General features: G+C 35.7%; 1 protein-coding gene and 2 pseudogenes across 1 annotated transcript; 2 read left to right on the top strand and 1 right to left on the bottom strand.

The window, feature by feature from the left end:
* Positions 1 to 21,947: 21,947 nt before the first annotated feature.
* LOC143391084 (olfactory receptor 8G50-like) lies at positions 21,948 to 22,880 on the top strand. Its single transcript, XM_076843648.2, has one exon. It carries the CDS (start codon positions 21,948 to 21,950, stop codon positions 22,878 to 22,880), a length of 933 nt encoding a protein of 310 aa, XP_076699763.1.
* Positions 22,881 to 31,712: 8,832 nt separating this feature from the next.
* Positions 31,713 to 48,783, bottom strand: LOC143386981 (olfactory receptor 8G50-like; annotated as a pseudogene).
* Positions 40,010 to 40,508, top strand: LOC143386992 (protein FAM136A pseudogene; annotated as a pseudogene).
* Positions 48,784 to 72,089: the final 23,306 nt, after the last annotated feature.

Here is a 72,089-nt window from a genome sequence, read left to right as displayed (position 1 = left end):
ACAACAAAAAACCTCTGACTATGATAATCTTTTGATAGTTATCAGGCACTCCTGCCTAAGAACCCTTCTTTATACCCTCCAGTTTTACCTACTTTTTGTGTGGCTGCCACAAACGTACATCTCAAGTTACATTAAATGAATTAATGTCTTTCCTTTTAAAATGTCCATATATGGTTGTACTTTGGTTATAATTCTCCTGTCAGTTGATTAAGACCAAGTTGTTCAAATTGATCTTGTTCCTATACACTATTAAAATCAGATGACAATCCTCAAAGTGTTACTCTTGGTAAGTTAGGAGCAGCTTCTTAGGTTCTCAAGTGCCATATGCCAGGATAGGTCAAGGTCTTCCTGACCACATGTGGCTTCCCTTGGAAGAACCAAGGACATTTTCTTTTTTTATATTATTATTATTAGTTGTTGAAAACATTACATAGCTCTTGACATAGCATATTTCATACATTAGATTCAAGTGGTTATGAACTCCCATTTTTACCCCATATACAGATTGCAGAATCACATCAGTTATATATCCACATCTTTACATACTGCCATACCACTATCTGTTGTATTCTGCTGCCTTTCCTATCCTCTACTATCTCCCCTTCCCTCCCTCCCATCCTGTCTTCTCTCGCTACCTCATCTACTGTAATTCATTTCTCTCCCTTGATTTTTTTCCTTTCCCCTCACTTCCTCTTATATGTAATTTTGTATAACAATGAGGGTCTCCTTCCATTTCCATGCAATTTCCCTTCTCTCTCCCGTTCACTTCCACCTATTGTCCCTGCTTAATGTTAATCTTCTTCTCATGCTCTTCCTCCCTACTCTGTTCTAAGTTGCTCTCCGTATATCAAAGAAGACATTTGGCATTAGATTTTTAGGGATTGTCTAGCTTCACTTATCATAATCTGCTCTAGTGCCATCCATTTCCCTGCAAATGCCATGATTTTGTCATTTTTTAGTGCTGAGTAATATTCCATTGTGTATAAATGCCAATTTTTTTTTTATCCATTCATCTATTGAAGGGTATCTAGGTTGGTTCCACAGTCTAGCTATTGTGAATTGTGCTGCTATGAACATCGATGTAGCAGTATCCCTATAGTATGCTCTTTTAAGGTCTTTAGGGAATAGTCTCAGAAGGGGAATAGCTGGGTCAAATGGTGGTTCCATTCCCAGCTTTCCAAGGAATCTCCATACTGCTTTCCAAATTGGCTGCACCAATTTTCAGTCCCTCCAGCAATGTACAAGTGTACTCTTTTCCCCACATCCTCACCAGCACTTGTTGTTGTTTGACTTCATAATGGCTGCCAATCATAATGGAGTAAGATGGTATCTTAGGGTGATTTTAATTTGCATTTCTCTGACTGCTAGAGATGGTGAGCATTTTTTCATATACTTGTTGATTGCTTATATGTCCTCCTCTGAGAAGTGCCTGTTCAGGTCCTTGGCCCATTTATTTTTGAGTTTATTTGTTTTCTTATTGTTTATTTTTTTGAGTTCTTTGTATACTCTGGATATTAGGGCTCTATCTGAAGTGTGAGGAGTAAAAATTGCTCCCAGGATGTAGGCTCCCTATTTACCTCTCTTATTGTTTCTCTTATTGAGAAAAAACTTTTTAGTTTAAGTAAGTCCCATTTGTTGATTCTTGTTATTAACTCTTGTGCTATGGGTGTCCTATTAAGGAATTTGGAGCCCGACCCCACAATATGTAGATTGTAGCCAACTTTTTCTTCTATCAGACGCAGAGTCTCTGATTTGATATCAAGCTCCTTGATCCATTTTGAGTTAAATTTTGTGCATGGCAAGAAAAGGGGATTCAGTTTCATTTTGTTGCATATGGATTTCCAGTTTTTCCAGCACCATTTGTTGAAGATGCTATCCTTCCTCCATTGCATGCTTTTAGCCCCTTTATCAAATATAAGATAGTTGTAACTTTGTGGATTGGTCTCTGTGTCCTCTATTCTGTACCATTGGTCCACCCGTCTGTTTCGGTACCAGTACCATTCTGTTTTTGTTACTATTGCTCTGTAGTATAGTTTGAAATCTGGTATCGCTATACCACCTGATTCACACTTCCTGCTTAGAATTGCTTTTGCTATTCTGGATCTTTTATTTTTCAATATGAATTTCATGATTGCTTTATCAATTTCTACAAGAAATGCTGTTGGGATTTTGACTGGCATTGTATTAAACCTATAGAGAACTTTTGGTAATATCGCCATTTTGATGATGTTAGTTCTGCCTATCCATGAACAGGGTATATTTTTTCCATCTTCTAAGATCTCTTCTATTTCTCTCTTTAGGGTTCTGTAGTTTTCATTGTATAAATCTTTTACCTCTTTTGTTAGGTTGATTCCCAAGTATTTTTTTTTTTTTTTGAGGATATTGTGAATGGGGTATTTTTCCTCATTTCCATTTCAAAAGTTTTGTCGCTGATATACAGGAATGCCTTTGATTTATGCGTGTTGATTTTATATCCTGCCACTTTGCTGAATTCATTTATTAGTTCTAGTAGTTTCTATGTAGACCCTATTGGGTCTGCTAGGTATAGAATCATGTCGTCTGCAAATAGTGGTATTTTAAGTTCTTCTTTTTCTATTTTTATGCCTTTAATTTCTTTCGTCTGTCTAATTGCTCTGGCCAGTATTTCGAGAACTATATGGAATAGAAGTGGTGATAGAGGGCATCCCTGTCTTGTTCCATATTTTAGAGGGAATGCCTTCAATTTTTCTCCATTCAGAATGATGCTAGCCTGAGGCTTAGCATAGATAGCTTTTACAATGTTTAGGTAAGTTCCTGTTATCCCTAGTTTTTATAGAGTTTTGAACATAAGGGGATTTTGTACTTTGTCAAATGCTTTTCTTGCATCTATCGAGATGATCATATGACTCTTATCTTTAAGTCTATTGATGTGGTGAATAACATTTATTGATTTCTGTATATTGAACCAGCCTTGCATCCCAGGGATGAATCCTACTTGATCATGGTGCACAATTTTTTTGATGTGTTTTTGTATCTGATTCACCAGAATTTTATTGAGGATTTTTGCATCTAGGTTCATTAGAGATATTGGTCTGTAGTTTTCTTTCTTCGAGGTGTCTTTGTCTGGTTTCAGAATCAGGGTGATGTTAGCCTCATAGAATGAATTTGGAAGAGCTTCCTCTTTTTCTATTTCCTGAAATAACTTGAAAAGTAATGGTATTAATTCTTCTTTAAAGGTTTTGTAAAACTCCTCTGTATACCCATCTGGTCAACTTTCATTTATAAAAGAATTAATGCCATTAGAATGATAAAATTATGAGAGAAATATTCTTTGTTTTAAGATAATCTTTAATTTGCTATATTTTTATCTTCAATAAAAAGGAAAATACTTCAATTTAGAATATATTTGGTTCATTACTGTATGAATTTTCTCATAAGAGTCTACATTACATTAATAAAGTTGTGATCATGATAAGTTTATTTTTACGTAATCCTTTAAAATAGAGTGTCTCATTAGGACAACAACAGACAAAAGTAATTTTTAGTAAAAAAGAAAATAGTCTCAAACAGTATTAGTATTAATTCTTCTTTAAAGGTTTTGTAAAACTCCACTGTATACCCGTCCGGTCCTGGGCTTTTCTTGGTTGGTAGTCTTTTGATGGCTTCTTCTATTTCCTCCTTTGTTATTGGTCTGTTTAAATTTTGTGTATCTTCCTGACTCAATCTGGGCAAATCATATGACTTAAGAAATTTATTGAGATCTTCACTATCTTCTATTTTATTGGAATATAGGGTTTCAAAATAATTTCTAATTATCTTCTATACTTCTGTAGTGCCTGTTGTGATATTGCCTTTTTCATCCTGTATGTTAGTAATTTGAATTCTCTCTCTTCTTCTCTTTGTTAGCACGGCTAAGGGTCTGTCAATCTTACTTATTTTATCGAAGAACCAACTTTTAGTTTTGTCAATTTTCTCAACGATTTCTTTTGTGTAAATTTCATTGATTTCCGCTCTGATTTTAATTATTTCTTGCCTTCTGCTACTTTTGCTGTTGTTTTGCTCTTCCTTTTCTAGGGTTTTGAGATGAAGTGTGAACTCATTTATTTGTTGTTTTATTTATTTTTTCTTTTTTTGAGGAATGACCTTCAGGCAATGAATTTCCTTCTTAAAACCACTTTCATTGTGTCCCGTAGATTCTGATATGTTGTGTCTGTGTTTTCATTTATCTCTAAGAATTTTTTGTATTCCTCCTTTATGTCTTCTATAACCCATTGATCATTCATTAACATATTGTTCATTTTCCAAGTGATGTAGGATTTTTCCTTCCTTCTTTTTCATTGATTTCCAGTTTCATTCCATTATGATCAGATAAGATGCATGGTATTATCTTCAACACATTTATATTTACTAAGAGTTGCCCTATGGCATAATATATGGTCTATCTTTGAGAAGGATCCATGTGCTGCTGAGAAAAACATATATCCACTTGATGATGATTGATATATTCTATGTATGTCCATTATGTCTGGGTTATTGATTGTGTTATTGAGTTCTATAGTTTCTTTATTCAACTTTTGTTTGGAGGAACTGTCCAATGGTGATAGAGGTTTGTTGAAGTCACCCATAATTATTGTGTTGTGGTCTATTTGATTCTTGAACTTGAGGAGAGTTTGTTTTATGAACATTGTAGCACCATTGCTTGGTGCATACATATTGATAATTGTTATGTCTTGTTGGTGGATGGTTCCTTTTAACAGTATATAGTGTCCTTCTTTATCATTTTTGATTAACTTAGGTTTGAAGTTGATTTTATTCGATATGAGGATGGCCACTCCTGCTTGCTTCCGAGGACCATGTAAGTGGTATGATTTTTCCCAACCTTTCGCCTTCAGCCTGTGTATGTCTTTTCCTATCATATGAGTCTCCTGAAGGCAGAATATTGTTGGATCTGTTTTTTTTTTTTTTTTTAATCCAAGTTTCTAGCCTCTGTCGCTTGATTTGTGAGTTTAAGCCATTAACGTTTAGGGTTACTATTGATATATGGTTTGTACTTCCAGTCATGTTTATTTATTTATTTTAATTTGGCTTGTTTTTCCTCTTTGATTATTTTGACCCCCTTTACTGAGTTACCTCCCATTGTTGGTTTTGGGTGCTGTTTTTCATTTCGTCTTCTTGTAGTGTTTTGCTCAAAATGCTCTGCAGTGCTGGTTTTCTGGCTGTGAATTCTTTTAACTTTTGTTTATCATGAAATATTTTAATTTCATTGTCAAATTTGAAGGTTAATTTTGCTGGATACAATATTCTTGGTTGGAATCCATTATTCTTGGTTGGAATCCATTATTTTTCAGCGTTTGAAACATGTTGTTCCAGGATCTTCTTGCTTTCAACGTCTGTGATAAAAAAATCAGCTGTTAACCTAATTGGTTTACCCCTGAATGTAATCCGCCTCCTTTATCTTGTAGCTTTTAATATTCTCTCTTTGTTCTGTTGTTGGATATCTTCATAATAATGTATCTTGGAGTTGGTGTATACGGTTTTGTATGTTTGGGGTCCTGTAGGCTTCCATGATTTGGCAATTCATTCCATCTTTCATGTCTGGAAAGTTTTCTAAAATTATTTCATTCAATAGATTCCTCATTCCTTTGGTTTGGACCTCTATATCTTCCTCTATCCCAATGACTCAAGTTTGTTTTTTTATGATATCCCATATCTCTTGGATGTTTTGCTTGTGGTTTTTTTTACCAGCCTTTCTGTGTTGACTATACTCTTTTTGAGTTGGTAAACTTTGTCTTCATTATCTGATGTTCTGACTTCTATTTGATCTAGTCTACTTGTAATATTCTCATTTGAATTTTGATTTGGTTTATGGTTTCCTGCATTTCTAGGATGACTGTTTGATATTTTTTTAAATCTGTATCTCCTGGTAGATTTGATTTATTGCTTCTTGAATCTGCTTATGCCATTCATTTTCAAAGTATTCTTTAATTGTTTGTACTTGCTGTCTAATGACTTCTTTAAGATTCCATTCCATCTGAGTCAGGTATGCCTTGAGTTCTTTCTCTGTAATTTTTCTGATGCCTCTAGGTTCTCCTGTAAATTTAAGTTGCCCTGCATTGTTTGTAATCATTTTTCCCTTGTTTTTTCAGGGTGTTCTCGTTACTTTCCAACTCTGTTTAACTGCTTTGCTTCTGTTTTCTACTATAAATTTGTTTTGGTTTTGTATATCTCTGTGGTTCCACCTTTGAAGTGGGAGACTATGTCTAGAGCTATTGGGCTTTATTGTAATTTAAAGCTGATTCATTCATTTCATAAAAGGTTTACAGATTCTGTATGCATATAGTGATTTGTTGTTTGGTCTTAGGACTTTATGTTTAGGTAGGGTGCTATGATGGTATGAAGGTTGGTATATCTTTGCTACTTGGAAGATTGCTCTACTGAAGGGGGATATTAACAGGTGAATGGATCTGTGTATTTGGTAGTAGCTAGGTACTTAGGAGCCCTATAGAGAGCCTCGGAACATTCACCTATTTGCATTTAGAAACTTACCCATAATGAAAGTCGTAATGCTTGGGTGAAAGTTAGGGGGAAGGGGAAGGAAGAAGTCCTTAAAGAGAAAGAGGGAGAGAAAAATAAGTAGAATAAAGGAGAATGGAAAGAACAATAAAAATTGGAAAGGGAAAAAAAAAGAAAAAAGAAAAAAAATGATAAATGAAGTCTTAGAGTTCTATTTTCTTCTCTTCCAGTAGGTGGAGCTGTGCCCTCCTAGCTGAGCTTCTGCCCTCTATGTGCCGGCAGCAATCCCTGTAAGGAAGCTCCTCTTTCCCTATTGGGCGTCTCTCCAATCCTGGTAGTCCAGAGCCATTTCTCTTCTCTGGCCCCTCCCCCTATTCCTCCTGCCATCCAGCCAGGCCCTGCTCACCAGAGGCGATATCCACAGATCTAGTTAAACTTGCAGCCCCCCTGAGTGCCCTATTTCCCGGACAACTGAGCACTCTCTCTGTTTGCCATTCACTTAGACCCCAAGGTTGTGGAGCTGGTGATCTGGGAACCGTCAGCTTAATTTGCCTAGACTCCCTCGGTGGCCACGCCCCCGGGAGCTGGAGGCTAAGGCCTTGGGTGTTGCTGCTGGTGGTAGGGGGAGTTGGGGGTCGGGAGTCCCCTCTGCTTCCCTTAGCCCCTACAGTCACGCCCACGGAGCTCTGAGGCGAGATTTTTGAGGTTTCCCAGCTGGTGACATCAGCTCTCTGCTATGGCAGGCCCCAGACTCCTTGCCAGAGTGTCCAATGGGAGGGTGGGTCTGGCCTGTCTCTGGTCTGTCCCAGACTTGGTTTCAGTTCTGGTCCGCTGTTTCATGAAGGATTGGTTAGCAACGTCTTCAAAGGGTCTCTACGCTGCACACAGTATTGGCAGTGCTGAAATGCCTCCTTCTGCGCAGGTCACCAGACAGTGGCGGTCCGCACCTCTGCGCGCAGGGTGGCTGAGATTCACACATCCAGGGCAAGCTGTCACCTCCAATAATCCTAAACTCCCGACTAAGTCTCACTTCAGGGGAATTTTGCTGGGAGTTTCTTAGCAGGCAGAATCTGAACGTTCTGATGTGTCTCTCTGTCCACGTGGCTGAAGAGGTACAGAAAGCGCTGCCTCCCCACCCGCTGCCTTGTTGAGTCTCTCAGGACATTTTCTTTCTTTCCAGCATGTTCATTGGTTGGCTTTTTGTTATCCATGGTTCCATTGATCCCCCTGTTTGGGAGGTCATGTGGCCCAGTGTGCACAGCCCTTAGAGAGACCCTCTTGTTCCATGGGTTTGAGCAAATCTCAGAGAGGAAGAGCCAAGTATTGGATATTTTCTTTCTTGGCCCTTTTATTTTCCTTTAGTCACCAAGTTTCAGTTTTAAACATCTAACAAGCCAGCTCTGCAATTCTTAAAGTAGAAGTACTGGATTTTAATTTTAATATCTAAGATTTTATAACTACTTACCATTGTCTTTTTAAAATATTTTATTTTAATTTGTTATATATGAAAGCAGAATGCATTATAATTCATATTATAAATATAGAGCACATTTTTTATATACAAAGTATATTCCCATCATTCGTGTCTTCATGCATGTACTTAGGGAAATGTTTCCCTCATTCCACCATCTTTTTTACACTCCTTGCCCTCTCTTTTCTCCTCCCTCCCTGTTGCCTTATCGAGAGTTCATCTAATCTTCAGATGATTCCTCTCCCAACCACACTGTGAATTAGTCTCCTTATATTAGAGAGAACATTCGGCATTTGTTTTTGGGGGGGATTGGCTAACTTCACTTGGCATTATATTCTCCAATTCCACCCATTTATTTGCAAATGTCATGATTTTATTATCTTTAATAGCTGGATAATATTCCTTTGTGTATAAATACCACATTTTCTTTATCCATTAATGTACACTCAGGCATCTAGGTTGGTTCCACAGTTTAGCTATGGTGAATTGTGCTGCAATAAAAATTGGTGTGACCATGTCCCTATAGTACACTGTTTTTAAGTCCTTTGAGTATAGACCAAGGAGTAGGATAGCTGGGCCATTTTAAGGGATAGGTGGTTCCATTCCAAGTTTTCTAAGGAATCTTCATACTGTTTTCCATACTGGGTGGACCAGTTTGCAGTCCCACCAGTAATGTGTGAGTGTGCCTTTCTTCCCACATCCTTGCCAGCACTTATTGTTGCTTGTATTCTTAATAGCTGCTATTCTGATTGAAGTGAGATGAGTCTTAGAGCAGTTTTGGTTTGGATTTCTCTAATAGCTAGAGATTTTATAATTTTTTATATATTTGTTGATTGATTGTATATCACCTCTAAGAAATGTCTGTTCAGTTCCTTGGCCCACTGATTAATTGGGTTATTTGTTCTTTTGGTGTGCAGCTTTTTGAATTCTTTATATACCCCAGATATTAGTGTTCTGTCTCATGTGTGAGTGGAAAAAATTTGCTCCCAATCTGCAGGCTCTCTATTTACTTCACTGATTGTTTCTTTTGCTGAAAAGAAGCCTTTTAGTTTGAATCCATCCCATTTATTAATTCTTGATTTTAATTCTTGTGCTATAGAAGTCTTACCAAAGAAGTAGGGGCCTAATCCAATATGATGGAGATTGGGGCCTATTTTATCTTGTATTTGATGTAGGGTCTCTGGTTTAATTCCTAGGTCCTTGATCCACATTGAGTTGAATTTTGGGTATGGTTAAATTTCATTTTATTTCATATGGATTTTCAGTTCTCCAGCACCATTTGTTGAAGAGGCTATTTTTTCTCCAATGTCTGTTTTTGGTGCCTTTGTCTAATATAAGATAACTGTAATTATGTGGGTTATTCTTTGTATCCTGTATTCTGTACCATTGGTCTACCAGTCTATTTTGGTGCCAATACCATGCTGTTTTTGTTACTATTGCTCTGTAGTATAGTTTAAGGTCTGGTATAGTGAGGTCACCTGCTTCACTCTTCTTGCTAAGGATTGCTTTGGCTATTCTGGTCTCTTATTTTTTCAAATGAATATCATGACTGCTTTTTCTATTTCTATGAAGAATGTCATTGGGATTCTGATTTGAATTGCATTAAATCTGTATAGTACTTTTGATAGGATGGCCATGTGGACAATATTAATTCTGCCTATCCAAGAACAAGGGTGATCTTTTCATCTAAGATATTCTTTAATTTCTTTCTTTAGTGTTCTGTAGTTTTCATTGCAGAGATCTTTCACCTCTTTTGTTAGGTTGATTCCCAATTATTTTATTTTGAGACTATTTTAAATGGGGTAGTTTTCCTTTCAGATGATTTGTCACCAATATATAGAAATGCCTTTGATTTATGGGTGTTTATTTTGTATCCTGCTACTTTGCTAAATTAATTTACTGGTTCTAGAAGTTTTCTGGTGGAGCTTTTTGGGTCTTCTATGTCTAGAATCATATGGTTGGAAAATAGTGCTAATTTGACTTCTTCTTTTCCTATCTATATCCCTTTAATTTTTTTCATCTGTCTGAGTGCTCTGGCTAGTATTTCAAGAACATGTTATGTAGAAGTGGTGAAAGAGGGAATCTTTTCTTTGTCTTCTCCCAGCTTTTAGAGGGAATGCTTTCAATTTTTCACCATTTAGAATGATGTTGGCCTTTTTTTTTTTTTTTAGAGAGAGAGTTAGAGAGGGAGAGAGAGAGAATTTTTTAATATTTATTATTTTTTTTTTTTTAGAGAGAGAGTTAGAGAGGGAGAGAGAGAGAATTTTTTAATATTTATTTTTTAGTTATCGGTGGACACAACATCTTTGTTTGTACGTGGTGCTGAGAATCGAACCCGGGCCGCACGCATGCCAGGCGAGCGCGCTATCACTTGAGCCACATCCCCAGCCCCTATGGCCTGCTTTTACAATGTTGAGATATGTTCCTGTTATCTTTAGTTTTTCTGGTATTTTAAACATGAAGGGGTGCTGTGTTTTGTCAAATGCTTTTTCTGCATCTATTGAAATGATCATATGGTTCTTATCTTTAAAATTTTCTCCAAGTTTATTGATGTGATGAATTGCATTTATTGATTTCTGTATGTTGATCCAAACTCGCATCCCTAAGATGAACCCCACTTGAACATGGTGCACTATCAATGGTGCAAATGCAAAAATGTGTTTTTGCATTTGATTTGCCAGAAGTTTATTGAAAATTTTTGCATCTATGCTCATTAGAGATTGGTCTGTAGTTTTCTTTCTTGGATGTGTCTTTGACTGGTTTTGGAATCAGGGTGATATCGGCTTCATAGGATGAAAATCATGCTGACAAGAATATGGGGAAAAAGGATCAGTTATACATTGTTAGTGAAATTTTAAATTAGTGCAACCATTGTGGAAATCAGTATGGGGTTCATCAAAATACTAAGATTGTGGTTTGTAATAGATGCCTCCCAAAAACTTATGTGTAAGACAATGAAAGAAAGTTTAGAGATAAAATAATTAGGTTGTGAGAAACTTAAACAATTAGTGTATCAATAGGGTTTAACTGATGGTGATTGTAGCCAGGTAAACTGTGGCTAGAGGAGGTGGGTCATTGTGGGCATGCCTTTCAGGTGTATATTTTGTGAGCTGAGCTTAGTCTCTCTTTCTCTCTCTGATTCCTGGTAATGTCCCAGCTGCTTTCCCCACCACACACTTTCACCATGATGCTCTCCCTCACATCAAGCACCAATGAATGTAGCCTGTTGTCTATGGACTGAGACCTCTAAAACTGTCAGCCCCCAATAAACTTTTCCTCCTCTAGTTTTTCTTGTCAGGTCTTTTGGTTACAGCAGTGAAAAAGCTGACTAAAACAACTAGTAATGTGATCACCATATGATTCAGCTCGGCTACACCTCCTCATTTACTTCAAGTGTTGAAGTTATCATACTACAGTGATACTGCATGATCAAGTTTATAGCAGCACATTTCACAATAGTTAAATAATGGAACCAGATTAAAAGTCCATCCACTTATTAATGAATAAGGATAATGTATATAAATACAAAAAAACTTTACTCAGTCATAGAAATGGAATTATGTGATGTGCAGAAAAAAAATTCATAGAATTTGAGAAAATAATACTCATAATGAGTCAAACTCAGAAAGTCAAGAGCTATATTTTCTCTCATATGGGGAAACTAGAGAGGAAAAAAAAAACGCATGGGAGTGCATCTCATGAAAATAGTAAGAATACCAAAAGTATAGATGAATGGGGCTATAGGGAGGAAGGAGACTAAGGAAAGTAAAAATGCTGAAAAATGTTGATTAAATTATATTGTTATATCATGTGCATGTGTAATATGTAACAACAAATCTCATCATTATGTATAATTATAATGCACCAATTAAAACTATGGAAAAAATGTGCATATATAAAATATATATTTTAACATCTATTAAAATCTACAAGAAAGGTGTATGTCATGCTGGGCAGAATAGTCTATATACCATCTCTACAATGCTGTGTTTATTCCTCTTGTCGTGTATTCATTCTCACAGCCATCCTGTATGGCTTCCTGACTCCATTTTGTTTGTCAAATTTTATGCACATTTCAATGACAAAGATAGCAGTTTAATTCTCATGCATTTGTCACCCCTCCAAATAATAATTAGGTGTACCTCTGGTTCATCACATCTACTGTAAAGATGTATCCACTGGGATTGTTTGCTATTAATGGTTGTGTGTAGATTATACTTAAAGAAATAGCCAAATTCTTTTTTTTTTCACCTCTGGGGATCAAACCCAGGGCTTCATGCATGCTAGGTAATCCCTGTACCACTGAGACACATTTCCAGCCTTGGAAATAGCCAAATTCTTGAGAATAAAAATTGTGCATTGTTTTGCATCTTATTTTTATTTCTAATGCTGGATCATTATTGATGAGCAATATTTTTATGCGACTTTCAATTATGTTATTAAGTTTTTGCCCTATTAAAAAAATGGTAGAGAATCGAAATTTCCAAAATACCTTTAAACATCCAACTATAGGTCCATATCTAACAAAAAGTTAAAGCATTCCAGTTAAATTTAATGAAGAAAATTGATAGCAATCATTGTCTTAAAATTATATAACATTTAATAAATAACATTAAATGTAATTTTACTCCCAATATCTTTACCATGGAAGAGTGACTATAATATATATTTTAATTTTTATTCAAAATTTCAATTTTTCTTTACAAGAAAAATGTCCTCATCTCTTTTTTTTTTTTGGTCTTGTTTATTGTTCCTCACTGATCTTTGTCTTTTTTTTTTTTTTTTTCCCCTCAGGGGTGAGGTACCAGGGGTTGAACTCAGTGGCACTTGATCCCTGAGCCACATCCCCAGACCTATTTTATATTTTATTTAGAGATAGGGTCTCATTGAATTGCTTAGAGCCTCATTGTTTTTGAGGCTGGCTTTAAATTCATTTTCCTCCTGTTTCAGCCTCCCAGATGCTAGGATTACAGGCATGCACCACCACACTCAGCTTGATCTTTGTCAATATAAAACATACTATAGCATACAAATTTAATGAGAAAAATTTTTGTTAAGATGCAAGTTAAAAAATTCCAAAAACTAGTGTTTTATGACTATGATGTACTAAATACAAATATAAAAGGTCAATAAAAAATTAAAAATTTTAACTCTTACAATATTTGGTTCCTTGCCTACTTATATATATTTTATTTTTCTTTTCAAGAAATCTCTTTAAAAAATTCCTTCAGTGTATGTCTGGAAATTTTTCTGAAATTTTAAATTTTGAAGTGTCTTGGAATAAAATTTACTCATCCTTCTCTTTAATCCATACCAAAAATATATGTAGAAAAAAAGTTTGTCTTTTAACAAATGCTGCTGAATATCCCCACGCAGAAGAAGAAAACTAGATCCCTATCTCTCAACCTGCACAAAAGTGCAATTGAATTAAGAATGTGACCAGAAATAGTACAATTGCTAAAAGAAAACATAGGGTCAACATACCACCATATTGGCACAGGCACTGACTTCATTAACAAGACACAAAGCTTAAGAAGAAAAAAAAAGAAAGAAGACAAAATTAGAATGGCATCAAATTAAAAAGCTACACAGCAAAGAAAATAATAAGGAGCATGAAGAGAGAGTTACAGAATGGGAGAAAATGTTTGCCAGCTACTCTTCTGACAGTTAATAAATATTAAGAATATATAAAGAACACAAGATTAACACCCCCTCAACAACAACAACAACAAAAACTCCACAAAGTAGCCAATCAGGAAATAGGTAAACAGACATTTCTCAAAGAAAAAACAAGAAGGGCCAATGCTTATATGGAAAGAATATTCAACATCTCTAGCAATCAAAGAAATGAAAATCAAAACAACACAAAGACTTTATTTTATTTTACATATCTATGTTATGTGCATGTATAAATATACCACAGTGAGTTCAACTCTTATGCATATGCTAAATAAGCAAAATGAAGACCAGTAGAGTAGAAGGAAGGTACCAGAGGAGGGTAGAGGGAAAGGGAAGAAAGTAAAGGGAACCAAAGGAAAGAGAAGAGAAGGGGGCATCAGAAACTGAAATGGAGTAAATTAAACTCTATGCATGAATGATTATGTCAAAATAAATAATATACCAATAAATGCAAAAAATATCTACCTAAATAGATAAAATAAAATAGAGCATTGATAGTATCTTGAAAATATAATGGGGAAAGGGAAATTCTAACTATCAGGGAAAGGGAAATTCTAACTATCAGTTTTCCCCCGAGTTCATTCTTGTGAGATGAAATTCCAGTGAGATGTCATTATCATCGTTTGTCCTCATTTATACTCTTTTATGCAGCATTAAAAAAGTACCACATCAGCTCAGCATTGCAGCAGCAAGTGGCTTTGGGCATCAGCTTCAGCAGAGATCAAGATTAGTGATTCACAGGATCACTTTGGTCTGTCACCTCCTCTCATCATCAAAGTCATTTTCCTCCAGTGCAACAAAGAAGAAAAACTATACAGCATTGGCCTGTCTGAAAAGAAGGAGGGGTATGTCTGAATTCCAGACCATGACATTTAAAATCTTAGAACATTCTGCTGCAGCCTTTCCTAAGTGTTAATAGAGAAGCAGGTGTCTGTTGACCTGTCTCTCCTTGTCCTCACTCTCAGAGTCACACTCCCGGGTGAGCACAGGTTCCCTAATCATCTCCCTGTTCTTCACAGTATGAAATCAAGGCAGATACTTATTTTGTTTGCTCATTTCAACTCAGGCAATTCATGGGCTTTGTTCTTTCATTTTGAACCTGTATTAACTCATCTCTAAGCTTCTTGTCACCATTTTATTAGTCACATTTATATTGAGACTTGCTATATACAAGACACTATGCCAGCCCTGTCATGAATTTAAAATTAGGTGCAGTTGAAAAACTGGTAAATTACTGATAGATAATTCCAACTAGTACATGCTACATCAAGGCAAAAATAACACACTCATGGACACACAGAATTTGGTCTTATTACTGTGATGTCACTATTATAGAAAGGGCTTTAATTGTTAAATAGGATTACACAAAATAATGTGATAGAAGTAAAGAGAAACAAAAGAAATTCTGCCTTAAATCTGAGGGCAAACATAGTTACTTTCATGTAATAGGCCTGTCATGTGGTATATATTGGAAAATAGAAGAAGGAAATTTTTGTTTCTTCTAATTCATTAGCCTTCATAGACACCCATCATGGTCTAGAACGATGTTAGCATGTCCAGTAGCACTTGCCCAATCAAGGTGTTACCAGAGTAGCTAATCATCCTCCCTGTCCCCTTCTAGGCTTTGCTATTCTGAACAGGGGATATTCTTTATTCATCTCTCTATTCTGAACGCCCATAGTCAACTTTTTTGCTTATCATTGTTAATCTTTTTTTTTATTTTTATTTTTTATTTTTTATTTTTTTAGTACTGGGAATTGAACTCAAGGGCACTCAACCACTGAGCCACATCCCCAGCCCTATTGTGTATTTTATTTACAGACAGGGTCTCACAGAGTTGCCTGATAACCTCACTGTTGCTGATGCTGGCTTTAAACTTGCTATCTACTGCCTCAGCCTACCAAGCTGCTGGGATTACAGGTGTGGTCCACAGTGCCAGGATAATTTTCATTTAATATAAGTCTACATTTACCCCTTAACAGTATCTTCTTGAAGCATTAACCCCAATTATAAATCTTTATTACTATTATCTATGATGTCATAATAATTCATTGATGGCATCATCCAAGATTTTGTTAGAATGCTTTCTCAAGACAAAATTAAAGTCCTATGGAAAAATAATTCAATATTTCTGACTTACGTTTAGTCAAATATATTTCCTGATTTCACATACCTATGAAATATTATTCTCTATGTTCTCCTATACCACAGAACTGTTCAATGTCCATAAGACCCTAAGATATTTGTAGTAAAGTCTAATACTTTACTAAATTCAGGATAACCCAGGAGTATCCAATCATTTTATTTTAATAATATAGTAAGAACACAATGGAATGTAAATTTTTGGAATACTTTATCAATCTTATGATGGTTATGAGTAACAATGTTTCTTTTATAAGAATTAAAAAAAAATTTCCCCCAAAAGAAACTTGCCATGTTATACAACTTGGATGAACATGGATGACACTACCCTAAATAAAATAAGCCAATCATAAAAGGACAAACACTCCAAGATCTCCTTTAAGGTATTTATAACAGTAAAGCTATATAAACAGAGGATATTAGGTGAGAGGAAGGGGGGAAAGGAAGGACAGCAGAATAAAATAGACATTATTATTTCTGTGTATATATACGTGACTGTATTACCAATGTGATTCTGCAACCTGTAGACTCAGAAAAATGAGAAATTATATTTCATCTGATTCAAATGTATGATATGTCAAGGTCATTGTACTGTCATGTGTAACTAATTAAAGCAAATAAAAAAATTAAAAAAGTAAATAAACAAAATAAATGTATTATGTACAAATAAAAAAATAAATATTAAAAAAGAAACAGAGAATATGATAATGATAAGCAGAGACTAGGAGGTGGGAGAAAGAGAGAGTACTTGTTCAATAGTTATTACTAATCATAAGCCATGTTAGATGTACAAGTCCTGAAAACGTTCAGTTCAGTATGATGCCTGACATTAACAATATGGTATTGTACTTCAAAATTGAGAGGCGATCTCATATTCAAATTTGCCACAAACAACAATAACATCAAAGAAAAAGAACAAAAGGAAAGAAGTAAATATTTGGAGGACATAAATATGTCAATAACTTGATTGAAGTAGTGGTATCATTAGTGTTTGCCTAGGACTAAACTAAACAAATTGTATGTAATAAATATGTACAGTTTTTGTATATCAATTTTATCTCAATGAAAATGTTAAGCAAGCGAACAAATCAAACTTTTTATCCTCTTAAACTGTTTTGGTATTTGGCTTCTGATTCATTCATCTTGAAGATGCATCATACAAATGGAAGCTAAGATTACTCTTGCAGGGTAGGTTGATAGAAAATCTCCAGAAAGTTTTAAGACATTGAAGCATAGAGGTACTGTTAGAAAATCAGAATAGGAAGCAATAGGAATGAAGAGCATGCGTCAGATTCAGACTTCAGAGGGAGCTGGTCACATGAAATGGGTCAGAGTCCCAAGCATTTTGGCAGAGTTACAATGACTGAGCAATAGATAATAATGGAGCTTCTGTGATGGAGATTGGTATTTCATGGGAAAGCCTTGTGAGAGGCCAAAGACAAAGAAAAAGTCATCAGCTAGAAAATTGTAAAGAGTAGGAACTATGGGAGAATATGTTTCTTTGTTTGTTTTGTGTTTCTGTAGCAAAGTACCACTCACTGGATTATGTATAATGAACGGAAATTTATTTGTCTTACTATACTATACTAGTAAGTATAGTAAGTTTAAGGTCAAAGGATGCATCTGATGAGGGCCTTCTTGCTGCATCCTATGGTAGAATAATCAAGGTCAAAAGAGGACACACATGAGACACAGGAAAGGGGGCAAACTAGTTCTTATATTAGGAACCCACACCTCTGATGATTAGCCCATTCTCAGAACACCACTAATCCAGTCACCTCATGACTTAATCTCTTCTTAAGGTCCCAGTTCTCAATACTGTTGCACTGAGGATCAAGTTTGCAATGCATGAACTCTGGAGGACACATTCAAACCATAGCACTATGGAAGTTCAGCTTTGGGAATAGAGGTAAAATAGAGAGATGTGCTGAAATAAATAACAGCTTTTATAAGAGGTAAGTAGGAATCTCCCAGGTCTGCGTGTACAATATCAGCAACATTTTGGCTTGGTCGTGAGTTAACAATTCTACTGGAGACATGCTTCAGCTTTTCTAGTAAAGTATAAAATTGGTCCAGAATTAGGGATAGTTGTCCTCTGCAAGCGTTGGCCTGTGGAGAGTCAGAAGAAAGCAGGTGCCAAGAAGCAAATTGCTAGGTCCCTACTCAAATCTGTTGGAGATTTTCTGACAATCCTTCTAGGTACTGTAATTCAGTCTTCTATAATTATTTTTATTTATTTTACCATTTGATGATATTTTTCTCTGATGAAGACATAGAAAGAACATTTTAAATTGAGTATGTGTCTGCATTATATCTATCAGTTTTTAATAGCAGTTTGAAATGCCTACATTTTCCTTCATGATGTATTGGGGAAAAAAATTCCCATGATAGTAAAAGATCATTACCATTTTTGAGGCCAACTAGGACATTTTTTCATATGTGGAAAAAAATTACCATATTATTTTGGAGAAAAGTATAATGAACAGATTTTACACAAGTACAGAATATACCAGACCTAAACTAGATGAGGAGATTTATAGGGTGACGTTCATCAGTACATTGTGATGGAATGTTTTGTGTCCATGATGGTGGTGGTGATGATGATGATGTTAATTTGTTACCAGGAACAGAACCCTGGGGTATTTAAACATTAAGTCACATCCCCAGCCCATTTTTATTTATTTATTTTTTTTATTTAGAGACAGGGCCTTGCTAAGTTGCTTAAGACCTTGCTAAGTTGCTGAGGCTGACTTTGAATTTGCCATCCCCCTGCCTTAGCTACCCAAGCTGCTGGGATTACAGGCCTAAGCACCTGGCTAAATGGTGTTATTATTTTCTTGTTTTAATTTTATAATACATTTTTAAATTATAACATTGTATAATTTATATTTCTATGTATGCATCTTAGTTTTTTTAGCATGTTAATGAAGTCTACAACCATCACTGTGTTCTAATGTAGAATGTTTTCATCAGCACCCAAAATAAAGCCCTATCCCCATGAGGAGTCACACCCTAATATCTCCCTTCCCACAGTCTCCACTAGACTCTAAACTTGTTTTCTGTATGTATTTTTCTGTTGTGTACCCATCCTATAAATAGAATAATATAATGTATGGTGTCTGGTTTTTCACTTAACATGTTTCAGGTTCGTTCATAATTTGACATATCTTAGTTCTTCATTCTATTTTATCGAAGAATAATGCTCTAACATATGGGCATCCCTCATTCTGCTTGTTCATTCCTCAGTGGAAGCACATGTGGATGCTTCTAATCTTTTGGCTCTTAAAAGTACAATTACTCTGATCATCCACATGCAAACTTTAGTGTATATGTTTTTTGAATTCTGGTATCCACTCAGCCGTGAAATTGCTGGGCTATGAGGTAATCCTATGCTTCATAATTTGAAGAACTGATAAACTCTTTGTCTAAAAATTTGTATATTGTACAGTCCCACCAGCAATTGATGAGGGTTCCAATGCTGTCACATTCTTGTCTACCCTTATACTTATCTGCCTTGTTGGTTATAGACTTTCTGATAGATGTGAAATGTTTTCTCATTATGGGTATGTTTTAATTTCCTTAATAAATGATGAATGATGACTAAGATATTTTCAGGGGTTTATTGGTCATTTGTATATCTCAAACAGAAGAATCTTTATTGGAATCCTCTCACATATTTCCAACTGGGCCATTTGTCCTTTTCATTGTTAAATTGTTAGAGTTCCTTAAAAAAAGTTTTAAATTTGTTTTAATTTGTTATACATGACCGTAGGATGCATTTATACACTTTGGAATATCATACATAGATGTATACTGACCACAAATACTTCCCTGCTATTACTAGTATCCAGCAAAACTACTATTATTTGAAACTGCTTTCCATTATTGTGTGTTATTATAGAATTACTATGGATATTTTTTTCAAGGAAAGTAACATGTGACTTTCATTAAGCATATAACTGAAAATTTATATGAAGATGAAGTTTATTTCTCTCTTTTTCATCTATAAAGATTAAATACATTATTTTATGAATGGTTCCTTTGCTTTTAGAATTATGTTTTTGGACTATAATTTCTTTATTTGCTCTTTTAGATACACATGACAGTAGGGTATATTTTGCTATATTACACATACCTGAAGTATAAGTTAGGTGGATACTGTTCTTTTAAAGACGTTTGTTTTACATTTTTATGGTGTCCAACTTACTATTTTTTTCTATGGTGGTCTCTGGTTTGGGAAATGATGGTTTCTCTAAGAAACCATCATTAAAATTTAGGTTACAAGGATTCAGTCTTTTTCAAAAATTAATTTTTATGTTCTAAGAGCATTTTGTAGTTGATTTATTGTGGATAGTGTGATTTTTAAAAAGTCAAAATTAATTTTTATTTCATTTAATTATTTTTTGCAATACTAATGATTGAACCCAGGACTTTATGGTGCTAAGCCTGTGTTTTACCAAGGAGCTGCATTCCCCGGCCCAAATTATATCTTTTACGTGTAATTATTATTCTAGTACCATTTGCACAAAAGAATACAAAAGAATATTTTCCCCACTGAATTGGCATGAAATCCCTATAACAATTCAATTGATCAGAGATGTGTGTTTATTTCTGGATTGTCAATTCTATTCCCTGGACCTCAATGTCTATATTTGAGACAAAAATCACACCATCTAACTTGGTAATAAGCGTTCAAATAGCAAAATGTGAGCCCTCCAACTTGTTCTTCTCTTTCAACATTTTTTTTTTTTGATTTGATATTCTGAATCCTTGTATTTTTGTAAGGATTTTATTATCAGCCTGGGTTACAGTTTAGATAGTAGGTGTCCCTGAAAGCTCATGTGTGAGATAATGCAATAACAATTGGAAGTGAAATGATTGGGTTATGAGAGCCTCCATTAAGAGAATCAATCCCCTGAGTGGCAAGTGAAGGCAGGTAGGTGTGGCTAGAGGTGGCTTTTGGGGGTGTGCCTTTCTGAATATATTTTGTATTTTTGAGTTCAGTCTCTCTGCTTCTGGATCTTCATGTCTTGAGCTGCTTCTCTCCATCACACTCATGCACTATGATGTTCAGCCTCACCTCAAGCCCTGAGGAATGGAGCTGGCTGTCTATGGACTGAGACCTCTAAAGCTGTGAGCCCCCAGATACTTTTCCTTCTCTGAAACTTTCTTGTCAGGTCTTTTAATCACAGTAGTAACAAAGCTGAATACAACAGCCTACCAATGCCCATAAAAAACAGGGCTGGGCATGACACTGAATTTGCAGATCCATCTGGGTAGTACTGATGTTTTCACAAGTCGAGTCACTTGATTAATGAAATTGGATGTTTTTACATTTATGGAGATTTTTTAAATTCAAAACTATCTTTTAATTTTAAGTGAAATGCATTGCATTTGACTTTTTAGTTTATTCTTATTTTTTAAAATTTTATTGTTATTGCTATTTCAAAAAGATTTTTGATTGCTCGGTTCAAGTGTGTAGAAATATAACTGAGTTATTTGGCTGATAGGCTATTCCACCACCTTGCTTCACTTTTTATTTAGTTCCAGCAGTTATCTTGGTAGATTTCTTGTGGAATTTTCTATATATAAAATTATGCATTTTATAAGTATGATAGTGTTATTTCTTGCTTTACAATATTAATTTATGATACATTTTTTTTTTATGATTGTCCTAACCTGACCTGTAGTATGGTGTTGAATAAAAGTTCAGGGAAGGGCAATGTTGCTTTGTTCATTAGAAAGAAAGGCTTCAGTTTTCCATCATTACATGCGATCTCAGTGTGTTTTTCTTTAAATGTTATTGTTATTTTTCACATAAAAAAACTAAGAATTTGCTCTTCAGAGGACTGGAGAGTATTACACAAAGAATGGAAAATATTCAGAAAACACAAAGTTACCAAAACAGTTCCTTGTGTGTTCACAGCCTGGGTCCTACCAATTACACATTTTAAAGCACATAACACACATAGATATTTATTGACATGTCACATATTCCTGTAATACCAACATCATTGACAGCTGACATAATTGAGGGTTGAAAAGCAAAGGAAATACCTGTCTAAAAACCATTGAATTCTCTCTTATACACATCATTGTGTGATCAGACAGTAAATAACTATTATTTTTTTTTTCTATTCCTATTTAGAACTCTCAGAAGATAATGGCAGAAGGAAATTATTCTGTAGTAACTGAGTTCATCCTTGCTGGATTAACAGACAAACCAGAACTCCAGGTGCCCCTCTTCCTCCTCTTTCTAGGAGTCTATGTGCTCACAGTGGTGGGGAACCTGGGCATGATCACACTGATTGGACTCAGCTCTCACCTGCACACCCCTATGTACTATCTCCTCAGCAGTCTCTCCTTCATTGATCTCTCTCAATCGACTGTGATTGTCCCCAAAATGCTGGTAAATTTTGTGATGGAGAAAAACATCATCTCCTACCCTGAATGCATGACTCAATTCTACTTTTTTATTTTTTTTACAATTGCAGAGTGTCACATGTTGTCTGCAATGGCATATGACCGATATGTTGCCATCTGTAACCCCTTGCTTTACAATATTACCATGTCTAATCAAGTCTGTTTATGGTTGGTATTTGGGGTATATAGCATGAGCTTGATTGGTTCCATAGCTCTCACAACAGGCATGCTAAGAGTGCTTTTCTGTAAGGATAATATAATAAACCATTACTTTTGTGATTTTTTTCCTCTACTAGAGCTCTCTTGCTCCAGTACATTTATAAATGTGGTAGTAGGTATGTCCTCAAGTGCATTTAATATCATTTTCCCCAGCCTGTCCATCCTTAGCTCCTACATCTTCATCATAGCCAGCATCCTGCACATTCGCTCCACTGAGGGCAGAGCCAAAGCCTTCAGCACCTGCAGCTCCCATGTCTCAGCTGTCGCTCTCTTCTTTGGTTCTCTAGCATTCATGTACCTGCAGCCATCATCAGTCAGCTCCATGGAGCAAGTGAAAGTGTCCTCTGTGATTTACACTATTATTGTTCCCATGCTAAACCCTCTGATTTACAGCCTGAGGAATAAGGATGTCAAAGTGGCCCTAAGTAAACTCCTTGGAAATAAAAGTTTCTGAAAGAGTATTATTCTTTAGCAAAAATTTATAATTTGTACAGATTTAGTAAGGAAGTAATTCTATAACAATGGATGTCCTGAAGGCATGAGATTGTTTGCTTGAACTTGATTATGTATAAGAAAGGTGCCAAGGATAGGACTGGATTCACAGCATCAGACACATTGAAGACAGCACCCCACTGGGAAACCCCAGAATCCATCTACCCTGAGTAACCTGGAACCTCCAAATATTTGAAAAAGTTCTTCAAAGTCCTCAAAATGTAAAATATTGCTCACATTTTATGTTTGGATCATGAGTCTTTTCAGGCACAATTCATTTATATTAAATCAGGAAATAAATACATATGATCATTATTCTTTGTTATTATCAATAGTTTATGAACTTGGCCTTCTTAAGTAAGTGTCTCAGCAAGTATTTCTGAAATTGTAATCTAAAATAAATGGTTTCAGGGCTGGGGTTGTGGCTCAGAGGTAGATTGCATGTCTAGCATGTGTGGGGTCCTGGGTTGGATTATCAGCAACACATAAAAATAAATAAAAAATAAAAATAAAATAGCTTTATCTATTTGGAATATATAAAATATAATCTCTAATTTTTACAAAGTATATAGAACTATATAAAGGAATACTAATGAACATAAAAAGTGATGAGATTATGTCTAATAAGGAAATTATAATAGTGACACCAGTCTTGGATATCAGAAACAAGTTCCACTGGTTGTGAAGATTGAACACTTGAGAAATACCAAGACAAGTGTAGAAAGCACATTTTATTTGAGAAAGAGATAGCAATAGATTTCTCCAAACAGAAGGGGTCCCAAAGCTGGGTGTCCATGGTAGTGGACATGTCTTGCTCTTTAACAGACATCAGAACCCTTGGTTCTCTTTTTTTGGTGGGTGGTAGCAGGGATTGAACTCAGGGCACTCAACCACTGAGCCATATGCCCAGCTCTAGATTGTATTTTATTTAGAGTCAGAGTCTCACTGTGTTGATTACCACCTCACTTTTGCTGATGCTGGCTTTGAACTCATGATCCTCTTGCCTCACCCTCCTGAGCAAGCCACCTGAGCTGCTGGGATTACAGGTGTGCGCCCAGCCCCACCTTCACTTTTTTTCTCTGCATCCCAGCCTAAGAGCAGGAAGGAGAACATGTACAGGGGTAATCTTTAGCAACCTATTGAACTGGGAAGTGTAATCCCACAGGTTAGCTGTTTGCAACCCATTGTCCTGTCTGTTTGATAACCAGTGATAATGAGTCATCACCCTCTCTCAACTCCCATTATTCTTCATCTACACTGACTACTAGACCTTCACCCACTGCCTCCTTTTGTTGATGAATGTGACATATTCTGTCCCCTAAGACAGGTAGGGTTGTTTTTTGGCTAAAGAAAACATATAGGAATTCATTACATTGGGTTCCTTTTAACTTGTTGTTCCCAACATCCTCACCTATTTGTCCCTTTACATTCCCCCTCAAGGAATTTGGGCCCCTAAATTCTTTTGGGGTATTTGGATGTTTACTCATTCTGACTACTTCCTGCGGAAGAAGGGTGACATCTAGGGAAAGGAAACTCAAAGTTCTTATTCTCCATCAGGAGGGGCATGTAGAGTTAAGGGTAGTTAGCATCCGAACAGTTCAGATATCCATGGTGGTATTGCATGTGTGACTGAAAGAGGGGTACACAAAGCAGTAGTTTTATAAGAATATAAACAATAAGACAGCAAATCATAATCTTAAGAAACAATTAGCATGAAGCAATTAATAATATTGGCTGGTGACTGGAAACCCTAAAGATGGTAACTCATTAATGCTCCAGGTGGAATCAGTATGCTAGTTAAGGCTTTAGAAACATTAGCAGAGTTGTTAGAAAAAATATACACAACATTTAGTTTTTACAATGCCACAAATTTCCCCATAAGATGTAATTAAGCTACTAATGCCATCTGATGTTTGCAAAATACTTTCTATTGGAATTACCTCTGTGTTGAGCAGGGACCCCTTTATTTCTGTCACTGAGGGTTACATAATCATTCTAGCAAACACAGACTCAGTCTGCCTATAGAGGAAATTATGAATATTAGTCTTAAATTGACTCAAGAAACACACAGAGCAACAACAACAACCACACACACACACACAAAAAAAACTTTAACTCTGATAGTCTTTTGAGAGTTATCAGGCACTCCTGTCTAAGAACCCTTCTTTATATCCTCCAGTTTTACTTACTTTTTGTGTGGCTGACACAAACATATATCTCAAGTTACATTAAAAGAACTAATGTCTTTCCTTTTAAAATGTATATATATGATTGTGCTTTAGTTATAATTTTCCTGTCAGTTAATTAAGACAAAGTTGGTAAATTGATCTTGTTCCTATACACTATTAAAATCAGATGACATTCACCAAAGTGTTACTCTTGGTAAGTTAGGAGCAGCTTCTTAGGTTCTCAAGTGCCATATGCCAGGATAGGTCAAGGTCTTCCTGACCACATGTGGCTTCCCTTGGAAGCACCAAGGACATTTTCTTTCTTTCCAGCATGTTCACTGGTTGGCTTCTTGTTCTCCATGGTCCCATTGATCCCCCTGTTTGGGAGGTCATGTGTCCCAGAGTTGCATAGCCCTTAGAGGTTCTCTTGTTCCATGGGTTTGAGCACATCTCAGAGAGGAAGTGTCAAATATTGGCTATTTTCTTTCTTGGCCCTTTTCTTTTTCTAGCTTTAGTTTTAAATATCTAACAAGCCAGCACTACAACTGCTAAAGTAGAAGTAATTGATTTTAATTTTAATGTCTAAGATTTTATAACTATTACCATTGCCTTTTAAATTTTTTTTGTATTCTAATTTGTTATATATGACAGCAGAATGCATTACAATTCACATTACACATACAGAGCATGTTTTTTCATATCTCTGTTTGAATCAAAGTATATTCCCACCATTCATGTCTTCATACATGTACTTAGGGAAATGATGTCTATCTCATTCCACCATCTTTTTTACACCCCTTGCCTCTCCCTTCTCCTCCCTCCCCTTTGCCCTATCTAGAGTTCATCTAATCTTCACATGATCCCTCTCCCAACCACACTATGTATCAGCCTCCCTATTTCAGAGAGAACATTCAGCATTTGGTTTTTATGAAATTGGCTTATTTCACTTAGCATTATATTCTTCAACTCCATTTGTTTATCTGCAAATATCATGATTTTCTTCTCTTTAATTTCTGAATAATATTCCATTGTGCATAAATACCACTTTTTCTTTATCCATTAATCTACTGACAGGCATCTAGGTTGGTTCCACAGTTTAGCTATTGTGGATTGTGCGGCAATGAACATTGATGTGACTGTGTCCCTGTAGAATGCTGTTTTTAAGTCCTTTAGATATAGACCAAGGAGTGGGATAGCTGAGGCCATTTTAAGGGATAGGTGATTCCATTCCAAGTTTTCCAAGGAATCTCCATATTGCTTTCCATACTGGGTGGACCAGTTTGCAGTCCCACCAGTAATGTGTGAGTGTGCCTTTTTTCCCACATCCTTGCCACCACTTATTGTTGCTTGTATTCTTAATAGCTGCCATTCTGATTGAAGTTAGATGAATTTTAGTAGTAGTTTCTCTAATAGCTAGAGATGTTTATAATTTTTTATATATTTGCTGATTGATTGTATATCACCTCTAAGAAGTGTCTGTTCAGTTCCTTGGTCCATTTATTAATTGGGTCATTTGTTATTTTGGTGTGTAGTTTTTTGAGTTCTTTATATACCTCAGATATTAGTGCTCTGTCTGATGTGCAAGTGGAAAAAAATTTGCTCCCAATCTCTAGACTCTCTATTCACCTCACAGATTGTTTCTTTTGCTGAAAAGAAGCCTTTTAGTTTGAATCCATCCCATTTATTAATCCTTGATTTTAATTCTTGTGCTATAGGAGTCTTATAAAGAAGTAGGGGCCTAATCCAATATGATGGAGATCAGGGCCTACTTTTTCTTGTATTTGACACAGGGTCTCTGGTTTAATTACTAGGTCCTGGATCCACATTGAGTTGAATTTTGGGCATAGTGAGAGATAGGGATTAAATTTCATTTTGTTGCATATGGATTTTCAGTTCTCCAGCACCATTTGTTGAAGTGGCTATTTTTTATGTATTTTTTAATGTATATTTTTATGTATGTTTTTGGTGCCTTTGTCTAATATAAGATAACTGTAATTATGTGGGTTATTCTTTGTATCCTGTATCTGTACCATTGGTCTACCAGTCTATTTTGGTGCCAATACCATGCTGTTTTTGTTACTATTGCTCTACAGTATAGTTTAAGTTCTGGTATAGTGAGGTCACCTGCTTCACTCTTCTTGCTAAGGATTGCTTTGGCTATTCTGGGTCTCTTATTTTTTCAAATGAATATCAAGACTGCTTCTTCTGTTTATATGAAGAATGTCATTGGGATTCTGATTTGAATTGCATTAAATCTGTATAGTGCTTTTGATAGTGTGGCCGTGTGGACAATATTAATTCTGCTTATCCAAGAACAAGGGAAATCTTTTCATCTTCTAAGATATTCTTTAATTTCTTTCTTTAGTGTTCTGTAGTTTTCATTGCAGAGGTCTTTCGCCTCTTTTGTAAGATTGATTCCCAATTATTTTATTTTACTTTGAGACTATTGTAAATGGGGAAGTTTTCCTTTCAGAGAATTTGTCACCAATATGCAGAAATGCCTTTGATTTATGGGTGTTGATTTTGTATCCTGCTACTTTGCTAAATTAGTTAACTGGTTCGAGAAGTTTTCTGGTGGAGATTTTTGGTCTTCTAGGTGTAGAATCATATTGTTGGCAAATAGTGCTAATTTGAGTTCTTCTTTTCCTATCTGTATCCCTTTATTTTATTTATTTTTTTCATCTGTCTGAGTGCTCTGGCCAGTGTTTCAAGAACAATGCTATATAGAAGTGGTGAAAGAGGGAATCTCTTTCTTGTCCCAGCTTTTAAAGGGAATGCCTTCATTTTTTTCTCTATTTAGAATGATGTTGGCCTGGGGCTTAGCATAGATAGGTTTTACAATGTTGAGATATGTTCCTGTTATCCCTAGTTTTTTGAGTGTTTTAATCATGAAGGGGTGCTGTTTTTTTGTCAAATGCTTTTTTCTGCATCTACTGAAATGATCATATGGTTCTTATCTTTAAGCTTATCTCTAAGTTTATTAATGTGTGAATTGCATTTATTGATTTCTGTATGTTGAATCAAACTTGCATCCCTGGGATGAACCCCACTTGATCATGTTGCACTATCTTTTTGATGTGTTTTTGTATTTGATTTTCCAGAATTTTATTGTAGTTTTGCATCTATGTTCATTAGAGATTGGTCTGAAGTTTTGCTTTTTGATGTGTCTTTGACTGGTTTTGGAATCAGAGTGATACTGGCCTCATAGATTGGGTTTGGAATTGCTTCCTCCTTTTCTATTTCCTAAAACAATTTGAAAAGTATTGGTATTAGTTCTTCTTTAAAGGTCTTGTAAAACTTGGCTGTGTATCCATCTTGAATTTTCTTGTTTAGTAGGCTTCTGATGGCGTCTTTTATTTTGTCACTTGATATTAATCAGTCTAAATTGTGTATATCATCCTGATTCAATTTGGACAAATCATATAACTCTAGAAACTTGTCAATGCCTTTGATATTTTCTATTTCATTGAAGTACAAGTTTTCAAAATAATTTCTAATTATTTTCTGTTTGTTTTTCTGTTGTGTCTGTTGTGATATATTTCTTTTTTCATCATGCATTTTAGTAAGTTCAGTTTCCTCTCTCCTTCTCTTCAAATTTTTTCATTTTGTCAATTTTTTCAATTGTTTATTTTGTTTCAATATCATTCATTTCAGCTCTTATCTTAATTATATCCTGTCTTCTGCTGCTTTTGGTTTTGATTTGTTCTTATTTGTTGACTTTTTATTTTTTTCAATGAATTAACTCCATGCAATGAACTTTCCTCTTAGAACTGCCTTCCTAGTTTCCCAGAGATTCAATAAGTTGTGTCTATGTTCTCATTCACCTCTGAAAATTTCTTAATATTTTTCTTTATGTCTTCTGCAACCCCTTCTTTATTCAGTAGCATAATATGATTTAATCTTCAGGTGTTGATTAGTTTTTATTTTTATTTTATCATTTATTTCCAATTTTATTCTATTATGATCTGATAAAATTCAGGGTAGTATCTCTAATTTTTTGTATTTGCTAAGAGTAGTTTTGTGGCATAATATATGACCTATTTTAGAGAAGAATCCATGTATTGCTGAGAAGAAAGTGTATTCTCTCATTGAAGGATAAAATATTCTATATATGTCAGTTATTCATTATATTATTGAAATCCATAGTTTTTTTTGTTCAGCTTTTGTTTGGCTGAATTATCCAGTGGTGAAATAGATGTGTTATAGTCACCCAGAATTATTGTATTGTGGTCTGTTTGACTCTTGAACCTAAGAAGAGTATGTTTGATGAACATAGATGCTCCATTGATTGGGGCATATAAATTTATTATTGTTATGCCTTATTGATGAATTATTCCACTAAGCAGTATGAAAAATCCTTCTTTATTCCTTTTGATTAACTTTGGCTTGAATTGTACTTTATTTTATATGAGGATAGAAACCCCTGTTTGCTTCTGCAGTCCATGTTAGTGGTGTGATTTTTCCCAGCCTTTTACCTTGAATCTGTGGATGTCTTTTCCTATGACATGAGTCTCTTGCAGGCAGCATAATATTCAGTGTTTGGGTTTTTTAATCCAATCTGCGAGTCTCTGTCTTTTGATTGGTGAGTTTAGGCCATTCACATTCAGGGTTATTATTGAGATATAATTTGTATTTCCAGCCATTTTTGTTTATTTTTGGTATTTAACTTGACTTGGTTTGTCCTTTGATTCATTTTTTCCTTTAGTGTAATACCTTCCTTTGCTGGTTTCCATTGTTGTTTTTCAATTTCTCTTCATGGAATATTTTGCTGAGGATGTTTTGAAGTGCAGGGTTTTCAGTTGTAAAATCTTTTAGCTTCTGTTTATCATGGAAGGTTTTAATCTCATCATCAAATCGGAAGCTTAATTTTGTTGGATATAAGATTCTTGGTTTGCATCCATTTTCTTTCAGAGCTTGATAAATATTACTCCAAGACCTTCTAACTTTCAGGGTATGGTTTGTAAAATCTGCACATATTCCAATCAGTTTCCTATATATGTAATCTGATCCCTTTCTTGCATCACTTTTAATATTCTCTCCTTATTATGTATTTTAGGCTTTCCCATTAAATGTTCCTTGGTGTGGATCTGTTGTGATTTTATACACTTGGCATCCTGTGAGCCCCTTGAATTTTGTTTTCCAACTCATTCTTTATGTTTGGAAAATTTTGTGATATTATTTCATTGTATAGATCACTTGTTCCTTTGGTCTGGAACTCTATTTCTTTCTATATTCCAGTGACTCTTAAATTTGATCTTTTAATGCTATCTCATATTTCTTGTATGTTCTGCTCATGGTTTCTTAACATTTTCATTGTGTGGTCTATATTCTTTTCTGGATTATATATTTTGTCTTCATTGTCTGAGGTGCTGTCTTCCAAATGGTCTAATCTGTTGATAATGCTTCCAATTGACCTTTTAATTTGGTTTATTATTTCTTTCATTTCAATGATTTCTGTTTTTTTTTAATTTCTATCTCACTATTGAAGTAATCTTTTGCTTCCTGTGTTTATGTTGCTCTTTGTCAAAAGGATCCTTTGCATCTGTATTTGCTCTCTTATATCACACGTTAATTAATAGAACATTTTAATTATGTACATCCTGATTCCTTCTCTGTTATATCTTCTGCTGTGCTGGCCATGGAACCTAATGATGTGGCATCTTGATTAGTTTGGGACATTTTCTTCTCTTGTCTTTCTATATTGCTTGTGTGTCTTTCCTTCTAGCATTGTGCATCCTAGGCATTGCCAATTTTAAACTATAGGCTTATTGTACACCTATAGGAATCCAATACCTCTTTTTTGCGATAGAGAACAGTGTTATCAGATCCCAATACAAACAATATACATCCTAAAAACAAATGTTTGCTAATATAACATTTATAGTTTGTTCCCAAAGTACAGAAATGATGAATTCAGTTATTATCTATGATATACTCAGTAGATTTGTAAAAGGGTTTACAGTTTCTGATGGTAGATAAAGAACCAGGGGTGAGAAGTTGGATGATATGCTGAGGAGGTAGGAGGTGAGAATATACAGTTGTTATGCCTTAGGAAGTGTGGAAGAGAAATAAATCTAAAGAGGAAGATTAATATCAGAAGAAAGGAGAGAAGTACCTTTGGGTAGACAAATAAGTATGAAGAAAACAAATATATATATAAAATCAAAAAAAATTGTTAAAATAGCAGAAATTGATGAGAAAAAGAAAAAAATTAAAAAGAATAAAAATAAAATAAACACAATGTAATATACTATTCAGACATCCCAGACCTCAAAATCCTAATTCATGCAAAGTACTTTGTTTCACATATGTTAAAGATGTGAGGTCAGGAGAAAAGAGAGGGGAAGGGGGGAGTGAAGAGAAATCTTGAAGAGCTTGTTTGTTTGTTTGTTTGTTTTGCTATTAGTCTCTTTCCTGCTTCCCTTCTCATCCAATAGTGGGGTTTTCTATTGTTAGCTGGTATCTACACCCTCAGGATGGTGAAGGTAACCAGGCGTCACTGTGCCAGGTTAGCCACTGCTGGGGAGAGTGGGGAGTTAGAAACTGGGTACCTGGAAGATAGTGATGAAGGTGACCCAAGATGGAGGAAAATGACAAAATGTTTTGATGTTCCACATTGTTAACCTTTATATAAACCAGGCTTTCCCTATTACCTTCCAAAATACATTTAAATTCCCATCCCAGTATGAAGATTAATACAAAATGTTCTGCTTATCTTATTGATGACAGGTTATTTTTATCCAATTACAAAATGTTAAATGACATAAATAATTTCACACATAAATTTGTTATTTATATATAAATTGAAAAGAGACTACTGTTACAGAAAACTAGAGTTTGAAGAACACCAACACACAGGGTGTAAAGAGATGTCTTGTTCTGTTTTGGACAGTAGAGGGATGCCAAGGGACACCTTTATCTTCTCTCTTGTCTGTCAGATGTGTTAACCCACAATCTGGCACAAGTACTCTTGCACTGAAATTTCTTTGACCTTCAAACCCTGAGGAAAGATGCCTAATGTTTTTTTTTGTTCACAAGCTTGGCCCAAATACTAATGGGAGGATAGGGAGAGAGAACTCTTGAAGGAAACATAAAGTATAACTTCATTTTACAGCTAGACTTGAATGAGCAATTGCCCAAAGCAATTCAAGACCAGAAAAAAAAAAAATTATCACTTGTAAATCCAAGCCTCTGTGGGTCCTAAATTGTTGTCTTATCTGCTTTTACACTCTGTGACTGTGCTCTCTTAACAAATTTCTCCCTAAACCCTTCAATACAGGGAGGGAGAGTGGAATGATCTCATATGTACAGATCTTTTTTTACTTAAGAACATTTCTCTGAGAAGTTCAGGGCTCTCACATTCTTTAAATATCTAGACTGATTCTAATCTGACCCCAAAATGCACCCTAACACAAAGATGTTCTGCGTACTCTTTAGAGTAATTAGGTACATGTCAATTTTATTTTTAGAACTTCTGTATTTTAAAATTTCTGTATTTATTGAGCTCCTGGTTTTGGGATCAATTCACATTTGAATTCAGTGCACCTAAATTAATATATTTTGTCTTGATCTGTCTTACTTTATCTAACTATAGAGGTTTTTTTTGTTCTCTGTCTTTATTCAGAGATCAATCACTCAAAGGAAAACTAAAAAATCATTATTTCTTGTTTTTTTTAATGTATATTTCTGTATACCTGTGTATCTATATGTGTGTCTTTGTCTATATATATATTTTATAGTACCAACATGGGCATATACATAAATGAGTGCTCATAAATTAACATTTAGGAGAAAGGAATGGATCCAAATACCTTTTTGTTCACATGACTGAAACTTTTAAGAAAAGTACCATTTAAATTTGTTAAACAGATGAGAGTAAAAATGTCTTTAAAATTACTAACCCACAAGCTTTTCTGGGTGGTCAGACAATAAATAGAGTGTTGGTTTCCATAAAATATATAGAATATAATATCCATTGCCTGCCCCATTCCTGTATTTATCCTGAAAGTCTTTATAGAGAAAAAAAAAACAGGGTGTTTAGTGACATTGTGAATTCATATCCCTTACTTCATTCATTTGCCAACAATTCTACTCCTTTCTCTTGTGGGATTCCTCTTATTCCCAAATAGAATGACCACTGATGTGCTATTCAGGAACATGACGTCTGCTCACATTCTAGGTTTTAAATCACAGAGAAAAAAACACAGGAAGAACCAGCAAATGGAGGGCAGAAGGATCAGCAATTTCTTACTATTGCCTGTAATGAGGTCTAGGAGTTAATTAAAAATGTGGCTTAAACTGAGTGTAAGCAGGGACTCTACCTTGCTGTCTGAAGAGGAGACAGCAGGGCCTATAACATGGGACCTACCTTTCTTATCCACCACTTTTTGGGTAGAAATTGATACAAGTAGAGAAAGAGAATGACTTGTTTCCCCCATTAGTGTTCAGTCCCACATTGACTTATAAGTTTTCTGTATGACCTTGGCTATAGAGAACAATGCTGTATGCACTTCAGGCTTTGTTTAAGAAATGGTAGTTTTGACTGCAGAGGTAACTGCTGCAGACACCAATAACACAGAAGGGGCTGCTTTAGATGTTTCTGCTGATCTCAGAGGTCTTTGCTGTAGGCATGGCCACACTACTGCTGAGGCCACAGACACCACTGCCCCCTACACTGCTGTTGCAGAGACTGCTACTTCCCCAAGGAGGTTGTGTGGGTGACGCTGCCCCTGCAGCTGCAGCTGCCACTGCTTCTGTCTCAGTACATCTGCCATTGACTGGGCACCCACTGCCACCAACCCTTGTCGCTACTGCTGCCAACACCACCCAGATGTCTGCTGTCAGGAAGACTACAGGTTTGCTTGCACATGGCCAAATCCATTTTGGGATACTGGCCAGGACTTGGGGAGCTAGGGTGCCAATAAGTTTGTCTCCACAGCTACCCCTGTCTGGGGACTCCAGCCTAAAACTGGAGGTCCAGTATGGGTATTCTTGCAAGTTTGGCTGAACTGGGTGATGCTCAAAGGATGGTATAAAGTGTGAACTCAAAGACATATTGCTCTGATATTTTTGTTAATATTGCTCTCACCCTTAAAGTCAAAAAAGGGTCTTCCTGCTGGGAGTGATTGCTGGTGGCCCCATCTTGCTGCTGCTTCTCAGGGATGCTCTTTTGTGTGAGCATATCCCTGGTGGACTCTCTGCAAGTTGGAGCAGAGTTGAGATCTTGGGACTGCAGTGTGGCTGAGCCTGGGATATCTGAAGCCCAGATCCTTGGGATAGTCACAGGGTTTGCATGGCCTGGTGGTTCCATGAGATGTCAGAGATAGGGCTGAGAAACCTTTGAATGCTGGTGAAGACAGTTTGATTTTCCATCAAGATTTATTTTTTATTTTATTTTATTTATTCTCTAACATCTTACCATATTGGGAACAGGGTGATTTTTAAGCATCAGTATGTGGAGGATGGTAATATATGAATGATGTTTTTCAGTTTGTTGTATTCTTACATATATTTTTTAAATTTTCCTTTTATCTTCTTCTAACTTGTCTGTTTTAATGGATTTTATTTCAACCTTTTCTCCAACCAACAGCCAATCTCTGTCAGCTTATTCTCCTTTCTTCCTGTGAATTTTTGCTTCTAGCTTCTCTCTTCCTCCCTCATGAATATTGTGTACTATGCTACATCCATTCTCTCATCCACCATTTGAAATTTTTAAACCATTTTAGCAATTTTTTTTGTTTATACTGTAATCAGTTATTGAACTCCTCATTTCAGTTTATTGTGAGAAAGCAGTAGATGCCTTAGTGTGAGATATTAGGATCAAGATTATATATTGTTTACAATATATAATTGGATGTTGTTGATATTGCTTTCACCCTTAAAGGCAAGGTACTGGATACCTTTAGGGATAATTTAAGTCCACAGAGTAGAATCTGTACTGCCTCAGGTCCATACTGCTAGATGAAAAAACACAAACAACATAAAAAAACAAGGGAAAATAGCACCCCAAACAAACCAAGATGCTCTAATAGCATAATCCACTGACAACACAGTAGAAGAAATGTCCAAGAATAAGGTTAGATTGTGCATAGTTAAACTAATCTGTGAAGTAAAGGGTGGTATAGAGTGAACTCAAAGAGAAAATATAGGAAGTGAAAGATAAATTGAATAGAGATTTTTAAAAAGTCAAGCAGAAATTCTTGAAATGAAGGAATCAATAATCCAAATTATAAATTCAATGGAAAGCATCACCAACAGACTTAGACCACTTGGAAGACAGAACTTCAGGCAGTGAAGACAAAATATGTAATCTTGAAAGTAAGTTGACCATGCAGAGATGATGGTAAGAAACCATACATAGAACTTCTGAGAATTATGGGGTAACATAAAAGACTAAACTTAACAGTTATTGGAATAGATTAAGGAACAGAGATACAAACCAAAGAAATGCACAATATTTTCAATGACATAATATCACAAATTTTCCCAAACCTAAAGAATGAAATGGAAAATCAAATACAAGAGGGACGCCCAAATGTACAAAATTACAGCAGATTCATACCAATACATGTTATAATGAGAATGACAAAAATAGAGAATCAGGATTAAATCTTAAGGGCCATGAGAGTGAAAAAAAAATTATATATAGGGTCAAACCATTCAGATCTCAACTAATTTCTCAACCCAGACCCTCAAAGCTAGAAGGTCCTGGAATAATATATTTCAAGCTCTAAAAGAAAAATGGATGCCAGCCAGGAATTTTATATCCAGCAAAATTAAGTTTCAAATTTGAAGATGAAATAAAAATTTTTGATGATAAACAAAGATTAAAAGAATTCACAACCAGAAAGTCTGTACTACAGAACATTCTCAACAATATATTCTGAGAGGATAAAGTGAAAAAAAAAAAAGTGAAAACTAGAAAAGGGAGGAACTACCACTCAAGGAATAGTCAGTAAAAGAAGAAATTAAGTCAAATTAAAAAGCAGAAATAAATTAAGATGATAGGGATTAAAAATGTATCTCAACAATAACCTTGAATGTTAACGGCCTAAATTCAACAATTGAAAGACATAGACAGGCAGATAGGATTAAAAAACAAGACCTGGGCTGGGGTTGTGGCTCAGTGATAGAGTGCTTGCCTGGCATGTGTGAAGCACTGGGTTCAATCCTCAGCACCACATAAAAATAAATAAATAAAATAAAGGTATTTTGTTCATCTACAACTAAAAAAAAGAAAAAAGAAAAAATTTAAAAAAACAAGACCCAACAATATATTGTCTTCAATACTTGTGTCATAGGCAAAGGCATCCACAGTCTGAGGTTAAAGGATGCAAATATATATGGACTGTGTAAACAAGCAGGGGTTTCCATTCTCAATTCAGATAGGGTGGACTTGGAGTCAAAGTTAATCACAGGGGACAAAGAAGGACATTTGATACTACTTAAGGGAATTATATATCAGCAAGATGTAACAATTCTTAATATTTATGCCCTAAACAATGGAGCATCTACGTACATCAAATAAACCCTTCTCAATTTCAAGATCATATAGACCACAACATAATTATACTGGGTGACTTTAACACACCTCTTTCACTTCTGGATAGATCTTCCAAACAAAAACTAAACAAAAATTATAGAACAAAATAATATAATCAATGACTTAGACTTAATCAACATATAAGAATATTTCATCCATCAATGAGCAAATATATTTTCTTCATGGCAGCACATAGTTCTTCTCTAAAATACAATGTATCTTATGCCACAAAGCAAATCTTAGTAAATGCAAAAAGAAAAAAAAGAAAAAGAAAACAAACAAACAAACAAACAAAAAATCAATGGAATACCTGCATGCATTCTATAAGATGCTAATGGAGTGAAATTAGAAATCAATGACAAAATTTTGAAAATATAAGCTACTTCAACACCTGATGATGAAATAACATGCTATTTAGTGATGAATAGGTAGTAAAAGAAATCAGGGAGAAAATAAAAAAAAATATATAGGTAGATGAGAACATCAATAAAACAAAAATCTCTGGGAAAGGGTGAGTGCAATACTAGGAGGAAATTTTATTGCATTGAGCTCATTCATTAAAAGATGAAAAAGTCAACAAATAAAAAGACCTAACATTACATCTCAAATCCCTGGAAAAAGAACAGATTAACACCAAAACCAGTAGAAGACAGAAAATAATTAAAATTAAAGCTAAATTTAATGAAATTAAAACAGTGGATGTGGAACCGATGTGAATCTGCAATATGTATACTGGGTAAAAATGGGAGTTCATAATCTGCTGTTAGAGTCTGTAAACAAGTCAGGATGGTGCCTGGCATTTTGCCAGAGAAATGTTAAGAGTCTGCAAACAAGTCTGCATGGTGCCTGGCAAAATGCCAGAGGGAGTGGTTTGTGAAGTAACAAAAGCAAGCCATTAAGTATGGAGATTCCTTATTGGTTGACTGCTGTATCTATTTTATGCTAATTAGATAAGCTGTGTAAAATGTATAAATATCGCTCAGCTCCTACAATAAACGGCTTCCACTCCTGCTGCATCAATCTACACAACTAGTTCGTCACCCCCCGGTTATTTTGCTGCAGCCGGACTGCGGCAATCTGCTTGATTCAAATGTATGAAATATGATATGTCAAGAGCTTTGTAATGTTTTGAACAAGTAATAATAAAAAAAAATCAAAAAAAAAAATAAAAAAGCAGCAGGTTCTGTGAAAAACTAAATGAAATTGATAAAACTTCAATGAGTCTAATGAAAAGAAGGAGAGATAAAACTCAAATTACTAAAATTTGTGATAAAAAGGGAATATAGTGAACATATCTGAAATACAGAAGATAACTAGAAACTATTTTAAAAATTTAAACTCTAATAAAATAGAAAATCTCAAAGACATCAACAAATTTCTAGAGACATATGACCTACCTGAATTGAATGAGGATGTCATACATCATTTAAACAGATCAATTTCAAGTAATGAAATAGCAAATGCCATCAAAAGTCTATCAAACAAGAAAAGCCCAGGAACAGAGGCATTTTCAGTCAACTTCTACAAGACCTTCAAAGAAGAATTAATACTAATACTCCTTAAATTAATCCATGAAATAGAAAAAAGAAAACTTTCCAAATTCATTCTATGAGGCTAATATCACCCAGATACCAAAACCATACAAAGACACATCAAGGAAAGAACATTTCAGACCCATATCCTTGATAAACATAGAGGCAAAAATACTCAATAAAATTCTGGCAAATCTCCATACTGCTTTCCATAGTGGTTGCATCAATTTGCAGTCTCACCAGCAATGCATGAGTGTATCTTTTCCACCACATCCTTGCCAACATTTGTTGTTGCCTTGTATTCTTGATGATTACCACTCTGATAGGAGTCAGATGAAATCTTAGAGTTGTTTTGATTTTCATTTCTCTAATTGTTAGAGATGTTGAACACTTTTTTCATATATTTGTTGATCAATTTTATTTCTTCTTCTGTGAAGTGTCTGTTCAGTTCCTTAGCCCACTTATCAATTGAGTTATTTATTATTCGTGTGTGTTAAGGTTTTTGAGTTCTTTATATATCCTCGATATTAATGCTTTATCAGAGGTGAATGTGGTAAAGATTTTCTCTGAATATGTAGGCTTTCTCCTCACTTTATTAATTGTTTTCTTTGCTGAGAAAAAGTATTTTAATTTGAATTCATCCTATTTATTAATTTTTGATGTTACTTCTTGAGCTTTAGGAGTCTGTTAAGGAAGACTGAGGCTAGGCCAATATCGTGAAGATTTGGGCCTATTTTTTTTTTTTTTTTTCTATTAGGCACAGTATCTCTGTTCTAATGCCTAATCTTTGATCCACTTTGAGTTGATTTTTTTGTGCAGGGTGAGAGATAGAGGTTTAATTTGATTTTGCTATATATGGATTTCCAGTTTTGCTAGCACCATTTATCGAATAGACTATCTTTTCTCCAGTGAATATTTCTGGCACTTTTGTCTACTCTGACATATCCATATTTATGTGGGTTTGCCTCTATGTCCTCTATTCTGTACTATTGGTATGCATGTCTATTTTGGTGCCAATATCATGTTGGTTTTATTACTACACCTTTGTAATATAGTTTAACAGCTGGTATTGTGATGCCTCCTGTTTCACTTTTCTTGCTAAGAATTGCTTTAGATATACTGGATCTCTTATTTTTGTAAATAACCATTTGACCCAGCTATCCTACTCCTTGGTTTATACCCAAAGGACTTAAAATCAGCATACTATAGTGACACAGGCACATCAATGTTTATAGCAGCTCAATTCACAATAGCTAGACTATGGAACCAACTCAGGTGTCCCTCAGTAGATAAATGGATAAAAAAGTGTGGTATATATACTCAGTGGAATATTACTTTAAAAGAAGAGTGAAATTATGCCATTTGCTAGTAAGTGGTTGGAGTTGGAAAATATCATGCTAAGTGAAATAAGCCAATCCAAAAAACAAGGCTGAATGTTTTTTCTAATATGCAGATGGTAATTCACAATAAGGTGGGGGTTGGAGTGGGGGAGGGGAACTAGGGAAGAATAACATTACCTTAGATTAGACAGAGGGAAGTGATGTGAGGAGAGAGGAGGGGATAGGGGATAGGAAAGATAGTAGAATGAAACAGACATTATTACTGTATGTATGTATGTGACTACATGACCAATATGATTCTGCAACATATACATACAGAAAAGTGAGAAATTGTATCCCATCTATGTGTGATATATCAAAGTTCATACATGCATTCTACTGTCATGTGTAATTAATTAAAACAAATTTAAAAAAAAGAAAAAAATTCTGGAAAGTGCATACAAAATATATTAGAAAGAGTGTACCATGATCAAGTGGTGTTCATACCAGAGACGCAGGGTTGATCCAGCATGCAGAAATCAATAAACATAGTACAGGGGCGCCCACACAGAGTTGGGGGGGTTGTCAAGGTGGAGGTGCAGCAGCTCCAAGTACAGGAGGCAGTGGACTCCATGGTGAAGAGTGTGGAGAGGGAGAACATCGGAAGATGCAGGGCCTCATGTTCTGGTGCATGCCAGCTGCTGTGAGGACAGCCAGGCTTCCATGCAGCAAGTACACCAGTGCATTGAGCACTGCCATGCACTTCTGACTCAAGCCCAGGCTTTGGTAACCAGTGAATTGGGGAAGTTCCAGGACCACCTGGCCCGGTGTACCATGCATTGCAATGACAAAGCCAAAGATTCAATAGATGCTGGGAATAAAGAGCTTCAGGTGAAGCGGCAACTGAACAGTTATGTGACCAAGTGTGTGGATGACCACATGCAACTCATCCCAACTATGACCAAGAAGATGACAGAGTCTCTCATCCATTGGGAAATAAAAGTTCTTGCCAGTGGCCATTGGGGCTGAGAGCAGGAATCTTTTTAAAAAGGAATCGAAATTTTTAGTCTTTTAAGCAAAGTTTATATGAATGAAGAAACTAAGGATGGCAGCAAGTTTAAGGCATATATCACTTGACTCTAGACACTGGTTCCTTTGTGTCTTGATCCAAGAAAGTGAAATGGGGAAAAAAAAATGGTGCTAAAATTTGAGTGAAAGAATGGGAAAGCCTTTTAGAGCCTACATTTTACATGGCAAGTGGTTATCCTGACAGTAGAAAGCTCCCTTGTACCAAGCCAGAGCCCTCTAAGGTACCAGATTCTTACAACAAGGATGGCAGGTTCTTCCAGACTGCCAGGGACCTGGTAGAGTTTGAGAAGAGGTGTTTTTTGTTTGTTGCCAACCTCCTATTTACCAGAAGTAACATACCATTTTCCATAAGCTGTAAAACAAAATCTAGGAGATCACTAATCTAGAAGAGGGAAAAGGTTTCCAGGTCTTTATTTTGTTTAGTAGTTTTTTATATACAGGCGTGAAGTGGATTTAAGATGTGAATCTGAGATGGAGAGTAGTTTAAATAAGAACTTGGAAAGCTTCCTTGTATATATCCTTTATGGCCATCAAGATATGGATTTTTTGACATTTTTATTGCATCTCTCACCTGGGAGACCACTGCAAAAACATAAGAGGCAATGTCACATTAAGTATGGGAAGCAGAGCTTCTTCTACCAGCATATGAGCCTTGAGGCATTCTGCAGCAAAGTGACCTCTTTAAGAGAAAAGAATTTTGATTGTGATACATATACCAGTATCTGGAAATAGTAAAACAATGACTGTTCACTAGCTATGGGAATTGTGAAGTACTGTCCTTGGAAGAAAAAACAAACAAACAAACAAACAAACAAACAAACAAAAAAAACAGCTTTTCATAGAACAGAATGGAACAGAAGCCTAAATCCAGCATTGCTTACTTAGTTCCCTGAATTAACAGAGCCTTATTGGGATAATCCCCTGGCAACAGGAAAGTTAAAAAGTAAACAGCTTGGGCTAGGAAAAACTGGGACACACACTCCCACTTTGAGAGCAAAGGAGGGACACCCCACACAGAGCCCGTTACCATTTTTGCCTGGGGCCTTTGCAGCATGCAATATTCCTGCCCCAGCATGGCACCTTATCTTCTGGATAAGGAGCATGTTGTCTTTTTTACAAATTTATTACTTGAAATGATAATATAGCCTGTCTGTTTGCTCTGTCAAGGCTGCAATATATTTTCCTAGTGATATGGTTTTAAAATAAATAGTTTCATTATAAAAATAAATAAATAAATAAACATAGTACATCATATCAATAGACTTAACAACAAGAATCACATGATCATCTCAATAGATGTAAAGAAAGCATTCGACAAAATACAGCACCTTGTTATGTTCAAAACACTAGAAAAACTAGGGATAGTAGGAACATATCTCAACATCATAAAAGCTATATATCCTAAACCCAAGGACAACATAATTCTAAATGGAAAAAAATCTAAGCATTTCCTCTAAAAACTGGAACAAGACAAGAATACCCTCTTTCATCACTTTTATTCAACAATGTTTTTGAAACTCTAGCCAGAACAATTAGAAGAAAGAAATTAAAGGGATATAAATAGGTAAAGAAGAACTCAAACTATCACTATTTGCTGATGACATGATTCTATGCTTAGAAGATACAAAAAATTTCATGAGAAAACTTCTAGAATTAGTAAATAAATTCAGCAAAGTAGTAGAATATAAATTCAGCACCCACAAATCAAACACATTCCGATATACCCATGATGAATCCACTTGCAAGAGAAATTAGGAAAACTGCCCCATTCACAATGGCCTCAAAAAAAAAAAAAAAAAAGTACTTGAGAATCAATCTAAATAAAGAGGTAAAAGACCTCTACAATGAAAACTACAGAACACTAAAGAAAGAAATTAAAGAAGATGTTTGATGGAAACATCTCCTATGATCCTGGATAGACAGCATTCATATTGTCAAAATGGCCATACTATCAAGCGTTATACAGATTTAACACAATTCCTATTAAAATCCCAACAATGTTCTTCTAAGAAATAGAAAAAGCAATCATGAAATTCATTTGGAAAAATAAAAGACCCAGAATAGCCAAAGCATTCCTTAGCAAGAAAAGTGAAGCAGGAGGCATCACAATACTAGAACTTACACTATACTACAGAACTATAGTAACAAAAACAGCATGATATGGCAAAACAAACAAACAAACAAACAACAACAACAACAACAAAACAGACATGTAGACCAATATTAAGGGATAGAAGACACAGAGGGAAACCTACACAAATACAGCTATCTCATACTAGACAGAGTTGCCAAAAACATTAAGTGGAGAAAAGATAGCCTATTCAACAAACGGTTCTGGGAAAAAAATGGAAAGCCACATGTAACAAAATAAAATTAAATCTCTCTCTCCTTTCCTGCACAAAAATGAACTCAAAATGGATCAAAGACTTAGACACTAGAACAGATACCCTGTATCTACTAGAAGCTAAAGTAGGCCCAAATCTTCACCATGTTGGCCTAGGATCTGACTTCCCTAACAAGACCCTTAAAGCACAAGAAGTAAAATCAAGAATCAGTAAAAGGGATGGATTCAAACTACAAATCTTTTTCTCAGGGGAAAAAAAAAACAATCAATAAGGTGACGAGAGAGCCTATAGATTGGGAGAAAACCTTTACTACCTCAGATAAAGCATTAATATGTTCACCATCTCTAGCAAATAGAGAAATGCAAATCAAAACTACTCTAAGATTTCATCTCACTCCTGTCAGAATAGCAATCATCAATAATATAGTCAACAGTAAGTTTTGGCAAGGATGTTGGGTAAAAGGTACACTAATATGTTGCTGGTGGGACTCATATATTGTTGGTGCAACAGTATGAGGATTCCTCAGAAAACTGGGAATGGAATTACCATTTGACCCAGCTATCCCACTCCTTAGTTTATATCCAAATGACTTAAAATCAGCATACTACAGGGACACAGCCACATCAATGTTTATAGCAGCTCAAATCACAATAGCTACACTGTGGAACCAACCTAGATGCCCTTCAATAGACGAATGGATAAAAAAAAATGATATATGTATATATATATATATATATTTGATGGAATATTACTCAGCTTTAAAGAAGAATGAAATTATAGCATTTGCTGGTAAATAGATGGAGTTGGAGGATATCATGCTAAGTGAAATAAACCAATTCCTAAAAAAAAAAAAAAAAAAAAACAAAGGCTGAATGTTTTCTCTAATATGCAGATGCTAATTCACAATAAGGTGGGTGGGGGGCACTAGAGAAGTATAGCATTATCTTAGATTAGGTAGAGGTAAATGAAGGGAGGGGAGGGGATGTGGGGATAAGAAAAATAGTAGAATGAAACAGACATTATTTCTTTATTTATATATGTGACTGCATGACCAATATGATTCCGCAACATGTACACTCAGAAAAATGAGAAAAACAGTCACATTCACTTTCCCACATTATCTTATTTTATTTCTGGTGCTAAGGATTATATCCAGGACTTATTGCATGCTACATTGCTCTACTCATGTATCATAACCCCAGCTACTAATGTACTTCATTTAATGCCATATGCTAATCATTTTAATAACATTTTTTATTATCTTTTAATATGTTTTAGTTATACATGACAGTAGAATATATTTATGCACTTCGACATAGGCTGGCCAGTGAGGAGGGAATGATGATCCTTGCATGCTATGGGAGCAGCTTCCTGCCCTAACCCAGAGTCTTCAGAGAAGTCTCTGTCTATTGTGCAGCATGTTGACTCCCCTGGCGGGGCAACTGTCCTGGCTGAGCAATTGGCTACATGACTATGGAAAGAACAGGAAGATGAAGGGGGAGCTTCAGGAAAGGAAGGCCATGGCCTGGATTCACATCCATTCAGGTAGGAGCACAATTTGAGGATCCTTTCCTCCTTCCTTGGAAAACATCCATATTCCCAGGTGCTATGGCTCCAGTCCTGACAGGGTGACCACAAGAGGTCCCACAGTCACTTCCCCCTCCATTCTGGACCAGAATGTTCTGGTCTCCCCATATCCATTTCCATGGTAGAATGAGGGTGAAATCTTTAAAAGGGGTGACTAGGCAGAGCTGGACTGAGAGTGAATTGCAAAGGAGATGCAGAGTGGCACTTACTCTCTCCTCTTTCTCAGGGGGAAGGGGAGAGCTGGGTGGGTTTCCACAACCAGTTGTCACCTATGTAAAGCTCTTTCCATGTTTTATTTTCTTCTTATCACTTGGGTACACTCTGTTGCAAATAAAGGGTGTGCTAGGCCTGATTATCAGGCCAGATTCAGGTTTGCCAGAAATCAGATCCGTCAGCTGCCAGCCCCTGTGCCATGGCTGAAAGTGGTTCCTTCCTCTGTCTTCTGTATGCTGCTGGTACAGGGACTGGTTCTGCCCCATGCAGGGGATGTGGAATGAACCTGACATAAATTTCCTAGGTACATGTATAAATACAGGTAAGGAAAAGCCTTGGTCTTTCAATTAACCTCTTCCTTAGATTCCTCCAGGGAAAGAGCATTAAGTGTTGAACAATCACTAGATGTTTTTCTCACCCTCTGTAAAATACTTTTGCCCACAGCAAGTGTAAAGTCTTTATTTCAGCCTTTATCTCTACTAATCAGGAAAGGCTTGAACACTGTGGCACTTTCTCATTCTCTGGGGTTCTACAATGGGCTTGTCTCTTCCAAGATGCTCAATGCAATCAATAGTGCTTCTATACCTGGGAGTAAACATAGTACAGAGAAATCAGCGTTTCTCCCTTTGAGAGGGAAGTAACACAAAGGAGATTTGGGGGTCATTCTTTGGTAAGGAGCAACCAAATCCAACCTGCCCAAATCCTTTTCAGTCTCAATATGTAGACACTAACATTTCCAGGACCACAGGAAATGAGGGAACTCTGAGGGATGCATTTGTAAAGGGAGACCAATCTGAATGACTCAAGAGTCCTATTTAGGCCTCAAAGGTTGGTGGCCAACAACTTTGAGGTACACAGGATACAAAGGATGCCTTGTTCTGGTTCAGACAGTGGAGAGGTGCTTAGGGACACCTTCTCCCCACTTCACTTTCAGATAGATAACATACCATGTGACACATGTACTTATGCCATGAAATTCCTTTGACCTTCAAACCTTGGGAAAAGATGCCTAATATTTTCTGTACCCAAGCTTGGCCCAAATACTATTTGGAGGAAAGGGAGAGATAACTCTTAAGGGAAATATAAACTATAACTTTGTTTTACAGCTAGACTTGAATGAGCAATTGCCCAAAGCAATTCAAGACCAGACCCCCCCCCCCAAAAAAAAATGTGTGCTCTGGGACCTAAACAGCTATATTATTCTTTGCTTTTTTTTTTTCTTTTTTGAGGTTGGGGGGGGCATTAATTTAAGACCTACAGACCTTCCCAACCTCTTCTATGGGCAGGTTTGGTCTACATTTGCTAGAATTATTATCTAGACCTAAGTGACAGATAGTTAGGGATCTCTACTAAATAGAGAGGTAATACCAATAGAGAGAGATTTATAAATATCAGATGGCATTAGATACCTTAACTACATCATATGGGGACATCTGTGGCTTTATAAAAACTAAATATTGTGTATATGTTTCTAACAACTCTGCTGATGTTTCTAAAGCCTCCACTCACAAATCAGTGGCATATGGATCCCACCTAGAGCATTAATGAATTTCCATCTTCATGGCTTTCAGAGGACAGCCAATAATACTGATTACTTTCATGAAAATTGTTTACAAAAAATGCTTTGCTGTCTTATTTTTCCTTAGCATGATTGTGGCCCTGTGTACACATCATCCAGTCACTCACCAGCTATCATCATGGACCTCTGGACTATCCTGATGCTAAATACCCTTGACTCTCCATGCCCCTTCTGATGGAGAACAAGAACTTTGAGTTTTATTCCTCTAGATGTCACCCCTTTTCAGCAGGAAGTATCCAGAATGAGTTGACTTCTATATATCCTAAAAGAATTTAGGGGCCAAAAGTCCTTGAGTGGAGAATAGATAGAGAGATGAGAATGGTGGGAACATGAAGTTAAGAAAAAGTTTCTGTAAAATGAACCTGTTGTACTGCCTTCCCACGGGCTTTCTTTTGCGGAAACACATAATGACTGTAGCCCCACCTGGCCAGAGGGGACTGGACATGTCACATTCCTCAACAAACTGAGGCAGGGGGTGAAGGTCTGTTAGTGTAGATATTGAGTGACGGGGAGTTGGGACAGGTTGATGACTGGTTATCACTGATTATCAAACAGAAAAGACAATGGGTTGCTTACAGCTTACCTCTGGGAACACACTTCCCAGCTCAATGGGTTGCTAACAATTACCCCCTGTGCTCTTGTCCTTTCCTGACCTTAGGCAGAAACATGAACAGAAAGAGAAGGTGAGGACTTCTGGGGTCTATAAAAGACCAAGACGAGGGGCTGGGGTTATGGCTCAGTGGTAGAGCGATCGCCTCGCGTGTGCAAGGCCCTGGGTTTGATCCTCAGCACCACATAAGAATAAATAAAAGTTACTGTGTACGACTACAGAAAAATAAATATTAATAAAAAGGAGAAGACCAAGACAAACCCAGATCATGAACAACCAGTTTTGGGTCTCTTTCTCTTTGGAGAAGCCTGTTGGTATCTCTTTTCTTAAATAAAATTTTCTTTCTGTGCTTGCCTTGGCATTTCTCAGATGTTTAATCTTAAACACCTGTGGAAAATGTACCTGTTTCTGATCTCCAAGACGGGTGTCACTATTGTTATTTCCCACATAGAAATAATATCATCACACTTTATGTGCCTTCCTATCCCTTAGTATAGTGCTATATACTTTGTAAGAATTAGAGGTTATGTTTTGTATATTCCAAGTAGTTAAAATTGTTTATTTTAGGTAACAATTTAGAAAATTCTTGCTAAGAAACTTACATAAAGTTTAATAATATCAAAGAATAATGAAGATATGTATTTCCTGATTTAATGTAAACGAATTTTGCCCAAACAAACTTATGTTCCAAACACATAAAATATGAACAATATTTTATATTTGGAAGAATTTGAAAAATGTTTTCAAATATCTGGAGGTGGTAAAGGTTATTCATAGTAGATGGACTCTTGGGTTTCCCAGTGGGGTGCTGTCCTCAATGTGTCTGATCCTGTGAATCCAGTCCTGCTCTTGGCACCTTTCTTCCAAATAATGAAGTGCTAGCAATAATCTCATGCCTTGTGAAAAACCCATCAGTGTTTCAGAACTGCTTCCTTACTAAATCTGTACAAGTCATAAATTTTTGCTAAAGAATAATGCTCTTTCACAAACTTTTATTTCCAAGAAGGGACACTTTGACATCTTTATTCCTCAGGCAGTAGATCAGAGGGTTCAGCATGGGCACAATAATAGTGTAAAACACAGAGGACACTTTCCCTTGGTCCATAGAGCCAACTGATGGTGGCTGCAGGTACATGAATGCTAGAGAACCAAAGAAGAGAGCAACAGCTGAGACGTGGGAGCTGCAGGTGCTGAAGGCTTTGTACCTGCCCTCAGTGGAGCGAATGCGCAGGATGCTGGCTATGATGAAGATGTAGGATGGACAGGGTTGCACTTGAGGACAGACCTGTTACCTCATTTATAAATGTACTGGAACAAGAGAGCTCTAGTAGAGGAAAGAGATCACAGAAATAATGGTTTATTATATCATCCTTACACAGAAAAGCACCCTTAGCATGCAGGTTGTGTGAACTGTGGCACAAATAAAGTCCATGCTGTACACCTCAACTACCATCCAGGAACAGACTTGATTAGACATGGTAACATTGTAAAGCAAGGGGTTACAGATGGCAACATAGCAGTCATATGCCATCACAGCCAACATGTGACACTCTGCAATTGCAAAAACAATGAAAAAGTAGAGTTAATTCATGCATTCAGGGTAGAAGATGATGTTTTTCTCCATCATGAAGTTCACCAGCATTTTGGGGACAATCACAGTGGTTGACAGAGGTTAATGAAGGAGAGACTGCTGAGCAGGTAGTACATAGTTGTGTGCAGGCGAGAGCTGAGCCCAATCAGTGTGATCATGCCCAGGTTCCCCACCACTGTGAACGCATAGACTCCTAGGAAGAGGAGGAAGAGGGGCAGCTGGCGCTCTGGTTTGTCTGTTAACCCAGCCAGGATGAACTCAGTCACTGTGGAATGATTTTCTTCTGCCATTGTCTTCTGAGAACTCTAAGTAGGAAGAGAAGAAAATTTTTGAAATATTTATTGTCCGATAGTTTTCGGCGGACACAACATCTTTGTTTGTATGTTGTGCTGAGGATCAAACCCGGGCCGCACACATGCCAGCCGAGCGTGCTACTGCTTAAGCCACATCCCCAGCCCAAGAATTCAAGTCTTTTTAGCAAGGTATTTCCTTTTCTTCCCAGCCCTTCAACTGTGTCAGCTGTCAATGATATTGGAATCACAAGCAGTGAGACATGTCAATAAATATCATATAGAACTATCCCTATTTGTGTTATGTGCTTTAAAATATGTTTTTAGTAGAATCCAGTCTGAATACATAGGAAACTGTTTTGGTAACTGAGTTTTTGAGTATTTTACATACCTTATGTGTAATATTCTCAAGTCCTCTGCAGAGCATATTCTTAAATTCTTTTTATGTTACAAAAACAATAGCATTAAAAAAAAAGAAACATGCTGAGATCACACATAATGATAGAAAACAGAAAGCTTTTCTAAAATAATGAGTTAGGCAAGATGCCTACACTCTGCACTTTTATTCAACAACAGACTCAAGGTCTGGCTAGGGCAATCAGGAAAGAAAATAAAATTATAATAAATTAATATTGGAAAACAAGGAGTAACAATACCTTACTTGTAAATGACATAATCTTGTGTGTAGAAAATTCTATAAGGAATCTACAAAATCTACAAAAATAACTGCTGGGAGTAAATCAAAATGAAGTAAGGTGGTAGAATACCAGACAAACCGAATAACTCAATTATATTTCTAAACATTTGCAGTGAGCAATCGAATATTTTTAAATAACATGAACAATAAAATTAATAAGAACAAACTAAAAATTAAAATGTAATACATTTCACTTATGATTAAAAGATAATTTTAATGCAAAAAAAAAAAATCTCCATCAACGAAAAAAATCCAATTTCATTAATCAAGTGACTCAACCAGTGAAAATATCAGTACTACCCAGATGGTTCTACAAATTTAGTGTCATTCCTCTCAAACTCCCAGCTCTGTCTTTTAGGTCTGGACAGACCTTTATATTCAGTTCATTACTGTGACTAAAAGACCTGACAAGAACAATTTCAGAGGAGGTAAAATTTTATTTGGGGGCTCACAGTTTTAGAGGTCTTAGTCCATAGATAGCCAGCTCCATTCTTCAGGGCTTAAGGTGAGGCTGAGCATCAGGTGGAAGTATGTGGTGGAGTGAATCAGCTCAAGACGTGAAGATCCAGAAGCAGAGAGAGTGCACTCAAAAGATTCAAAATATATACCCCAAAGGCACACCTCTGATGGCCACCTCCTCCAGCCACACCCTATCTGCCTTCAGTCACCACTCAGGAGATTAACTCACTAAAGAATTAAGGATCTCATGACCCAATCTTTTCACCTCCAATTTTCTTTCTTTGTCTTACAGATAAGCTTTGAGGAGACACATAAGATCAAAACCATAACTCAGGCCAATGATAAAATTCTTATGAAAATAAAAGGAATTCCCAGTATTAATTTTTTTTAAGAGAAGAACATATTTGGAGAGCTCAGAACTTGCTATTTGAAAACTCTTTACAAAATTAGATGGTGTGATTTTGTCATAAGTATAAACATAAAGATCAATGGAATAGAATTGATAATCCAGAAATAAAATATATCTGTGATCAATTGGGTTGTTACAAGGATTTCATGGAAATTTAATGGGAAAGATATTCTTTTGATAAGTGGTGCTAGAACAATAAACTTTATGTAAAAGATGTAATTTAGGGCTGGGAATGTAGATCCTTGGTAAAGCACATGCCTAGCAGCACAGAGTCCTGGGTTCAATCCTCACTATTGCAAAACAAACAACCAGGCATACAAATAAATAAATAAACAAACAAACAAATAAATAAATAAATAAAATTTGGAACTCTTTCTCACACTATCCCCAAAAAATGAACTACAAAATGCACTAGAACTAAAAGGAAGAACCAACTTTATAATAATAATTTAAAAAATAAAGACCAAATCCTTGTGACCTAGGATTTAATGATAGTTTCTCAGAGAAGATACCAAAATCAGAGACTACCATAGGAAAAAACAATAGTAAGCTGGACACCATAAAAGTGGGTTTTTTTTTTTTTTTTTTTTGTTGTTGTTGTTGTTTTTAAAGAAAAGAATAAAATGTCTTTTGAAGAAAAATATCCACCTAAGTTATTTCTGTTCACCTTGCTTTTTATCTTTTTGGCATTGTGTTATTTCAGTTTGCTAGTGGTTTTTCCTCGCTCTTGGTCTCTCTCTCTCTCTCTCTCTCTCTTTTTTTTTTAAGTACAAAAATGAACTCATAGACACTCAATCACTGAGCAACATCCCCAGCCCTATTTTGTAGTTTTTTATAGACAGGGTCTCACTGAGACATAAAAATAAAAAATAAAGCCCTGAAAATTTGTTATTCATCATTTGTTAAGGATATTCAAATTATAACCATAGTGAGGAAACATTTCACATCCATCGGAAAGACAATAACTAGGTATGTATAATATGGCAAAATGCACTTATTAAAAGAATAAGTTTTGAGTATAACAAAATGCATATGTTAAAAGAACACATAAAAAAGAAATAGAAGAGATTTGAAATGAAAAATAGAGAAATAAACTTGCTCTTGTTATAAATTTTCAGTTATATCCTCAATAAAAATCACACTGTTACTCTCCTTAAAAAAAAAAAAAAAATCAATGCCCATAGTAATTCTGTAATACCACACATTATTGGAAAGTATTTTCAGTTAATATTAGTTTTTCTGGATATTAGTAATAACAGGGAAATATTCATGGTCAGTATTAAAAAAGAATTCTAACAGTTTAACAATGAAAAGGAAAGCAGCACAGTTGGAAATAGGTCAGAGGATTCCAATAAGCATTCTTCTAATTGATACAAAAAAATGACAAATAAAGCCCTGAAAATGTTATTCATCATTTGTTAAGGATCTTCAAATCATAACCATAGTGAGAAACATTTCACATCCATCAGAATAATAACTAACTAACAGGACCCATAAACAGAAAGATCGACAAGAGTGTGACAACGTTGGAACCCTCATCCACTGCTGAAGGAACTATACAATGTACAAACTGTTATGCAAATAGTGTGTCAGTTCTTCAAATTATGAAGCATAGGGTTTCTCATGGCCTGTTCAGAGAATGGGCCAATCATCACAGATATAGGTTCCTAATATGAGAATTAGTTTGTCCCTTTCCTCTGTCTCCTGTGGGTACTCTGGTCCTTGATCATTTACCACGGGATGCAGCAAGAAGGCCTTCACTAGAAGTGACCCTTTAACCTTGAACTTCCAATTCTTTAGTATATTAAGCCAGATAAATTTCTGTTCATCATACACTACCTAGTTAGTGGTATTCTACAGAAACACAAAATGGATAAAAGCACATATCCTTCCATATGTCTTACTCTTTACGCTTTTCAAACTGACAACTTTTTCAGCATTCTTGGCCTCCCACAAGACTGTCCCACTGAATGTTAACCCATATCACAGAAGCTCCATTATATCTTGCTCAGTCATTGCAATTCTGACAGCAGGTAGGTACACTGACCCATTCCATGTGACCAGTCTCCACTAAAGTCTGACTCTGATACGTGCTTTTCATTTCGACTGCTTCCTGTCCTGCTTTGCTAACGCAACCTGGGAGCTTCAATGTCTTTGTTCAGAATTTCCACTAACCTTCCCTGCAGTAGTGTTAGTCTGCATTTATTTGATTCATATTTGAGATCAATGAATCATAAGCAAAAATACAGAAACAATTTAAGAGAAAAAGGTATATTTTTTTCTGAACAGTTTTATTGAGGCAGAATTGATATTCAAAACTTGTATGTATTTATGTATAGAATTTATTTAGTTTAGATCTAGGCAAACACTAGTGATATTACCACCATACTCAAGATAATTGACATATATCTACCACCTCCCATTTTTTGTCTCCCTTTGTTCTTTGTTTTTATTTCTGTTGCTTGTGGTAAGAATACTTAATATGAGATCTCCTCTCAACTTGGAAGTAAAACACCATATTGTTAACCTTAGGAATCATACTGTATTGAACATTTTCAGTACTTCTTCATCTAACATAACCGATGATTAAAATCTATTGAATAACTGCTCCATGTTTCTCCTAAAGCTCTGACATTGGTTGCCATTATTGTCTTCTTTGCTTCTATAAGCTTTACTCTTTTATATACTTAAAAGAGCATTGGGAGTATTTGTCTTTTTGGACTGGTTTATTTTACTTAGGATAGCATCCTTCATGTTCATCCATGTTGTATAAAATGGCAAGATTTCCTTTCAGGAGAAAATAGTTTTGAATTTTATAACAGAAAGCAGTGAAACTCAGAACACCATAAAATTGACAAAATATACCTAAGTTTGTGTTTCATTATATTTTTGCTATATTGTTAGAGTAAAAGAATGGGATGCTCCTTGGTTATCCTGATTTTGTAAAAGATTAGATAAAACTCTAGAAGTGGTTTGATGGACATTAGTCAATTACATGAAAAAGTAAAAGTTGAGAAATATACCTCATAGTTATGTGAACTCAGCTGATATCTAAAGACTAATCACAAGTGATAAATGTTGAGGTTTTCTCCCAATAGGGCTTTACATTCAGCTTTGTTTTGAAAAAAAAAAATTCTGTGATAAACTTGAATTATGTCACACCAGAAATTATTTTGAAAATCATAGTTAATAGTAATGAAGACGTTTATTGGTGATAATGCTTCAAGAAAATACTGCTAGGCTGTAAATGTGGATTTATATTAAAAGGAGTTTAGTAGCGATAAGATAAAAGTTTGCTGTCATAATTTAGGATAAAGATACGAATAAAGAATACTTGCTCTTTTGAATGTTAGAACTTAGAAGGGAACAAGAAAGCTAAATAAACACTAGTAAATACCATGATTGGGCAGGTTCTACAGAATACTGTTATTATGGTTTTAGAACAGAGTAGAAGTCTGTGAAGATTTTGTAGAGTAAATTTGTCTATTTCCCAACAGGGATGTGAATAACACATGAAAAGATTTTGGCAGGCTCACAGTTTTAATTCATAATGCTCCTTTTCTTTCTATTTTCTTCTATCACTTTATCCTATGTAATTCTATTTAATAGTTGAGACTCTTTATTTAAGATCTTTAATAGTTCCCAGCAGCTCTGGAGGCTGAAGCAGGAGGATTGTGAGTTCAAAGCAGGCCTCAGCAATTTAGCAAGGCCATAAGCAAATCAGAGAGACCCTGTCTCCAAACTAAATATGAAAAAAGGGCTGGGAATGTGGTTGACTGTCCCTGGGTTCAATCTCCAGTAATAACAACAGCAAACATAAATAAATAAAAAGACCTTTAATAGTGACATTCCACTTGAGAAGACCAAATTTCATGAGTCCATGAGTATGTTACATTTGCCTCTATGTAGCAGGTACTAAATCTAGCTTCACTGAGTTATTTATGAACTTTTCTTCTAAACTCTACTGTAAATCCAATATAGTGCTGGCACAGTGCCTTGCATATAGTAAGTCTCAATGTAAAAATAATTAATAAAATCACAGCAAGAAACTTAAAGTTTATGCAGAGTCAAAATGAATGAACCAAACCCTTACAATGCATGAGGGTAAATGAGTAAACAAAGAAGCATTTGCAATGATTTCATTCTGTAGGGGACAGGGAAATGATAAGAGAATTTGTGTTCACTCAGGGGGATAGTTCTTAATATGAGGACTGAGAGAGACAGATAAACAGCAAATGCAAATCTATAAACAGAGATAAACTGTAGCAAAGATTTAAAAATTTAAACATCAAAGTCTAGGGTGCAAAAATACCCCTCCTTCTTCCCAGAGAGTTCTGTGTTGCCTAATTTTTCTTCCAATTGCTCTGGAGGGAAAATAACACTAATGGTTTGAGGAGGGGACAGACCAAAGGTATCTAGTCACTAATGCTGATCTCTGCTAAAGCACATGTTCAAAGACACTTGCCTCTCTGAAAAAGTTGGCTGATGCAATGATCTCTTAGGCTGGGTACAGATAATGAGAGACTAATTAGGAGCAAACAATGATAATGACCTCCTACTAGAACTTCATCCCTCAAGTGTGGACTCTGGGGAAAATCTACAATTATTATATTCCTCTTCCCACACTGGTTCTCCGGTGTTTAACATCATCAATGTTCTTATTTGTTTATGGATGAAAAAGAAAGATGTGAGAGATATTGTTAGAGTTATGAATTTTATGCCATGATATTACAAATTAAAATTTCTGAAAATATTGGAGACATGCATTGAAGGGATTGCTGAAAGAGATTTTTTTTCTTTTGTTCTTTTTTTCTTTTGCAAAGGAAGGGAATATTATGTAAGCAGGGAAAGAAGCCAATTTTTTAAGACTTAAAATTGTTTTATTTGACCTGTACTCTCTGTATATAATCTGACACATTCATAAAATTGTTAGTTCTTATGATATTTTAACTTGAATATGAAGGAAAGGTAACATTTTCATTTAGCTTTTATGCTCAACTATGTTTGATATTGACAATGACCAATGAGGAATAATTAACAAGACTTAAAAAAGAGAGATGAGGACTTATTTCTCAAAGAGTAAAAGAGAAAATTGAGCAACAATGAAAGCATATATGGTACAGACATTATTCTCATCTAAAAATGATTGGGAGTTAAATTGTATTTAATGGATTTACCAAATATTATATAATTTTGAGACAATAATTGCAGTAAGTTTTCAGCATTAAATTTACCTAGAATGTTGTGAATTTTTGTTAGAGATAGACCTTTATTCTGGTGTTACAAGGTATTTGGGAATTGCTAAAGTCTGCCATTTAAGTTTTAAAGGGCAAAAACTTAATCACATAATTTATAGACATATGAAAAATGTTGCTCATCAATAAAAATCAAATTTTGAACTAAAAATAGCATGAAAAACAATACATAATTTTTGTTCCCAAGAATTTGATTATTTTTATAAGTGTAATAGACATAAATCATTAATAAGAAATGATACCAGTGGACACATCATTACAGTAAGTGTGATGAATCAGAGGTGCACCCACTTGTAACCTGGCCTGGTGACAAATGAATGAGAATTAAGGTTTTGGTTTCAGGAGGCCATTCAGGGTGAGGAAGCTGTGAGAATGAAGACAAGACCATAGGAATGCACACAGAATTGTAGAGATCCTATGTAGACTACTTCACCCAGCAAGGCATGAACCTTTCTTGTGGATTTTAATAGATGTTAAAATATTCTATGATTTTTATATGCTTTACACATTTTATTTTGTCCATATTTTAATCTGTGCATTGTAATTCTGCATAACAGTTGGTTCATTGTTACATAGTCATACATACATGCAATACAACAATATAATTTGGTCAATATGATTTCCCAGGATTCCCCTTTCCTCAACGCCCCCCGCCCCACCACCACATTATGTTCTTCTGGTCTCTGTTCTATTTTTATGAAATCTACCATGAAAATTTTTTTCTAGTTTCCATATATGAAATAAAATATATGATCCTTGATTTTCTGAGTTTGACTTGTATTGTTTAACAGAATTGCTTTGAAGTTGCATCCATTTTTCTGCAAATGACTTAACTTCATTCTTCCTTATGGCAAAATAAAACTCCAGTGTGCATATATACCACATCTCTTTATCCATGCATCCATTTATAAACACTTAGGCTGATTCCATAAGTGGCCAATGCAAATTATGCTGCTATAAACATAGGTATGCGTGTATCACTACTATAGTAGGCTGCCTTAAAGTCTTCAGAATAAATACTGAGGACTGGTATAGCTGGGTCATATGCTTCCATTCCTAATGTTTTGAGGAACCTCCATTCTGATTTCTATACCAGCTGTACTAACTTATAATCCCACCAATAATGGAAAAATATTCCTTTTCCCCAATATCCTTTTCAGTATTTATTAGTGTCTATATTTTTGATGGCTTCCATTTTAACTGCAGTGAGATGAAATCTCTAATTTTGATTTGCTGATAGCTGAGAACATTGAACATTTTTTTTCATACATTTGTTTTCCATTTATATATTTTTTTTGGAGAATTTTCTATTTAGGTCATTTGTTTATTTATTGATTGGGTTATTGGGGGAGGTGTTGGTGGTTTTTTAACCTTTGCAAGTATTCTGGATATTAATCTGTCTGAGAATAGCTAACAATTTTTTCTTCTGCCTCAAGTCTGTTCCTATAATATCCTGATGGTCCATGAAAATGTTAATAGTAATCTGGAACTATTTTTTAAAAAATTAATGCATGTTTATATCAGATAAATGAAGACAAACTACATAAGAATCCATTCCAAGTGCCTAGTGATAAACTATATTATATACTCTATGCTCCTTTCAATTATTAAGCCTTTTTAATTGCATATGTTCCTCAGTAATTATACTTACTAATATCTACTATCTGTTCCTCTTTCCTTTTTTGTTAATAGGTTTCACTCTTCAAGGTTCTCAATTGCTCATTTTTTAGTAGAGCTCTCTTCCATTCTGGAAATTTTCAACCCCAGGAAAATTTCAACCCAATTCACAACCAGGGTCACTCTGTTTAGATTCTCGCCCAAAGATTGGAGATAAGGGAAGTGGTCTTCATCTCTCAAACTCCTTTGTCATCACATTCTTTATAGACATTACCTCTTTGCAAGTTTGTGTAGGCACTAATTAGTTTTTAACCCAACAGGAATTTTTCTGATACCTATGCAAATATTTCAATAGCATATATCCTAGCATATATAGTCCTCAGAATTACTAGAAGCAGAAGAGATATTTCTGATTTTCTAAAAACAATTTCAATGCATAAAAAAGGTCTGGAAATGTAACCATCATTTTATAAATAGGTACTTAATAACTATAACCCATTAATAAAAAGAAAATACTGGAGGTGGTTTGTTTAATGCCCAGAGTATTATCTTACAATTATATACACATAAAACTTGCAAAAACATATTCAAGCAATACTAGTGGAAAAAAAGATTAAAGGAACTTCTTAAAATTATAGCATCTTGAACAGGAACATTTCAGGCACTCAAGTAACCAGATGAATAAATAATGTGGGGAGAAAATATGTATCATCACTGGAAACTAAAAATAAGACTGTCCACATACCATAAAACAAGAAGTCACATTTTGCTAAATACAGTACAAACAGGAGTATATTGAACAGAGACACATCAAGAACCAACTCAGAGCTGCTCTTCTCAGCAAAGCAATAGAGTTTCAAATGTACTAACATAGATATACCAGCAGAACACCGATTACAAATCCCAATTTGTGAGGGCAAAAGTAGAATATCAATGTAAAACACAACATTCAGCTGTGGAGCCAAACTAGATGCCCATCAGTGGATGAATGGATAAAAAAATGTGGCATATATACACAATGGAAATTTACTCAGCAATGAAAGAGAATAAAATCATGGCATTTGCAGGTAAATGGATGCACTTGGAGAAGACAATGCAAAGTGAAGTTAGCCAATTCCAAAAAAACAAATGCCGAATGTTTTCTCTGATATAAGGAAGCTGACTCATATTTGGGTAGGGAGGGGGATAGCATGAGATGAATAGATGAATCCTAGATAGGGCAGAGGGGTGGGAGGGTAAGGGAGGGGGCAGGGGATTAGCAAGGATGGTGGAATGTGATAGACATCATTATCCAAAGTACATGTATGAAGACACGAATTGGGTGTCAAAATACTTTGTAAACAAACAGAGATATGAAAAATTGTGGTATATATATGTAATAAGAATTGTAATGCATTCTGTTGTCATTTATTTATCTAAAAAAAAATCAATTAAAAAAAAAAAACACAGAACATTCAGAACCAATGGTGCCAGAGGTCATCAGGTCAGGTTTGCTCTAGCAGACTGCAAATGAAGCCTGGCCTCACTCCATTGCTTCCTCTCCATCTTACCCAGGCTTGTCAGTTACTCTTTCTGTGCCTTTCATTTCCTCACATGCAAATAGTTGATGATAACCATACTTACTTTGTAGGTTTGTGGGAAGGAAAGCAGCAACGATTTGCATAAAGCTTTTAATCATTGTGCATATATATATGGTGGCCACTGTTGTCATTATCACATCATTCTCACCATCATCTCCATCACCATCATGATCTTCACCACCTTAAGGAGCATGAACAGTGCTTTTTGACAGCAGGGAAAGGAAGGAAGGTGGCTAAGCCCTCCTGTGTGGAAACAGGACAGGACAGACACTGGGCTCCTGAAAGCTGGCTTCTGATGGCAGAGTGATTCAGCAGAGTGGAATTCCAACTGCATTCCCCATGTCATACATGCACATCAGGTGCCTTGGCACTTTTCTTAGAAAGTTGGTATAAAAGAAATCGTGATACAGCCAGGCACATTGGTGCATGCCTGTAATCCCAGCAGCTCGGGAGGCTGAGGCAGGAGAATCACAAGTTCAAAGCCAGCCTCAGCAATGGCAAAGTGCTAAGCAACTCAGTGAGACTCTGTCTCTAAATAAAATATGAAAGAAAAAAAAAATAGGGCTCAGTGACTGAGTGCCCTGAGTTCTTTCCCCTGTCCCCCTCTAAAAAAAAAAAAAAGAAAAAAGAAATCGTGATATAAATACATATCTACCAGTCCTTCCACTTAAGATCTGAGTCAAGATTCTGAAAGCAACTCCAGAACAGTCCATCTTAGGGCATAGTATCAGACAAGAATGCTCCTTATCCTCTCTAAATATCAAAGATCAGAAACACAAAACCAACAGGGAACGTGTGGAAGGCTGTACAACCATCACCCAAAGATGTCAACCTAATCCTCAAAACTTTTAAATAGGTTTCTGTACATAACAAAAAAGAAATCTGCCATGTGTGAGTTAAGGATCGTGAGATGAGATTTCCTTGGTCATCCAGGTAGACTCCATGCAAGCACACACGTGGCCTTGAAGGAGGGAGGCAGGAGGGTTGGAATTGGTAGCAGGAGATGTGATAAAAGAGAAAATAAAATACACAAAGGGGTCAGGTGTCACTGAATCTGTGTGGCCTTCAGAAACTGGGAAAGACAAGCAGAGGGATTTTCCCCTCAGATCTGTCAAAAGGAACCAGCCCTACTAAGTTCATTTTCAATTTAAGAATGTTTTCAACTTTTGGTAGGTTTATCAGGACAGAATCCCATTGTCAATCAAAATACATCTTGCAAAAATTGTTGAACTTTAATCTATCCTGTAGACCTAGATTTCAGATTACCCACTAATATGGTAGAAAGAAAAACAAGATTCAACTATCAGAGACTTACAGAATGTAGATCATTCTGCAAGACAGTCTCAAAACTTCAAAAGTAAATGTTATTAAATTAGAAAAGAGGGAACTCTGGCAAAGTACAGAGTCAGAAAAGCCTCTTATAGTGTCTAAATTTTAATTGTACTGGGTTTGAAAAATGTAACTATAAAGTTGTTATTGTGGGACAACTGGAGAGTTTTGAATATGAACAGAGATGGAATGATATTATGTAATTTATAATGTATTTGTTTTATTTTCAAAGGGAGAAAGTTATATCATGGTGATGTGCAAAATTCTTTTATTTTAAAAATATTCATGCAGATGTCTAGATGGTAAAGTCTGCAACTTCTCTGAAATGATTCAGCATACACACATATATATATACACAATTGTTTTTGCAAACAGATACAACACACATTAATACATCTGGTCTTGAGAATTGAGTTTATGGTCATGTGTTGTTCTTCTATTCAGATTCTGGAAGGCTGTCATTTTGAGTTGATATTCTTCTGAAGAGTCACATCTTTCTGCCGTCATGGGTATTTTAGTGAGAAATTGGGGGACATCCACCAGAGGCTCATGGACAGATTTCATTTGAAATGTAAGACTCTGAATCAATGATTTTTAATTAGGGGACATGAACAATATGCAGTAGAGCTTATTAGAACTCATTAAAACACAATTTTCTTAAACATTACACCATGTTTCTACTTTACTGAGACTCTTTTTGCGTTATCACAGGCCATCAGACATGCCAGGAGACAACTCTTACTTCCAGAATTAAGACTAATACCACCTACTGCAATTCTCCAAAACTGGGCTTTACAACTGATTTTGACCTATCCTGTGTAGGTCCTCTTCCACTTCTAGAGATAATATCTTATATTTCTTAATGCCTCTGATTTACATTTTAAAATTCTGATTCAATCAAAGATTCTGAGAAATATAATGCATAGTCATTTAAAAGTTATTCCCAGATAGAAAATAGAAGTCAAATTAGTTTTACATGTTTGTTTCTTCTGAGAATTTTCCTTCAGCAACATGAGCATGATCAGTATTAAAAATGCCCAATTTGTACCTTGTGGGCTATCCAGACTCATGAATACATTGACACAGTTTAGTGAAATTTACACCAGTTTAATTAAAAGGTGGGCAATTTTGCACTCTCTGAATTAGCAAATTCTTATAACTCCATCAATGCACAGGATTACTTATATTTTCTTCTTCGTCATGGAAGGTAAGTCAAAACCCATCTCTCTGATACTGAATCCCCCACTCTCGTGTGCTGGTGTGGGCTGGGCATGTATGAAATTCCATTGTGTGTGCAAGGGATTAGAGAATCATTATCTTTCCTCTTCTATTCACTCATTCAGTTTTCTTAAAATCTTTTAGAGCTACATCAACTCATTTTAATAGATCTTCAGAAGGGTAATGTGATGTGCCAAGGTGCTGGATGAGAGGGAAAATGCAAGAGTGACAGAGGCACACATTTGAATCATAGTGCCCACACCCCCTGTCCCCTGCGCCCCCCCTCATCCCCCGCAAATGCAGAAAGAGATTCTTACTTAAACCACTTTTCATCAGTTAAATAAACAAACACTTTCAATGGTATCACTGAAGTCAATATCAACCTAGGAAAGTTTACCTTTATGTGTTTTTCCAAAATGAAGGAAATTTTTGAAATTTTTATGCATATTCTTTTATATGACTCACATTTTTAAGTATTTAATAAGTGTTAGTAATGTGAGTGGCAAATTCACATATTTCGTCTTATTTTGTCCTTATAATCTCTTTGTAAAATAGAAATTTTACTTCTCTATTTTACAAATGAAGAACCTGAGCTGAGTGTCATTAGGGAATTGAATGCCAGAGCTGTAATCCATTCTTCCAAGGGTGGCTGGATGCTCAGTGTCAGAAACCCATGAATCCAGACAATTAAAAACACAAAGGTTTGTAACATCTATGATGTCCAGTGCTCTATGACAGAGCAAAGAAAACCTCAGCTTTCCACCAATAAATTTTCTCATTATAGGCTTTATTGTGCAGTAATTTTCTCTTTTCAATTCTACTTAGGCTGTTTACTTTTTTTTTTTTTCAATGTTAACAATTTTCACAGACTTATGCAAATGAATGGAATTCATAGTCATGAATTTTGTTATTGCTTTTTTCTCCAATGATTCTCTTGTTTTTACATCTTGCTGATATTCTCTGCAAATATGCCTTTATAAACATATGTTATCTGACTGAATGTTACAGACCTTGTCAACTTTGAAAAAGAAAATTCACACGTAGCTGATTGGCTTCTATTTACTTTTGTGTAACTTTGTTTTCTGTTATAAAATAACCTCCTATCTGCTCCTTGATGAGTGTGCAGGCAGCTCTCAGATTCACATCCATTTTCATGGGACTTACCTCATTTAACATGTCTAGGGTGTGTCAGTGACTAATCAAACATGGAATATATGAGTAAGAAAAGGATAAAACTCCCTGTGTTCAGGGAGCTTGCATTCTGGTGGAAAAACTGAAAGTGACAACTCAATAAGCTTTATAATAGAAAGAAAGTAGTAAGTGCTAAGAAATCAAAAAGCAAGAAAGGAACACGCAAAGGGAGTCAAAGTTTAGGTAGTGTTATAGTTTGGATGTGAGGTGTCCCCCAAAAGCTCATGTATGAAACAATGAAGGTGCAGAGAAAAAATGATTGGGTTACCAGAGCCTTAAACTAATCAGGAACTAATCCCCCAATGGGATTTACTGAGTGGTAACTGAAGGGAGGTGGGGTGTGGCTGGAAGAGGTGAGGCATTGGGTGTGTGGCTTTGGGGTATATATCTTGCATCTGGCAAGTAAAGTCTCTCTCTCTCTCTGCTTCCTAATCATCATGTGATCTGCTTCCATTCACCACATTCTTCCGCCATGTTGTTCTGTCTTATCTGGAGACCTGAGGAATAAAGCCAGCTGTCAATAGATCGAGACCTCTGAAACTGTGGGCCCTCAAATAAACTTTTCCTCCTCATTCTGTCTAGGTTTTTTAGTCCAAACTGTGAAAAAGCTGACAAAAAAAAGGTAGCATGGCCAGAAGATCTGACTTGGGCAGCTGAAGACCTGAAGGAAGGAGGTATTTGGAATTTGCCACAGATCGGAATTGATGGTTCCCTTCACCACCCAGAGAGCCAGCAGCCCCAGAAGCCAATGGCCCAACACCTATAACATCTTGAGTTGGTGTTCCCCAGGAGGGATCAAACACACAGCCTTGGCCTTACCTGTCCCATAGGTTGAGGGAGCTCACCTTCCAGGAATGCCCAAGGGACAGGTGCCAACAAGCCTCAGGGGTATGCGAAGGCTATCTGTGCCTTGGAATAGCACCCATCTGATGAAACACAAATTTATTCCAGTATTCTATATTTAATTGTTCATTGACTGCTCCCAGTATATCCAGTTCTCCCCTAAATGTTACAGCTGACAGTTTCATGGCTCTAATAAAACAATAATCAGGGTCTTTCTCTCTTCACTTTACACACGTCCCCTAACATATTCCTCAGGATTATTCTCCAAAGTTACTATTATCTGCTTTTTATTGATGAGTAACAGAGGTCAGACAGATTAAGGAAGCTTCCCAAGTTAAAGTGGCAAGAAAATGCTCAAACTGGTTTCCCACACAGACCCAGCTTGACTCTAGAGACTATTGTTATTCCATGTCAGGATTTATTCAATAAAATTTACTGCATTAAATATAGAGGAAAACTTCAGAGTTTGGACTAAATCCCATGTATCCATGCCTAGCCTGGCCATCTTTCAACTACATCATGCAAAGTTTAAAATAGCTACAATATAAAGCTCTAGGAAGGATAACAACATGTTCCATGCCCCATTATTTCTTGGCTGGGAAGACCATGACCTTCTGGCAAATGTCATATTTTTTTCTTTAAAATCCAATGAGATGTTATTTCTTTTGGAAAGCTATCCATGACACAGTCACATACTGTTACTATCTCCTTCCTCCAACTAGTGCTGCCTTATCATGACACTTAAATCACACAATAACTTATAAATCACACACCTCTGTCCCTCTAAGATTGAGCCTCTTAAGGGAAATCACCATTTCATTCATCTCAGCATCTTAAGTATCTAAAACTAGGTATATAGCTAACAAATATTTCTGATATACTTAATTCCCATTACCACAAGCAAATTAAGATTAACACAGCCTGCTAACTTCTATACCAACAGAAGCATACATAGCATTTTAAAGAAGATATGTCCAGCTGGGCACAATGACACACAATTATAATCCCAGCTGCTCTGGAGGCTGAGGCAGGAGGATCCCAAGTACAAAGACAGCCTTAGAACTTAGGGAGGCTCTAAGCAACTTAGGAAGACCCTGTCTCAAAATAAGAAAAATAAAAAGGGATAGGGATGTAGCTCAGTAGTTAAGAGACCCTGAGTTCAATCCTCTGCTCCAAAAAAGAAAAGAAAGAAAAAGAAAACAAAAGATTTTCATTGCTTTTACTCAATTATTTATTAAGTCAATAATTCAAATGTTTAATAGAGTCACAACAACCTAAATATAAAGTTATTTTTAGTGAAACTCAAGTTTTTCTTGAAATTAATTTTGTAGGAGCTTCTTTATTCTACTTTTCTTTGTGGCCCTATCTAGTAGCCCTAGAGGGGACAAACCATTGGAGCTGTGCTCCAAGGCAAAGATGCTGCCTATCAGAAGGCAGAAATTCTCCTTCTTCAGCCTGCTATGTCTGTCCATGAAAACTATGTCTCTCCCTGCAGAATAGAGTATTTAAAAAAAAGAGAAAAATGACCTATGATCAGAAAATTTGCTTTCAGATCCCAATAAATGAATGTGTATAAACCTCTCCTTTTTTCTTTTATAACATAAAAAGACATGGATAATGGCTGCTCAGTCAACTTCCTGGCAAGAGTGCAAATCAACTGAGCAGTGCTTATAAAAGTGCTGAGTCAGCTGCCAAATACTGGATTGGTCCTAGTTATTGTTATGAAGCCAAATTTTAAGCCCATGCATGGCATCTCTTATTCTAACATCAATATCAGTCTTCATTTCGGTATTTCAAAGGAAAATAAAAATAAATGCAAATGAAACTTGTTTCATCTCAAACCTTAGAAGAAGTTCCCACATTCATGAACTTTTCACAGAATTTTATCAATCCATGACATGGAGAGAAATTATTCTGCATGAGCAGACATTGGATGAGACAGGAACTTTACAATGGTTGACTTCAGCCCTTGGAGCTGACCATTTCCTTAGAGGGGTCAGCAGGAAGTTAACAAGTTAAAAGACCCTGGAACCACAGCACTGCTAGTGATCCCTGTCACCCCTTTCCCACCATGATCAGCACAGAGGACATTCCACCGGTTCCTCACAAAGACAAGGAAGGCCTAGCAAGCAACTCACATGGCTCATGCCTACAGAAAGTTCTTCTCCCAGGTCAGTGAAGCATGTTTCTACAGGCAATCACAAAAACAGGAAAGGGTTCTCTATAGTGGCAAAGACTTTCTTCATTTTATATTAAATGAGGTCTAATTTTTACATGCTTTAGCTACCAGTATAGAAATAGCCATAATTGGGAATTGGAATGTTTACTATAGATTTTGTCTAAGGCACTTAGAGCACAAAGCTTTTTAAAAATTATTCAATTTTATAAATTGCACCATGAATTTATGAGATCCCTCCAGGACAAGAAGATTGAATTTTGGACTTCCCATTAGAATACATGAAACCCCAAACAAATAAATCAAGGTGATACAAAAGAATTTAATCCCCCAGCGTGATTTATAAAGATAGATGTTCAACTCTTTTCCTGAATGTTAACAGAATAGGAGTTGCATTAAAAATCCTCCATCTACAATTCCCCAACCATGGATGTGGGAACATATTGATAAAATCCACTTTTATTATGGCATCTTAATGTACCTTATTCATATTTGGATGGTCTGGAGCAAGCAGAAAATTAACTCTTTGTTTATCCATGTCACAATTTTTCCCTTCTCTTCAACCCCTGCTTAAGAGCTGTCTGTCTTCACTCAAGTCTCTAAACAAGTTTTTGACTTGGTTTTTATTGAGAAAAAGGTATTAAGAATATCACCTAATGTACATAAGAAGTTAATGTAAGATTCAGGATTAGTGATAGGATATTATAGAATGTCAAATGACATTTATTTTATTAAAATAAGAATACAATAAAGAGTAGGACAATTCAATGAAAGTGTGAATGTCCACATACTATAATGTCTTAAAATTTTCATTTGATAAAATGTCTTACTAGACAGGACACTTTCTTGTGGACAGCAATGTTTGCAAATATTTGAAATGCCACAGTGAATAGCCAAGGTCAGAAAGATAAAGAAGTGACGTAGAAAAACAGAATGAGAAGCAAGAGGACTGTAGTTTGCTTGATTGTTTGAAGTCATCTGATGGATACAGCAATAATAGAGTTGAAGTCCAGTCAAGGTCAATATCCTGATAAAGACTAAATGATGCCCACATCTCTCCTAGAAACCCAGGGACATGGTTATTGGTCATTTTAATGATATTATAATTAAGTACATAGATAGATGATAGATGTCAGACAGATACAAGACATTGATCTTGCTCTCTGCAAGGAGGAACGATAAAAATGGAATTTTAGTTCTATTATTATCAACTAATATTTACCAAGAGTCTACTGGTAGATGCCGTCATGAGCAATGTTTCATTTTATTTATTTACTTATTTTTTTTAAATTTTTTTATTAGTTGCTCAAAACATTACAATGATCTTGACATATCATACATTTTATTCAAATGGGGTATGTAATCTTATTTTTCCACGTGTACAGATCGCAGGATTATATTGGTTATACAGCCACGTTTATACATAGGGCCATACTAGTGTCTATTGTATTGTGCTGCCTTTCCTATCCCCCCTCCCCTCCCCTCCCCTCCCATTACCTCTTTCTACCCAATCTACTGTGACATGTTTCTCTCTCTTTTTTCTTCCCCCTCATACCATCTTATATGTAATTTTGCATAACCATGAGGGTCTCCTACCATCTTCTGTGCAATTCCCCTTCTCTCTCCCATTCCCACGCACCTCTCATCCCTATTTAATGGAAATCTTCTTCTCATGCTCTTCCTCCCTGTTCTGTTTTGAGTTGCCCCCCTTATATCAAAGAAGATATTCTGCATTTGTTTTTTAGGGATTGGCTAGCTTCACTTAGCATAATCTGCTCTAATGCCATACATTTCCCTACAAATTCTATGATTTTGTTATTTTTTACTGCTAAGTAATATTCCATTGTGTATAAATGCCACATTTTTTTTTTTTTATCAATTTAACTATTGAAGGGCATCTGGGTTGGTTCCACAGTCTAGCTATTGTGAATTGTGCTGCTATGAACATTGATGTAGCTGTGTCCCTGTTGTATGCTCTTTTTAGGTCTTTTGGGTATAGTCCGAGAAGGGGAATAGCTGGGTCAAATGGTGGTTCCATTCCCAGCTTTCCAAGGAATCTCCATACTGCTTTCCAAATTGGCCGCACCAATTTGCAGTCCCACCAGCAATGTAAAAGTGTACCCTTTTCCCCACATCCTCACCAGCACTTGTTATTGTTTGACTTCATAATGGCTGCCATTTTTACTGGAGTGAGATGGTATCTTAGAGTGGTTTTAATTTGCATTTCTCTGATTGCTAGAGATGGTGAGCATTTTTTCGTGTATTTGTTGATTGATTGTATATCCTCCCCTGAGAAGTGTCTGTTCAGATCCTTGGCCCATTTGTTGATTGGATTATTTGTTTTCTTGTTCTTTGATTTTTTGAGTTCTTTGTATACTCTGGAGATTAGAGCTCTATCTGAAGTGTGAGAGGTAAATGTTTGTTCCCAGGATGTAGGGTCCCTATTTACCTCTCTTATTGTTTCTCTTGCTGAGAAAAAAACTTTTTAGTTTGAATACATCCCATTTGTTGATTCTTGATTTTAACTCTTGTGCTATAGGTGTCCTATTAAGGAATTTGGAGCCCGACCCCACGAGATGGAGATTAGGGCCAACTTTTTCTTCTATTAGACGCAGAGTTTCTGGTTTGATTCATAGCTTCTTGATCCATTTTGAGTTAACTTTTTTGCAAGGTGAGAGAGAGGGATTCAATTTCATTTTGTTGCATATAGATTTCCAGTTCTTCCAGCACCATTTGTTGAAGATGCTATCCTTTCTCCATTGCATGCTTTTGTCACCTTTGTCTAATATAAGGTAGCTGTAATTTTGTGGATTGGTCTCTGTGTCCTCTATTCTGTACCATTGTCTACCTGCCTGTTTTGGTACCAGTACCATGCTGTTTTTGTTACTATTGCTCTGTAGTATAGTTTAAAATCTGGTATCGCTATTCTGCCAGTTTCACTCTTCTTGTTTAGAATTGCTTTTGCTATTTTGGGTATTTTATTTTTCCAGATGAATTTCATGATTGCTTTTTCTATTTCTACGAGGAATGCCTTTGGGATTTTGATTGGCATTGCATAAAACTTATAGAGTACTTTTGGTAATATTGCCATTTTAATGATATTAGTTCTGCCTATCCATGAACAAGGTATATGTTTCCACCTTCTAAGGTCTTCTCCTATTGTTCTCTTTAGGGTTCTGTAGTTTTCGTTGTATAGTTTTGTATAGTTTTTCCACCTCTTTTGTTATGCTGATTCCCAAGTGTTTTATTTTTTTTGAGGATATTGTGAATGGGGTGGTTGTTCTCATTACCATTCAGAGGATTTGTCACTGATATACAGGAATGCCTTTTATTTATGCATGTTGATTTTATATCCTGCCACTTTGCTGAATTCATTTATTAGCTCTAGAAGTTTCTTGGTAAAACCTTTTGGGTCTGCTAGGTATAGGATCATGTCAACCAGAAATAGTGATAATTTAACTTCTTCTTTTCCTATCTTTATGCCTTTAATTTCTTTCATCTAATTGCTCTGGCCAGAGAACTATGTTGAACAGAAGTGGTGAGAGAGGGCATCCCTGTCTTGTTCCAGATTTTAGAGGGAATGCCTTCAATTTTTTCTCCGTTCAGAATGATGCTAGCCTGAGGCTTAGCATAGATAGCTTTTACAATGTTGAGGTATGTTATCCCTAGTTTTTCTAGAGTTTTGAACATAAAGGGATGCTGTACTTTGTCAAATGCTTTTTCTGCATCTATCGAGATGATCATATGGTTCTTATCTTTAAGTCTATTGATGAATAACATTGATTGATTTCTGTATATTTAACCAGCCTTGCATCCCAGGGATGAATCCTACTTGATCATTATGCACGATCTTTTTGATATGTTTTTGTATCTGATTTGCCAGAATTTTATTGAGGATTTTTGCATCTATGTTCATTAGAGATATTAGTCTGACGTTTTCTTTCTTTGAGGTGTCTTTGTCTGGTTTAGAAATCAGGGTGATGTTGGCCTTGTAGAATGAATTTGGAAGTTCTCCCTCTTTTTCTATTTCCTGAAATAGCTTGAAAAGTATTGATATTAGTTATTCTTTAAAGGTTTTGTAAAACTCTGCTGTATATCCATCTGGTCCTGGGCTTTTCTTGGTTGGTAGTCTTTTGATGGCTTCTTCTATTTCCTCAATTGATATTGGTCTGTTTAGGTTGTCTATATCCTCCTGACTCAATCTGGGCAGATCATATGACTTAAGAAATTTATCGATGCCTTCACTATCTTCTATTTTATTGGAGTATAAGGATTCAAAATAATTTCTAATTATCTTCTGTATTTCTGAAGTGTCTGTTGTGATATTGCCTTTTTCATCCCGTATGCTTGTAATTTGAGTTCTCGCTCTTCTTCTCTTCGTTAGCGTGGCTAACGGTCTGTCGATCTTATTTATTTTTTCAAAGAACCAACTTTTAGTTTTGTCAATTTTTTCGATTGTTTCTTTTGTTTCAATTTCATTGATTTCCACTCTGATTTTAATAATTTCTTGCCTTCTACTACTTTTGCTATTGTTTTGCTCTTCTTTTTCTAGGGTTTTGAGATGAAGTATTAGATCATTTATTTGTTGTTTTTTTTTTCTTTTTTTAAGGAATGAACTCCAAGCAATGAATTTTCCTCTTAGAACTGCTTTCATTGTGTCCCATAGATTCTGATATGTTGTGTCTGTGTTTTCATTTATCTCTAAGAAGTTTTTTAATTTCCTCCTTGATGCTTCTGTAACCCATTGATCATTCAGTAACATCTTTTTCATTCTCCAAGTGATGTAGGTTTTTTCCTTCCTTCTTTTATCGTTGATTTCCAGTTTCATTCCATTATGATCAGATAAGATGCATGGTATTATCTCTAATTCTTTATAATTTCTAAGAGTTGCACTGTGACATAAAATATGGCCTATTTTTGAGAAGGATCCATGTGCTGCTGAGAAAAAAGTGTAACTGCTTGATGCTGGGTGGTATATTCTATATATGTCAATTAAGTCTAGGTTATTAATTGTATTATTGAGTTCTATAGTTTCTTTATTCAACTTTTGTTTGGAAGATCTGTCCAGTGGTGAGAGAGGTGTGTTGAAGTCTCCCATAATTATTGTATTGTGGTCTATTGGATTCTTGAACTTGAGAAGAGTTTGTTTGATGAACATAGCTGCACCATTGTTTGGGGCATATATATTTATGATTTTTATGTCTTGTTGGTGTATGGTTCCCTTGAGCAGTATGTAGTGTCCTTCTTTATCCCTTTTGATTAACTTTGGCTTCAAGTGTATTTTATTTGATATGAATATGGCCACTCCTGCTGGCTTCCGAGGTCCATATGAGTGATATGATTTTTCCCAACCTTTACCTTCAGTCTATGTATGTCTTTTCCTATCAGATGCATCTCCTGCAGACAGCATATCATTGGATTTTTTTTTTTTTTTGATCCATTCTACTAGCCTGTGTCTCTTGATTGGTGAGTTTAAGCCATTAACATTTAGGGTTACTATTGAGATATGGTTTGTACTTCCAGCCATATTTGTTTATTTTGTTACTTAACATGATTTGTTTTTCCTCTTTGAATAGTTTTTCCTTTACTGTACTACCTCCCACTGTTGGTTTTCATTGTTGTTTTTAATTTCCTCTTCATGTAATGTTTTGCCAAGGATGTTTTGAAGTGTTGGTTTTCTAGCTGCAAATTCTTTTAACTTTTGTTTATCATGGAAAGTTTTAATTTTATCTTCCATCCTGAAGCTTAATTTCACTGGATACAGGATTCTTGGTTGGAACCCTTGAAATATGTTGTTCCAGGATCTTCTAGCTTTCAGAGTCTGTGTTGAAACATCAGCTGTTAACCTTATTGGTTTACCCCTAAATGTAATCTGTTTCCTTTCTCTTGTAGCTTTTAAAATTCTCTCCTTATTCTGTATGTTGGGCATCTTCATTATCATGAGTCTTGGTGTGGATCTTGTGATTTTGAACATTCGGCGTCTTGTAGGCTTCTTGGATTTGGAATTCTGATTCATTCTTCAAGTCTGGGAAGTTTTCTTGTATTATTTCACTGAACAGATTGCTTATTCCTTTGGTTTGGACCTCTATACCTTCCTGTATCCCAATAACTCTTAAGTTTCTCTCTTTATGTTATCCCATATTTCTTGGATGTTCTGCTCATGGTTTCTTAACAGTTTTGCTGAGCTGTCCATGTTCTTTTCTAGTTGAAAAACTTTGTCTTCATTGTCTGATGTTCTATCTTCTAAGTGTTCTACTCTGCTGGTAATACTCTCACTTGAGTTTTTAATTTGGTTTATTGCTTCCTGCGTTTCAAGGATTTCTGTTTGTTTGTTTTTAATAACCTCTATCTCCCTGTATAGTTTATCTTTTGCTTCTTGGATTTTTTTATGTAATTCATTGTTAAAGTGATTTTTCATTGTCTGAATTTGCTGTATAATGTCTTCTTTGAGACTCCAGATCATCTGAAGCATGTATATCCTGAACTCTTTATCTGACATTCCATCTGCTGCAGATATTACCTCTTCTAAAGT

The sequence above is a fragment of the Callospermophilus lateralis genome, chromosome 2 (assembly GCF_048772815.1).
Source record: "Callospermophilus lateralis isolate mCalLat2 chromosome 2, mCalLat2.hap1, whole genome shotgun sequence".
Lineage (NCBI taxonomy): Eukaryota > Metazoa > Chordata > Mammalia > Rodentia > Sciuridae > Callospermophilus > Callospermophilus lateralis.
Note: the sequence above shows the minus strand (reverse complement) of the source record. Positions and strands in the feature narration are given on the sequence as shown.

Excerpts from the sequence above, each read along its gene's own strand:
- LOC143391084 (XM_076843648.2), top strand. The coding sequence starts at position 21,948 with ATGGCAGAAGGAAATTATTCTGTAGTAACTGAGTTCATCCTTGCTGGA.